This window comes from Heptranchias perlo, chromosome 26, assembly GCF_035084215.1.
Source record: "Heptranchias perlo isolate sHepPer1 chromosome 26, sHepPer1.hap1, whole genome shotgun sequence".
Classification (NCBI taxonomy): domain Eukaryota; kingdom Metazoa; phylum Chordata; class Chondrichthyes; order Hexanchiformes; family Hexanchidae; genus Heptranchias; species Heptranchias perlo.
Window position 1 is genome coordinate 28,925,746 of NC_090350.1, and position 66,306 is coordinate 28,992,051.

At 43.7% G+C, this 66,306-nt stretch overlaps 1 long non-coding RNA gene across 1 annotated transcript; it reads right to left on the bottom strand.

Moving 5' to 3' along the window:
- Positions 1-22,905: 22,905 nt before the first annotated feature.
- LOC137342844 (uncharacterized) lies at positions 22,906-31,829 on the bottom strand. The gene is made up of 2 exons (XR_010967365.1): positions 31,669-31,829; positions 22,906-25,425 (listed from the first exon to the last, which is right to left on the bottom strand). It is a non-coding gene; the product is annotated as an uncharacterized lncRNA (long non-coding RNA).
- Between the last annotated feature and the right edge of the window lie 34,477 nt (positions 31,830-66,306).

Sequence of the window (66,306 nt, forward strand, 5' to 3'; positions counted from 1 at the left end):
CTTTAAAGGAGAGAGTACAAACACAGAAAGACGGTAAAAAGATTCCACGTCATTTCAGACAGATACACCAATATTAATTTTACTGAGAAAATGTAGCAAAACTTTGAAAAAGCTGGAATAACTCTCCTGACGGCTCAATAAGTTTATTCAATGGTTAGTTAAACCATACAGACCAGTAAGGTCTTAGGTTCAATCCCCAGTTGGTGCTGATTCACGTAATCTCAGCTGGGGGGTTTAGGAAGGTTGCTTCTGCTGATCACTATGAAGTGACTCCTGCTTGAAGCGTGTATGTGGATGTTGGATGTTTGACTCGACTATTTCCGGTGCTCTCTTGGCCTACCTCTCATCTTCCACCCTCCATAAACTTGAGCTCATCCAAAACTCTGCTGCCCGTATCCTAACTCACACCAATCTGTTCACCCATCGCCCTTGTGCTGCTAACCTACATTGGCTCCTGGTCCACGCCTCAATTTTAAAATTCTCATCCTTGTGTTCAAATCCCTCTATGGCCTCGCCCCTCCCTATCTGTGTAACCACCTCCAACCCCACAACCCTCCAAGAACTCTGCTTCCTTCAACTCTGGACTCTTGTGCATCCCCCACTTCATTGGCCCCAACGTTGGCGGCCATGCCTTCAGCCCTCTAAGCTTTAAGCTCTGGAATCCTCTCTCCAGACCTTTTCACCTTTCTCCTCCTTTAAGATGCTTCATAAAACCTATCTCTTTGACCAAGCGTTTGGTCACTTATCCTAATGTCTCCTTCTTTGGCTTGGTGTCATTTTTAGTCTGATTATGCTCCTGTGAAGCACCTTGGGATGGTTTACTGCGTTAAAATCGCTATATAAGTACATTTTGTTGTGTTGTTGTTGGTGGATGAGGATAGGCTTGGTTTTGACCATGACACTGCCCACTTTAACTTGCTGCACTAAATATTACTGTAACAACCAATAAGTAGAGCTAGTGCTATAATCATGATGTTAGTGGCATAATTATGGTATTATTTCTACTTATCTGTTTTGTAAATTTGACTCTTACTTCACATTCCGCCCATTATCCACGGTACAGGATTTTTTTGCCACTGTGGAGAAATCAACGACCTGGAAATGTACATCAATATGTTGCTTCACAGACTGAAAACCGACTGTTAAAACTCTTCAGACAACAACAGCTTCTGACTTGAGCTGCTGGTGATTGCGACAAAATGCTACTCCACTTCAGGCAAAGCAAAATGAATGACTTTGATATAAATGAGATGGAAGTCCTAGACAGGCTAAAAGGGCATAGTAAAACAATAAATATCCCAGGGGGTCGATGATATTTACCCGAGAGTGATAAAGGAGACTTGGGAGAAGATTTGTGAGGCATTAATGATCATATGTGGGAGTGACTGGACTCTAGGGAGGTACCAGTAGATTAGAAGCAGGCTATCATGGTGCCCATATTCAAAAAGGGTGATTCAAAAATCAGAGATGGGCAACTAAAGACTCATCAGTCGTACTTCAATGCCATGTAAAATTATGGAATTGATCAGGTGTAAATTTGAAGATTATCTGTACAATAATAATTTAGTAAACAGCAGGCAATTGATTTAGAAAGAGATGATCCTGCCTGACCAACTTCCTTAAAATTGGTTGATGGGTGGAGTTGCAGGCTTGGAGTCAGAAACCCAATACAAACTAATCAAATTTGCAGATGATACTAAACTAGTTGAGGCAGTAGAATCATAGGAGGCAGCTCAAAAATTCCTGAATGAGATAGGCAAAATATGTATGTGGGCAAAACAACAGCAGATGAAATTTAATGCAAACAAGTATAAACTACTGCACATCAGAAGGAAAAATGGACAACAAATATAGTTCATGAATAGTGCAGAAATAGGTAAGAAAGAAGTTGAAAAAGATTTCGGAGTCTTAGTTGACTAAACGCTCAGCTTGCCCAACCATTGAAGAGCAACAATCAGCAAAGTCAATAGTTTGTTGAACTACAAAGTCAATACATTAGAGTGTAAGTCAGAGAAAGTCATGATCATCAAACTGTACAGTGCTCTGGTCAGACCACATGTTGGATATTGTGTCCAGTTCTGGTCAATGAGACACAGGGAAACATTGAAGCACTGGCAGCAGTGCAGGGAAGAGCCATGGATTTTAAGAGGTCTCACTTATGAGGAATGACTGGAGAAACTTTCAGTCTTGAAAGGAAAGGTTTAAGTGATCTTATAGAAGTGTACAAGATTGTAAATGATAGGGAAAAGGTAAAGCCAGAAAACTACTTCCAATTAAACAGAGAATAGAATCAGGGGTCACAAGCAAAAACCCTGGAATCATTTAAGAACCAATTGGATGCTGCAATGGAGGAGGGTTGGATTTAGGATCATTCTGGATAGATGAGCAGAGATGGACTGAATAGTCTTTCTCAACTGTAATTATCTTGTGACCACATTCCTTTTTCAGAAGTCTATGAAAGTCAGGAATTTAATTTTTTCCCTATAATAGCAATTGTGTTGCCAGTTTAGATTGATTCCCACAGGGTTGAATTAGAGGGAGTTTAATCGGAGGACTGAACTAACTCTTGTCATCACCCACATTGCATGTGAATATAGCACTGATTCAGTCTAGAATAGGTGAGCTGACAGATGAGATAAGGACAGCTGTTCTGAGAAGCTGTGTTCATTGCTGTGTTTACCAGCATCAGATTCTGAAGAAGCCACTGACAGAGGTACCATTGCAGATTTAAGGACCCTGTCAACACATTAATGAGGAAATGAGAGATTACTAATTCATGGGACTTTCGCATTTACAGGCAGTGTGAGTTTAAGAACACCAGCCTGAGATACTGTAGTAGGACTATTACTACTGCCAGGATGAGTGCGCTCAGGTAGTCCTAACCACTTCCCTGGCACATTGCTAGACAATCTTGTTAACAAGTGCTGGTTACTGTTGGCAGTGAAGTTGTTAACCTACCATGGAGGTCATCTTGCACCTCTCCCAGTAAGTGGCACATATTCAGACACTGAAGTGACTGCCTGGAATGGTAGACAACACAGTCCACCTCCCCCATAAGAAGAAGAAAGCAGAGAGGAATTAAGAGGTGTTGAAGATTTCAAAGTTTGAAAAAAACATACTTTGTACTGTTTTTCTTTTGTCCTGAATATTACTTAAACATTTGACTGTAGCCGTGCCCACTGAGAATGGTTGTGAGAGAAGGACCTTTAAAAAAGATCTGATCAGTAGAGTTTTGGATGAGCTGAAGTCTACAGAGTTGAAGGATGAGAGGCCAGCCAGCACTGGAGCAATTGAGTCTGGTGGTGATAAAGGAATGGGTGAGGGGTTTCAGCAGCAGATGGGCTGAGGTTGTCATTGTTACAGAGTTGTAAGTCTTTGTAGTGGAGAGATGTGGGGTTTAAGCTCAGTTTGGGGTCGAACACAATGCAGAGGTTGCCAACAGTCTGGTTCACCCAAAACAGTGGCCAGGGAGAGGGATGAAATCGATGACAAGGGTATGAAATTTGTGGCAGGGGCTGAAGATGGCTTTGGTCTTACCAATGTTTAGATAAAAGAATTTAAGGCTCATCCAAGATTGGATTTCAGACTAGCAGTCTGATAGCATGGAGGCCATTCCTTTAAGATAGGAAAGTTCTGTTTGCATTTGCTTTATTTATTATTCAGTTGCATTATCAATGGTACGATCAAATTACAGCAATCCTTTGTTCCATTACTTTCTGATTTTATAATCTGGAGTAAATTGCCATGCCAATGTCCCTACTGAGGCAACCATTAATTTGAATGCCTTGTTAATAAACATCTACCAGACTCGCAAACATAGGAGCAATAACCATTACGCGGCACACTCAGAAAATCTGCTCCTTTAGACTGGTACAATGGACCAACCATTATGAAAAGGAGACTTACAGATTCTGGTCCCATGATTAAGAAATGAAGCATATAGTCTCATCAGACTATGTCTACTCTGGATTTTAAATGACTCCCACAAGAAGAATTTGACAGAAGAGTTATTGTTATTTTGCTCAAGTCTACATTAATTTACATCTATCCCATGTGTTACTTATCCACTGATGCTGTATAAATGTTATTGATTGCATAAAGAGGGAAAAGAGTACAAATCTAATGTCACCCAGGAAGCACTTAGTTCTGACCTGAAGATGAGGCTGGTAAAGGAAAAAGCTCTAAAATAATTTTTTTAATTGCTCACCTCAGAAACATCAGGCCAGTTGTACTCAAATTTAATGGAAATCTAAAACATAAGGTATATGGTATCATACCCCATACCAGTACAGACCAAGCATTTGATCCTGGATGTCATGTTCTATCACATTGCAGTAGGTATAGATTCGTACCACACAGGTCATGGGTCAAACCAACAAATTATTTCCTGACATGCAGGAGCCAGTGTAAACGATTGGAGTGTTCAATATCTGTCCCATTAACTCCTAGGAAAGCCAGCAGGTTTGTGTCATGATGGAATGGGTGAGGGGGCAGCAGCAATGAATTCACTTGAGGATCATATCAATCTGACCCTTCGAGTACTGAAAGTCATTTTCAGCTTTCAGAATTCAAATGCATGCTTTCTTATTGATTTTTCCCCTCACCAATTTTCTCAGGCTTGTACGATGGCAGTGATGGTGGTCTGGTGGTTCAGATGAACTCCTAAATTATGCAGCATTTGTCTTTTGTCTAACCCAAGGAGCTGAGTCCAAGTGTATTCAGATAGAATACAAAGGTGAGTAGAGTTGAGGTAAGCCATCGACCAATCTAGCCAATCCTTCCATAGAGGTTTACAGTTCCCCCCAACAAAATCCAAATGACTTATGAATGATTTCAGAGATTTTGCCTCCACAACCCCATCCAAAAGACCGTTCCAAGTAATAATCATTCTTTGAGTAAAGTCAATCTTGAACTTGCCTTTTACCAGTTTATATCTATGCCTCCTTGTCTTGCAGTTTTTGCAGTTTTGGTTTGATGTAAAATAGTGTTCTGAATTAACCTTTTCTATCTGTTTTTTATTTCATTTGCCTCTATAAAGTCTCTTCTCATTTGTCCCCTCCCAAGGATAAGAAATCCAAGTTTTTCCAGTCTATTCCTGTAGCTCAGTCTTTTAATACTTCTGACTTTTCTCTGCAATGCCTCTCTACAGCTTGAATCTATCCTTTGTGCCTTGGTAACCAGAACTGTCTGCAAAATACTCGAAGTATGGCCTGACCAGAGCACTGTGCAGTTTTAGCACAATCGCCTCAGGGTTAAACTCTACTGATTTGCCAGTATAGCTGAACATTCTGTTTGCTCCCCTAACACTGTCCCAGCTGAGATCAGCTAGGTCAGCACAACCTGAGACCTCCCTGGTCTGTATGGCCCAGTGGCACACCAGATAAACTCACAGTCATCAGGGGATTTCCAGGCACATGCCTTAAATTAACTTGCAGCAAAACTTATTTTCTATTAATGTCCAATGCTAAGGCAAATATAAGGAAGCCCAGAAACTTTTCTTCTTTCAGATGAGATGTTAAGCCAAGGTTCCATCTGCTCTCTCAGGTGAACATAAAAGATCCCACAACACTACTTCAAAGAAGAGGGGGGAAGTTCTCCCTGGTGTCCTAGTCAATATTTATCCCTCAACCATCATTAAAAAAAAGATTATCTTGTCGTTATCACATTGCTATTTGTGGGTCCTTGCTGAGCGCAAATTGGCTGCTGCGTTTCCTACATTACAGCAGTGACCACACTTCAAAAAAAAAGTACTTAATTGGCTGTAAAGTGCTTTGGAATGTCCTGAGGATGTGAAAGGTGCTATATAGATGTAACTCTTTCTCTCTTTCTTTCCTTTCTTCACAATAGGGCTGATTCCTTGGTGGTGTGCTCAGAGACCATATACGTACATTCCCCACGCACACCACAGAAGCAGGCCTATAGGCCCGAGTGACGGAATCGATGTGTGCTGAATTGTACGATCAGAAAATTTGAGAGTTCTTGGAGGTTGTACTAAATGTTCTGGCCGCATTGTAGCGCCAAAATTTAGTCAATCTTATTTAACGAGGTCACTCATTGAGTTCTACAAACTTTCTGGCGCCGCTCACCCATATAAAATGTACGCTCAATACCCAATCTGTGCTGTTTCCTAATGTCAGGTGATAGGGACACTTTAATTGGCCTGGATCAGGGAGGGGAGAATTTACCAAGGTATTCACTCCTGATTAATTTCCAGTGATTTTGATGTACGAGGACAGATTGACTACCCTGGGTCTTTTCAATCTCAAAAAGAGAAGAAGGGATATGATAGAAATATTTACAACTGTGAAATATTTGGACAAATTGGATCCAGGTAAGCCTTTCTGCCTTGTGAGAATTTAAGCACAAGGGGTCATATTTACAAATTAAAGACAACAAAAGAAAATAGGAAATACAAGAGGAACTTTTTTACTAAAAGGGTAGTAAGTAAGTGGAATAGATTACCAGCACGGGCGGTGCAACAAGAAACCTTGATGGGTTTCAAAAAGGAACTCGATCAGTTCTCTGCAACAAATAGCATTCAAGGTTATTAGGAATGCACCGCGGGAATACTGTGGATAGATAGGTGGGCTAGATGGACTGACGGTCTTCTCCCGTCTGGAACTGTTACTATGTTAATATATCATTCTTGCTAGAAGTTTGTGTGCATGGACACTGGGAAATGGTAGGATCTGGCATTTCTATGAAGCCCCCCCCCCCATGCCTGAATAGCCTGTCAAAGCTTACAGAGGAATAATAATCACTAAGACTCCAGTGCCTATGGAATCAAACCCCATCCATGAGTTAACCCCTGCAGAGAAAATGGGAAGGAAGAATTTTGGTGAGAAAAAAGAAAATAAATTAACACAACTGGTACATAAATAGGCTTTAGCAAAGCTTTAATGAGGTGCAAACTATTCATTGAACACCTGTTTCTACCCAAAATACCCAGCGCGCTTAACGCACTAAGTGGCGACTTTGTAATCGACAATAATAGACATGGCAAATAGTTTGCGCTATTTATCCAATTTAAGCGATTGCCCAATGTTAGGTCCACCTTAGTTTAATGTCTCATCCGAAAGATGGTACTTCCGTATTGCACCCTCAGTGTAGCACAGAAGTGTCTGCCTAGATTTTGTGTTCAAGTCTCTGGAGTGGGACTTGAACCCGCGACCTTCTGACTCAGAGGGGAGAGTGCTACGACTCAGCTACTGTTGACAGTACTGACTGGAAAGGCCTGGGGTTCAGTCCCTGGTCTGTGTTCAGGTACCTGAACTCAGCTTGGTTCGCTGCAAATGGCCTCAATATCTGTAGGTTATGTCTAGGGAGAGGGATTAAAAAAAATCAGCTGGAGTCTGTGCTGCTGATCGTTATTCAGTGACCCTTGCTGTAAGCATGCCTGTGCGGATGGGATCTGGCCTAGCAGTGGTGGCTCCCATTAACCTGGTTACATAAATTTCTGACACGTGTGTCCAGATTCAGAGATGAAGAAAAGCCACTTGTATGATATACAAATCAGCCACTTCAACCCATGGGTCTGTACTCCGCTAATAGTCATCACTGTCAAGACAGGAGAAATAAGGAGAGGAAATCGGGGGAGTAAAAGTATTTAATCAATAACATGTTTGCCCTTGTCCTTCCATATGAACATATGAAAATGACAGGCAGGAAAAGAACAGCTGGTCCATCAACCCTGCTCCACGCCATCATGGTTGGAGCATCATGACTGGACACTTCTTAGATCACCGCCCCCCTCAACCCCCCCGTCCTCTGCCCCGCAGCCATGTAACCTTCTGGGAGAGTCAAAAAAATAGAAAAAAAACCCCTGGGCCAACAAAGGGAAAAAAACTCTGGGAAATTCCTCTCCGAACCCCTCAGGCGTTTGAAACCAGTCCAGGAGATCACATTGTCCTAAGAAGGAAATGCCTCCTGAATAGGTAACACGATGATACAAAATTCCAGCTGCCGATGTGAAAGTACGGTGGACATACACTGAAATGTCATAATTAATATTTAGTCAGCAGCAGTGAACAATGCTTCAGGGCACAGAACAAAGTGGGCAAAACAAAACCATACATCATTCACAGGCCTCTGCCAAGCTGCTCGAGGAAGGGCACAAGATTGTTGCCTCCTTTCCTACAGGGAAGCCTCTGTTTGGTGCCTTGACGTGAGGGCATAGTAAAGGTCAAGCTTTGTCTGGAGGGAAATTTTGGCCTGAACCTGCATCCTACTATTTCACAGCACAGCACAACAGAACAGCAACACGACCGTTTGCATACCCCCCTCCCCCACCCACCCCAGACCTTTGATCGAAAAATACAGAAAATAATTATAGGATCTTTAATACAGGCTGGTCTCTGAATGATGACTGTGCCTTGGTCGGCTGATCGAAATTAAATCCTGTTGTGTTAATTCAGAGAGATTCTAAAATGTCCCCCCCCCCACTCAAAAAGAAATCTTTCTGAGCCTGGAAGGCACCATCTAGATGTCCTGGATCAGCTGAGGTTGGGTTATGTGACTGGCATGTCTGATCTGCTGTTTGTGTGAGTACGTGCAGTGAAGGGGTTGTGATGCAGAAAGTGAGGAAATAAATAAAAAAAATAGGTCACCCGTTCCGTCAGCTTAAAAAGCTGCCACTTCCTACCATGGCAACACAGCTGCAACGGCAGATGGGAAGGAAAGAAGCGCCATGCCAATTCACAACAAATACTTAATATCGTCAGAAAAAAAAGGATAGGAGAACGTTATTTCTTGTATTGGATAAAGAATGTAATGTTTACAGCCTTTTACAGCTTTTGGCTGAGAAATTTGATGCTGAAACATAGGAATCCTTTAAAATGGGTGAGCACAGAGCAGGGAATTCATTTCATTCGAGCAGATAAGGCGGCTGAACTCGACTCTGGGGAGTGTTCTGTAATCCTTTCATTTTCCGAGGGGCTGATGATGCCTCTCCTTCTCCTTGCTTGCCGGCACTTTCTAAACAACATTAAGAAAACACCGCCAGCTGCTGCCTGAAACCAAATCCTCCGGCCTTCGCAGCATTGTTCTCGAATACAGAGGCCACATTTATTTAGTCCCCAGCACACGGCCCTGCTCATGCCTCATTGACACTTCAATAAAATATTGTCACGGTCCTGGTTTGAGGCAGTGACCACGGCTGTGCTGGGACCTTTTTTTCTGTCAAAGGAAACGCTGAACAGAATTGAATTGAGAAAAGGGCCGTCCCATTAAAGCTTGCTTTATTTGAAGAAAGGAGGGGAGGGGGGGGGAAGGGAGGGAATTGCAAGGAAGGCAGCAGAGAATGAAACAGGAGGGGGAGGGGAAGCCTGGTTTACAAAGGCTTTGTGTAAGTTATATGTGGAACCAACTTTAGTCAAAGCTTTTGAGACTGGATTCCATGCAAAGGTTGATTGTGAACTACCTGCAATATGAACACAGGGGCTGCCTAATATGGATTAAAACCAAACTACAAAGTCATTTCTCCCCCTCACTGTTTTATTTTGCATCCAGTGTCGAAGGTGTAGTCAGTGGGGGAGGAGACTGCACCCTTGGTAACCTGAGCCCACAGGAGATGGAGAATATTTATTCATGCTCAGCCTTATTAAGCAGCCAATCTGAAGTCAAGTTGCATTGACACAGAATCAAGGCAAATTCAGATGAGCAAATTCTGAATTAATTTTAAATCCATTTACATCCCAAAACCAGTTTCGAACCGACTGATTGAAGGGGGAGGGGAGGCACGTCAATGTCTTTCACCGGGTTTCTAGGTCTGTCTCACATGTCGCCAACCCAGGCAAAGTCCAACAGAAAGCAGCAATTAATTTCAGACAGTGGGGGCGACCAAAAGCAGCAAGCAACCAGGGGCAAGAACTGATACATTGAGGGAGCAAATCACAACTGAAAACTTAGCATTGACAGTTTAAGATTACAGAATACTTTAAATCTTATTTTACTGAGGGAGGGCCTTTGTGCTGTACAAATTTGCAAAAAATGAATTACTGTCGTGTTTTTGCAGGTTTTGACAGTTTTCTCACCCTCACAAAGAGATCCAGAACCTTTCATTATTTAAAAAAAGCTAGAAATGCAATTATATTTTTTAAGTGGCGATATATTAAAAAAAAGAACTGCAAAATCACCGTTAACCATTACAACCTTAAAATGTTATGGGCAGGGTGGGGGGGAGATCAGGCTAAGAGGGTTTGCTCCACCTTGGCTAGAATTTAGCATCTCTACTTTGAATACTATTAAAACAGTTGTTAAAATGGGTCTGAAAGTCGCATCCATTAACGTGCGTAGCGTTAAATGCACTACGCGATGTGTGTCGACCTTGGACTACCTGGCCAAGGTCAAGAGCGACCTGCTGTTCTTACAGGAGTGCGGCCTGCCGCATCTCAGCAATTACAGGCAATGGTCGCAGCGCTGGGCCCACGGGCCCTCTATCTGGTCGGGAGGCAACGATAACCGTGCCTCCGGCCTGGGGATTCTGCTGCGGGGGGGCAACTTCACCATCACCGAAGTAAAGGAGGTGGTGGGGGGCCGTCTCCTCGTAGCAGACGTATTGTACAAAAACGCTCCGCTCCGGCTGATCAACGTGTACGCCCCGGCTCTGAAGGACGAGCGGCTGGCCGTCTTCCAGCAGCTCCCACTGCTGCTGGCGACGTCCAAGCCGGTCATTCTCGGCGGTGACTTCAACTGCATCATCGATGCGGCTGGACGATCCGGCAGAGCCGACAGCAAACTGGACGCCACGTCCAAACTCCTGATGGAAGCGGTGAAAGACGCCAAGCTGTGCGACGTCTTCAGCAACCCTGCAGACGGAGCGGCGCGTCAATACACCTGGTCCAGACCAGACGGGTCCGTCCGTTCCAGGATAGACTTCCTGTTTGTATCCCCGAAGCTCAAGGTCAGATCCACCAAGGTCACACCGGTGTTCTTCTCTGACCACTGCCTCCTCCTGGCCGACTGTCACCTACAGGACGATCAGAGAGTGGGCAGGGGGACATGGAAGCTGAACGTGAAACTGCTGACCCCGGGAAACATTGAGGAACTGATGAGGGATTACAAAGGTTGGAGAACCGTAAAGCCCCTCTTTGATTCCCCAGTGCACTGGTGGGAAGCCATCAAGGCGAACATCAAGAGGTTCTTCATCCTCAAAGGTGTTCAGAAGGCGAGAGAGAGGCAGAGGGAAACGTCCCGACTCCAGAAAAGCATGCAGAATCTTCTCCTGCTGCAGTCGATGGGGATCGATGTCGGGGAGGAACTCAGAGAGGTGAAGGACCAGCAATCCTCGGTCTTTGCCTCCGAGGCCTCCAAGATCATCTTCCGGTCCAGAGTCCGCTCCGTGGAGCAGGACGAGACTTGCTCGCGCTTCTTCTTCCAAAAGGTGCACAGAGAGAGCTCTGTGATCAGCAGCCTGAAGGAAGAGAACGGCTCGGTCACGTCCTCGCAGCCCGACATACTGAGGATCTGCAAATCCTTTTATGCCGGACTGTACGACGCGAAGCCCACAGACAGCGCGGCCTCCCACTCCTTCTTGTCGTCTATCACGGAGGTTCTAGACGACAGCAAGCGGGAGAGTCTGGATCACCCGCTAACTCTGGACGAACTGACAAAGGCCGTCCGATCCTTCGAGAAGAGTAAGACTCCCGGAAGCGACGGCTTACCGATGGAGTTGTACTCGGCTCTGTGGGACTGGATAGGCCCAGACCTGCTGGAAGTGTACGGGGGTATGCTTCTGGCAGGCAGCATGTCAGACTCCATGAGGAAAGGCATCATCACCCTCATCTACAAACGGAAGGGGGAGAGGGAAGAAATCAAAAATTGGCGACCCATCTCACTACTTAACGTGGACTACAAAATTCTGTCCAAGGTCATTGCCAATCAGGTCAAGTCAGCCCTGGAGGTGGTGATCCACCCCGATCAGACCTGCACCGTACCCGGCAGGAAGATCTCTGATAGCCTGGCGCTACTCAGGGATACGATTGCCTACGTACAGGACAGGGGGGTGAACACCTGCCTGATCAGCCTGGACCAGGAGAAGGCCTTTGACAGAATATCCCACACGTACATGATGGACGTGCTCTCCAAAATGGGGTTTGGGGAGGGAATCCGCAATTGGATCCAACTGCTCTACACAAACATCAGTAGCGCAGTTTCAATCAACGGGTGGGAATCAGAAAGCTTTCCGATCAAATCTGGAGTCAGGCAGGGCTGTCCTCTCTCCTCCGTCTTGTTCGTGTGTTGCATCGAACCCTTTGCCGAGTCCATCAGGAGGGATGCGGGCATAAGAGGGGTGACGATCCCAGGCAGCGGAGGCACTCAGGTCAAGGCCTCCCTGTACATGGATGACGTCGCCGTCTTTTGCTCAGATCAGCTGTCGGTCCGCAGATTGATGAGCATCTGCGACCAGTTCGAACTGGCCTCGGGGGCCAGGGTAAATCGTAGCAAGAGCGAGGCCATGTTCTTTGGGAACTGGACCGACCGATCCTTTGTCCCCTTCACCGTCAGGTCGGATTACCTGAAGGTGCTAGGGATCTGGTTCGGGGGGGCCGGGGCGTGCACCAAAAACTGGGAGGAGCATATCTCCAAGGTTAAGCAGAAACTGGGACTGTGGCATCAACGATCCCTCTCGATCGTGGGCAAGAACCTGGTCATCAGGTGCGAGGTGCTCTCGGTGTTGCTGTACGTGGCGCAGGTCTGGCCCATACCTCGCTCCTGCGCCGCGACAGTCACCCAAGCCATCTTCCACTTTGTCTGGAGATCAAAAATGGACCGTGTCCGCAGGGTCACGATGTACAAATCTCCAGAGAAAGGGGGGAAAGGCGTGCCCAACGTGGCCCTCATCCTGATGGCCACCTTTGTGTGCGGCTGCATCAAGCTGTGCATAGACCCTCAGTACGCAAACACAAAGTGTCACTACGTGCTGAGGTTCTACCTGTCCCCGGTGTTGAGAAGGATGGGCCTGGCCACGCTGCCACGGAACGCTCCGTCCAGTTGGACCGTTCCGCCCCACCTGTCCTTCGTGAAAAGGTTTGTGCAGGAAAACACCTTTGACCACAAGGCGATCAGCAAGTGGTCCGCACGTAACGTCCTCGAGACCCTGCGGGAAAAGGAGATGGTGGACCCTGTCGGTTGGTTCCCCGAGCAGACTGTCAATGTCATTTGGCAGAACGCCTCATCGCCAGAGCTTTCAAACAAGCACCAAGACCTAGCTTGGCTGGTGGTGAGAAGGGCCCTTCCCGTCAGATCCTTCATGCACTCCCGGGCTCTCAGCGCCACCGCGCGCTGTCCCAGAGGAGGCTGTGGTGGAGACGAGACCGTCACCCATCTCCTTATGGAATGTGCCTTTGCAAAGAAGGTCTGGAGAGAGATGCAGTGGTATCTGTCCAGGTTCGTCCCGAGCAGTTCCGTAACACAGGACTCTGTGCTCTATGGGCTGTTCCCGGGGACGCACGCTGAGACGGACATCAGCTGCTGCTGGAAGACCATCAACTCGGTGAAAGACGCCCTTTGGTCTGCCCGAAACTTGCTGGTCTTCCAGCACAAGGAGCTGTCCTCGACCGAGTGTTGCAGACTGGCACATTCCAAGGTCCAGGACTACGTGCTGAGGGACGCACTGAGGATGGGTGCGGCCGCCGCAAAGGCCCTGTGGGGAAAGGCAACCGTTTAGAGCCTTCCCGCCATTGTAAACCGAGGGGCTGCAATCAGGGAAAAACCCCCTCGGGCAGAATGTAAAATTCAAATTGCTGTAATGTACCTGTAATGAATCTGAAATGGACCAGAAATGAATCTGTAAGCAATAATCCGTGTTTGAGTATGATGCAATGAGACACCCTAGAGTGTCATGAACTGTAATTATGTCCAATGTGTTCATTGTACTGCACTTGACGTAACCTGCAAATTGTATAATCTGTATTGTGTACGTTTGGAAAGTGATATGACAACTGTATTGTATGTACTGCCGCAAATTTTATGAATAAAGTATATTTTTTGAAAAAAAAAATTAAAAAAGGAAATAAATCCTAACTGACTAAGGTTCAGGACGAATATCAAATTTCTGCTCTCTAAATAGATTCAGTTTGAGCAAAATTTGGTTTTTAACAGCACATTTTTTTCCCCCATTTTATCCGCTCTGCAACTGCTGGGAATGGTTCCATGGGGGTTAACAGCCCTTTGTTACCTCATCCAAGTGACTATTCTTCATAACAGCCTAGACAATGAGGGGGTAGTTTTAACCTAACCCGCCAGGCGGGAAACCCACGGGATCGGGTGCATCGCCGCTTTTACGCCCCGCCCAATATTACTCTCCACTGATTTCAATAGAGAGTAAAATCGGACCGGGTGTAAAACCAGCGTTGCACCCGATCCCGTCAGTTTCCCAATGGGCGGGTTAGGTTAAAATTGTCCTGAGAGTTAACACGCTTTGGGGAGTATCAGAGCCGAGCCAAATTCTCCCGTCACCAAACAGCCAGATGCAGACAGTTTCCTGTATGGTTCACTGGGTAATGATTAGGTACCTGCTCCATAGCCCAGGATACTGTGGCTAATTATAGCAACACTACCATTGTCCTGTCTGAGGGTACATTTCTACCGTGCTAAGGTTTCAAGGAGATTGGCACTCACGTGGAGGCCCATGTCCTCTAAACAATGGTTTCCTCTTGTTGTAGTATCTGTGTGCTACTGGTTCCCCTTGGAGGGCCTAAAGAGAGAGTCCTGAATTTTCCACTCCTCCAACAGGTATAAGAACGTAAGAAATAGGAGCAGGAGTAGGCCATACAACCCCTCGAGCCTGCACCACCAGTCAATAAGATCATGGCTGATCTTCGACTTCAACTTCACTTTCCAGCCCGATCCCCATATCCCTCATTCCCCTAGAGTCCAAAAATCTATCCATCTCATCCTTGAATATACTTAATGACTCAGCATCCACAGCCCTCATGAGTAGATAATTCCAAAGATTCACAACCCTCTGAGTGAAGAAATTCTTCCTCATCTCAGTCTTAAATGGCCGACTCCTTATCCTGAGACTATGCCGCCTAGTTCTAGACTCTCCAGCCAGGGGAAACTGGGGACCCATGAATAGTCAGGTCCTGGCTGCTGTCAGAGGAGTTCACCTTTTCATATTATGGTGTGCTGTCAGCAGTGGGAATAAAAAAATTGCCTGGAGATCAGATGATTCATTGTAAACCTTCCTGTTCTGTACAGTTCAGTACTAGGAACTGGGTTGTGGCCAAGCGTGTTTGCCTGAGCAGTTCGCAGTCAGTAAAATGGGGAAACAGTCATCCAACCAGTCAGGGCTGGATTTAAATCCATGAGATAGAAATGAAAAAAAAAACACCTATTGCACCATCCAGTACTGTTTTACTATTCTTGCCAGGCATTGACTCATCACAGGGGTCCGATTCCATGGGTGTTAGTCATCTTCTGGCACCTCATCCAAGTGTATGTGTCAGCCTTGATGATGAGTGCTGATGGACTATTATTCAAATCATGGGGTGGACCACAGCAAACCCAATGTCTACTCATGTGCACTTCAAGTAGGAGTCACTATAAAGTGGGACTCTAAGGCAGTTTCCCCCCACCCCAACCCAAACACTGAGGCCAAATGTACTGCCCCTACTGTACTGCAGCTGAAATCAGCTAACACAGTAGTGTCAGGGGATTGAACTGGTCTGTACGGCTCTGTTTACTCAATCAGTAAGTCATCAGAAGAGCTCCCACTCCCCCATCCAAGTCCCTCCAAATTAGGTTCAGGTTCAACTTCCCATCTCTCTCTCAAAACTCCACCTCTAATGACAGAACCTATGACTCAATTGCTTTTACGTGGGCGCTCGATCAGTTTGGATTCCTGGAGACTGATGCTTGCGCCTTGTCTCCCTGTGTTCACACTGTTAAATCCGTCTCCCTTAACCCACATGCAGAATTAATGATCCACCAAGAACTAGGGCAACGATCCAACCGCAGGGTTACGGGAACAAAGGTTAGTGGTGTTAATGCAGAGGGCTGGTGCCCAAAATGCAAACTAAACAAGCACCAGTCTGAAAGAGGCTCATGATCCGCCAAAATGGCTAAAGGCAAATCTAAAAAATTCTACGCAGATTTTATTTTGTGGAGAAAACGAAAAACCACAAATTGTGGAAATCGGAAATCAGAAAAGAAAGACTTGCATTTTTCCAACCACAGGGTGTCCCAAAGCGCTTTACAACCAATGAAATACTTTAGAAGTATAGTCACTGTTGTAATATAGAAAACGCGGCAGCCAGTTTGTGCACAGCAAGGTCCCACAAACAGCAATGTGATATTGATGAGATAATGTTTTTTGTGGTGTTGGTTGAGAGATAAACATTGGCCAAGATGCCAGGGAGAACTCCCTCACTCTTCTTTGAAATAGTGCCATGGGATCGTTTGCGTCCACCTGAGAGGGCAGACGGGACCTCGGTTTAATGTCTCATCCAAAAGATGGCACCTCCAACAGTACTGAAAGTACTCCCACTGAGCCATGGCTGACACCTGACAAAATAGAGAATATTAGAAATACAATCTGGAAAAGTGGTGTACGATGTTGCCGGAGGGATCAGTGAAGAGCCAGTTTCAGCCAAGTAAACTAGGGGGGAGGGGTCGACAGACAATCAGTCTCCCGTCATCCATACTATAAATGTGCTAAATGTAAAAGAAGCCTTTCTCTTTCAGATGCAGTCCCGTCTTCCCAGCATTTTCTGTTTTTATTACAAGTTTAAATTTTGTAAGTTTATGACCATTTACATGGTCATTTCAGCTTCACATTACCATGCAGCACTATACTGCTATTTAGGTGTTCGGGGAATTCCTATTAATCTGACACGAGCAGCAATCCCGAAATTTCTGATATATGTATATCCTAGGCCAAAATTACCAGATATTCCTATAACGAGGAAAGTAAAACACAATAAAAAAGCATAAAAGCAGATATATGGGGTAGAAATTGGTATGCATTGGGCCCGTTTTCTGGGCATAAACCAAGAACAAAGCATACCAAATTAGCAGTGGGATGGCCTGAGCCCAATCTGCGCAGATGTTGGTCCCACTGTTAAATTCATGGGGCCCTTTCTCTTCAGTAGCCCCTGTGGCCGCCAACAAAAGGTAAGTGATTTTTTTTTTAAAAAACCCTTCCTGTGGAGCCAGGAGGAGCAGGGGTGCTCCTCCGACTTCACAAGTGTCACGATCGACCACCCCGTGGGCCCGCTCTAATCCCCCATCCCGTGACTTACCTGGGAGCTGCTGCTGGCAAGGCAGGCGGCCCGACATTGATCTCTTCACCCGGGCGAGCTGCCTGTGGAGGCTCAAGGACCAATTTCCATTGATCCTCAGGCCTCTTGGTTCAGGCTTGTCGTGAAAATAGGCCCAGACTCATTTCTAGGCCCTACGGTTTTGGGAAAAAGAAAGCAGACTAATGGAAGACAAGATTGAAGAGAAGATAGCAAAAATGTCTATATACATTCACCTACATGAATATATTTGTAAAATATAATGTAAAAGCTCAATAGTACACACCCACGCAGCTCACGAAGACAAAACCTTGGACGCCTCTGAACCACTACCAATTGGGATCAGTATGATAATAACTCTGGGAACAAACGGATCTAGAATGAAAGGGTAGAGAGATACAGATAGAAGATTAAATGGAAGAGATTTACAACAGAGAGAGCAGGAGAAACTTTTTTGTTTGCTACTAGAAAGGACCCAACAGGTTGCTTTTTCTATGGTCTGGAAACAGGGACTGCGTGTTATAGTGTATTTGTAAGATGTGAAGATGTACTGTTATTTATGGATGTGGCCAGTAATGTAGGGCCACCTTTAAAGAGTTTTAAAGGAGAGCAAGCCACATAAGGAGATATTAGGACAGTTAACCAAATGCTTGGTCAAAGAGATAGGTTTTAAGGAGCGTCTTAAAGGAAGAGAGAGGGGCGGAGACGTTTAGGGAGGTATTCCTGAGTTTAGGGCCTAGGCAGTTGAAGGCACGGCCGCCAATGGTGAAGCGATTAAAATCAGGGATGCACAAGAGAAAGACAGTGAAAAGATTCTGCCGTCATCTTAGACAGGTTCAGCAATATTCATTTTGAAAAGAAAATGTAGCAGGACTTTGAAAAAGCTGCAAGAACTCTCCTGATGGCTCAATTAAGTTTATTCAATGATTAGTTGAGCCATACAGACCTGTAAAGTCCTAGGTTCAGTCCCCAGTTGGTGCTGAGTTCGGTGCTCTCAGCTGGTGTGGTGGTAGGAGTATTACAATTGGCCTCAGTAAACTAAGTTAGTATGGGTTTAGGAGGGTTCCTGCTGCTGATCACCATCAAGTGACCCCTGCTTGAAGTGCGTATGTGGATGTTGGATGAAGATGCTGCCCATTTTAATTTGCTGCATTATGTATTACTCTAACAACCAATAAGTAGAGTTAGTGCCATAATCATGATGCTAGTGTCATAATTATGGTGTTAACTCTACTTATCTGTTTTGTAAATCCAAGTCTTACTTCACATTCCACCCATCAGCTGTGGTACAGGGCTTCTTAGCCACTGTGGAGGAATCAACGTCCTGGAAATGTACATTAATATGTTGCTTCATGGAATGAAAACTGACTGTTAAAAATCTTCAGACAACAACAGCTTCTGACTTGAGCTGCTGGTGATTGAGAAAAAATGCTATCCTATTTCAGGCAAAGCAAAATTAATGACTTTGATATAAATGAGATGAAAGTCCTAGACAGGCTAAAGGAGCTTAATAAAACAACAAATGTGATGGTTTACCCCAGAGTGATAAAGGAGATTTGGGAGGAGATTTGGGAGGGGCACTGACAATCATATGAGGGAGTGACTGGACTCTAGGGAGGTACCAGTAGATTAGAAACAGGCCAACGCTAACCCTAACCCATATTCAAAAAGCGTAACAAATCAGAGATGGGCACCTAAAGATCTATCAGTCGTACTTCAATGTCATGTAAAATAATGGAATTGACTATCAGGTGTAAATTTGAAGATTATCTGCACAATAATAACTTAGTAAACAGCAGGCAATTGATTCAGAAAGAGATGACCCTGCCTGACCAACTTCCTTGACTTATTTGAGGAATTGACATCCCACAGGTACCGTGGTAAATCTTATGATGTGTTGCACCTAGACTTATCAGAAGGTATTTGACAAAGCTCCACACAAAAGGCTATTAGTTAAGCGCAAAGCTTTGAGTATTCAGCGTAAATCTTGGGTACAGTTAAGAAGTTGATTGAAGGGTGGTAAATAATGGGTACGTAAAGGAAATACTTTGAGTTGTGGGGGAGGGGCGTACCGAGCGAAGTATCTCAGGGATTGATGTTGGGATCTCTACTATTTCTAATTGACGTACATTACTTGGAATCAGAAACCAATACAAATTGTCAAATTTGCAGATGATACTGAACTAGGAGGGGGAGGCAGCTCAGAAATTACAGAATGAGATAGACAAAGTGTGTAAGTGGATAAAACAATGGCAGATGAAATTTAATGCAAACAAGTTTAAAGTACTGCACATCAGAAGGAAAAATGGGCAACAATCCTACTCCATGAATGGTGCTAAAATAGTTAAGAATGAAGTTGAAAAAGACCTAGGAGTCTTAGACACGGCGCTCAACACGTCCAACCATTGAAGAGCAACAATCAACAAAGTCAATAGAACATTGAACCACAAAGTCAAAACAGTAGAGTGCAAGTCTGAGGAAATCATGATCATCAAACTGTACTGTGCTCCAGTCAGACCACATCTTGAGGTTTTTTATAAACCTTTTTTAAACTTTGATGTCTTATCAGTTATCACAATGAAAAATATTTCAGAATTTTCCATTCAGGGATGTGGGGAGGTTTTAATAGTTGCAACCTAAAACCAGGAAGCCTAAATAACATGTAATATTGATGACTGGTGGGCTATTTGTGGCATAATTGTAAGATTAGTGATTCTACTGCCTAGAATGTGAATTAAGGAATCCTAGTCCTTTAATAACTTATGCATGTGAACTTCAATTTGAGAGAATTCAACCCACTACCAGGTTCTACAAACCCGACATGACCAGCAATTACAACACACTCTCGTTTGAAGAAAAAGATGCTTTCACTGGGCCCCACCCTGTAAATGACATTAATCAGTACTTCACTCTGCTTCACAGATCAGTAATAATTACCAGGTCACGACCGGGACAGTCCAGGTCACACTCAAATCATCTCAATGTGGTTCCAATGTAATCACTGCAGACTCAGCCTGGGTCTCCAGACTGTGATAATTGTCACTCTGAAGCCTTTCAGTACGGTTAAGTACAGAGCTCAATAGATCTGCCCTGATTCAGTCAGTTAATCTGATTTTCACTTGGCCTTAGCACAGCCTACATGCTGCCCTAAATGTAGAGAAAAAATATTAGTTGACATTTTACATAACATGATCCAATGACTCACTGAACTTAAGACCTAAAAGTTATGTTCTCTTTTCAAAAATCTAAATGGCAGCTTAATTTATTTTTACGAAACATTAGCCTCGGGGTGTACTAAAAATACACAAAACATTTTTAAAAATGTCATTTATTCTCATTCACTATACCAGGTAAAGTCTCCGGAGTGAAGATCTTCAATTGAAAGCACATTAAATGTTCATTAAATCCTAATTCAGAAATAATTTCAGCATTCTTTATGATTTTTTAATGTGAATAATTGTACTCAACAAAGTGAGGGATGCTGGGGAATTAGGCACTTCCATTTTAAGCAGCCAATGTCAGAAACAAGCACTCCCAAGTCATGTTAGATGCAGAGCAAAGGCATTTTTACATTATTGTAGTGCCGTTAACTCCTTTCGTGTATATCTTACATACTCGATGGCACTGCTGAATATAAAACTGACCAGTTTGCTCACAGTGGAGACCTGTTTCTTCTTGGGCCTCTGGATCTGCTGTTATTACTTCCTCTCACTATGCCTAGTAGGCATAGCCGACCTAACACTCCGCAAGAGTTCTGCCAGTCTTCCGCCAAAGTTACAGCGGGAGACCGGCAGAGAACTCCCAGAGAAAAAGTATAAATGGCTAAAAATGGTTTATGCCAGTTTGCTGGGGGAGACTAGGAAATCACCTATGGAATTTCAGGACAGTGAGCTAATTCAGTATGCTTGTATTGCAATGTAAAATTGCAACGCGGTTCAAACGCACTTAATGTACCAGGCTGGCTCAGTGCCTGTTCACTGGCCTGTGGTGCAATTTTTTCTTTTAAATTAAAAATAATCTTCATTACTTTTCTGTGTCTCCTTCCTCCTACAGGACCATTGATGAAAGTAGATTCTGCACATACAGGAAACTGGGTCCCTGTTTTCCGAATATGCATCCAACAGGCATATCAAAGAGCACAGACACAGCACACTATATAAGCCCCAATTTTCCATTACTAGCTGAAAATGGGATTGAAGTTCATTCCCCTTGGGGCAGGTGCACCTCAGGAGGCAAGCTGCGATCAAAGTCCCTCCCCCTTATTTGAGCTACATAACAGGATAGGCTTGCTCAGCTATCTTGGCCTGTAATACATTTGGCTACAAAGTGCAAAATTCAGCAAGGCACCAGCCTTTAAAAGGTGTCAAGTCGCAGCTAAAGGGGAAGTTGTGGTGGACCTGAGAATTGGACTAAAGGTTCACATGTGGCCAACACTGCTCCCTTTGATACTGAAGATCCTGCAGGAGGTGGGCCTAATTTGGTGTGCAAGGCCCCCACCCTTCAATAAAAGCAACAGCGCCAACTGCAAGGAGGAAGGTCACTGCCCAAGTCCATGCAATCATATCCTGGCTGCAAATGAGGAAGAAACCTACTGATATCAGGAGCAAAGCAAAGGTAAGTGCGCTCCGCACTTTTGCACATATTTCTTGTGCGGTCCATCAGCCTTGGAACAAACCTAAGTTGGGAACTCCCCCAACTTCTGGGACGTACTATTTGAAACATTGAGTACAACCATTGTCCTTCTGCACACATTTTCATTGTGCCCAAGCATGTGACACACTTTTCTTGTAGATGGAAGTGGCAGCCATCCAGGTCAAAGTTCTCCTCTGCTGTTTGGGGGAGCGGCGGGCGTTCTAAGTTGGACCAGATGCCAAGGTGCAGAGGATAACACTGTTCCCGAAGAGCCAACCACCTAGTGTTTCTTCGTCTTCAAATGACACAGGCACTGTGAGCTTCTGAATAATGAAGGCGTCATGACTGCTTCCTGAATACAGGCCACTGACCTGCATAATGTGTTTTTCTTGCTCAGATACCACTTGAACAGTGATTAAATGAAAACCCTTGCAATTCATGAAGGCCATGGGATAGATACGAAGAACCTTGATGACCATATGGGTGCCATCTATGATGTCTTGCACCCAAGGGGCCCATCCACCCAGTTAAAGCTGTCCAACTGATGCCTCCTTTCCACAGGAAATGAGACAAAGATGTTGCCCCTTGCAAACATAGCATTCGCCACGTGATTCATATATGTGTACACTACAGACTACCTAATGTGGCAGAGGTCTCCTGGGGTGGCTTGGAAGGATCTAGTAGAATGTAAGTTTCATGCTGGTGTAACCTTAATTTCTACAGGAATAAAATTCCCTGGTCAAGGTCATTGTGCAGCAGATGGCACAGCTCTGTGGCAGCCTGTCTTGTGAAGCTGAGGAGATGAAGATTGATCTTGTCTGATATCCCTAGGTATATGCAGAGAGGTCTATTTACATTGGTCCTGGGGGTAGTGATAGGTGTGGCCAAAATACCTCAAGGGTTATTGCACCTGCATTTGTTGGCCCCGCACAAATTCCTCTCCTTCATCTCAATTGTGCAATGTTCAGAAACCCCAAAGGAACACCCATCCTCAACTCTTGTGTGGTGTATTTTCAATGTTAGACCAGCCAAGAATAATTAAATTATTTATTGGCAATGAAAAAAAACAAAAATGGAGGACAACCTGGCAAAACCAACTAATGCATCGAGCAAAATGCAGTAAGAGGTAATTTACAATGTTAATGTTAAAAAAAAATGAATTATCTTCAGCAGTAACACCCACCATTTTAAAAGTTCTGATGGAGGATTCTCACCTGAAACATTAACTTACATATGAATTAAGAGCAGGAGTAGGTCATTCGGCCCCTCGAGCCTGGCTGATCTGATTGTGACCTCAACCCTACTTTCCCGTCTACCTACAATAACCTTTGACTCCCTTGTTAATCAGGAATCTATCTAACTCAGCCTTAAAAATATTCAATGACCCTGCCTCCACCACTCTCTTGGGAAGGGAGTTCCACAGACTCACAACCCTCAGAGAAAAAAATTCTCCTCAACTCCGTCTTATATGGGAGACCCCTTATTTTTAAACTGTGTCCCCTAGTTCTAGTCTCTCCCAGAAGGGGAGACATCGTCTCAGCATCTACCCCTTCAAGTCCCCTCAGGATCTTATATGTTTCAATAAGATCACCTCTCATTCTTCTAAACTCCAATGAACTTGTCTGTTCTCTTCACGGATGCTGTCTGACCTGCTGAGTGTTTCCAGCATTTTCTGTTTATGTTTCAATATTTTAAGGAGTTCTACTTGAGTAGGCAGGGCCCGGGACTATTCCTATGCCCAATTTTTATGGACAAGCACAAGGCTATGGACAAACCCTGGACCACAATTGGGAAATTTGGTGTGGGGCCCTTTTTAAATTTACATATTAACATGAGGTCATGCATGTTGGTGGCATGGCCTCACTTTTTGTAGCAAATCATCCGTCAGAAAATAAGTGCCCTAAGAATCAATTGTGAGAGGTCAGGCTCCTGAATTTTCCGACCCAGCCTTGCTGCCTGAGACGTGTCGGACTGCTAGCAGGCCTTGTAAAATTGAGGCTATGAGCATGGGAGAGCGATACATGGGCTCCATCTCCTAAAACCTGGAACAAAAGTAAAAGTGCATTCACGGCTCCCCCTACTCTGCCCCAACAATGTATCCCATGCTCAATTCAGACTGTCCAAACTCATTTTACATTGGACCCTTACAGCCAGTAGCAGAGGATAATTTCATCTAATCAGCCTGGATTTGATCCTAAGTCCAAGAGGTGAAAGGCTAGCGTCTAACCTACTACACCACCTGATGCCCCCCTGTAATTTCACCCATCTACCATTTACAAAGACATTTTTTAATCATTGTCCGAAATCAATCCTTAGGGAGTTCAACATTAGCAGGATTGGGAGAGGGAAATTACAACTCCATTTTAACCGCCTCCTCTATGCTGCTGTATACAGAATGACATAGTTGCTATAGTAGGGGGAGTGGAGGAGCTCATTTTGTTATGAGCATCACAGTCATCACACATTAGAAATGATGCTGCTGAATCAAACTGGAGATTTGTTCACTCAGTTGCCATAAAAGGAATTGTTACAAATTTAGGGTCTTGCCTTAGATATTCTCTTGGGTGTAGCACTGCTCTTCACTCACATAAGAGGTGTAGCATCTAATGTTTAGGGGTGTGCCTGTGCTGTCCAATGTCTAATTATAAGATAGCATGACCCGGGAGTGTAACAATAGTATTCCTTGTGATCTGAACTGGATATTTGTATCTTTATTTAACAGTCAATGAATGTACAGAGCAACACTTAGGATGAGACTCATTTAGTTCTAACAGTAGAATTCATCTTTGCATACTGATAGAAAATCACAAACATGCCATGCTTTCCACATCAGTGGGTCGTCCTGCTTGATTTAAACAAAATAATTCCCAACTACTCTCTGACATTCTAGCCTTCTTGTAGCCTTTGCTGGGCCTGAGTGCCTCATATCTTTTTAATAAAAAACAGACTGACCTTCTGTGCCTGTCTCCATGTCTTATCTTCCTCTGTTCACAGTCAGAAAGGGATTAAAGACTTTTCAACACAATGGGTGTAAGGTGCTTTTGGATTGCCTAGACATGCTAATGAATCGATTGTAATTTACAGTCTTGGGAAAACAAGTCCCATTAGTATATTAACCATCTGTTAACTAGGAGCTTTCCCCCCCACTAAACTTGTGTGAATATACTTTGATTTAAAAACCCAACATTGAAGGGTAACTCTTTTTTCCAAATCCTTTCTGTGGAAAAATGGTCAAAAACGTGACAGTAGTGTTGGTATCTGCAGGCCCATTTAAGAAGGCATACACCTTTAAATTTCTCATTGTATAATCTCTGATATAAGTACATGCCACATTCGGATTTTTACCTCAACTTAGTAGAAGGGATGTGTCCAGTGTGTTAGAGGTAAGTTCACTGCTGAGTCTCCAACCTTCCTGCCTAACATAGCCAACACAATCAAACAATATAGAAAGGAGTTCGGGTTGGTAATGAGCCAAGTTCTTAGGTTTCCATTCAGCTGGAGGCAGAAATGTAACTTTTATCCCTTGAATCATCACATTCAGAATCGTTGGAATCTATTAAGAAGCAAAAAGACAAGTTTGTAATTGAGGAGGGAGCAAAAGGATAGAGACATCAGGCCTGTCAGTTCTCATTTATTTGGAGTTAGACTTGTTCATTTTGGTTTAAAAATGTGACCTACTTTGATGCATCTCACTTTTAATAATTAACACTTTACATGGGTTAGTCATCTGTCTCAAATAAAAACAGAGAATGCTGGAGAAGCTCAGCAAGTCAGGCAGCATCTGTGGAGAAAGAAACAGAGTTAACGTTTCAGGTCGAAGGCAAAGGTGAAACCTTAACTCTGTTTCATCCTCCACAGATGCTGCCTGACTTGCTGAGCTTCTCCAGCATTTTCTGTTTTTATTTCAGATTTCCAGCATCCGCAGTATTTTGCTTTTGATTTAGTCATCTGTCTCGTTCTTTTTGATCATAAAATCTCACTTCTAAAGTTTCCCCAGTGTTGGGCAGAATGAACACAGGACTTATTATATCTGGAAAACAGCTCCAGACCTCGTGCAGTTAGTGGAATAGGTCAAATGGGCTTTCTTCCATCTTTTCATAGTTTTATCCCCCTACCTATTTTGTTTAAAAATTTGCACGATTATTACATTGTAGTGAGTCGAATGTTGTTGGCCACTTGATACCATATTACTGGTTTCACCTCGATTAATCCTTCTCTTTGATCATTTTGCCCATTCTATCCCACCTCTGCTTCTCTGCCAGGCACATTCTTGATGTGGAGATGCCGGTGATGGACTGGGGTTGACAATTGTAAACAATTTTACAACACCAAGTTATAGTCCAACAAATTTATTTTAAATTCCACAAGCTATCGGAGGCTTCCTCCTTCCTCAGGTGATCCACACCGTTCACCTGAGGAAGGAGGAAGCCTCCGAAAGCTTGTGGAATTTGTTGGACTAGGCACATTCTTGGCCTCCACTCCATCCCTCATCGGCCCAATACAAGTGCTCCAGCTCCGGCTCTAATCACTCCCATCTAGAGGCTACTCCCTCTCTCACCGTAGTTTTAGAAGCATCCTGGTCCCGCTATTCTTCACGGCCCCTATACTTCGCTCTGTATCTCCACTCATAACTCTCTGTATGCCTTGGGCTTTATGAAAGATACAAATTGAGTAAATCAGTCAAGCAACATTAGTGAGAGGCATACAGAGAAAGTGAGTCATACAGAAGAGAAAATACAGAAAGAGAAAAGGAGACTCACATAAAGGAGGAGTCAGAAAGAGTCAGAAACAAACAGAGACACAGAGTCAGAAAGTACGAGAGCCATACAGAGAGCGTAGAGGACAATGCCCAAGCAAAGCAGAAAGAAAGACCTAAGCTGCTTTTATATTCATATTGTTTTAATTCGGATTCCGGGAATCAGCACCTGACAGCATTCACGTTATTAAATCTGGCTCACTTATCCTGGAGGCAGACTCATGGATCCAATTTTTTATGTATTTACAAGCCTGTCACTGGGATAAGGAAGACTAGATTTAGCAATGCAAATACCAGGAGCCAGCTCAAAAATGTTGGTCTCCAGAATCCAAATTAAAATAACCCCAGTATAAAAGTAGCTTTAGGGAATGGGACACGAGAAAAGAGACAATTACAGCAAGTTTTTTTTAAACAAAAGGTTTTATACTCAAGGTGGGGGATGTTAGTTTTGGGTAATGGAACTCTTCCCATTTCAGGCAGCCAGTGTCTGCATCACATACTCACAGGTCATGTATAGCACGACCAGATGCAGAGCAAAGCTTATTCTATTCTGCCCCAACAACGTGCCTCGGCCCCAACCTCAGAAGAGTACTCTCATTACACCAGAATAACATTTTTCCATTTTCCACCCCAGTCATTCTCTTTGAGTAAGGAGTCTGACTAGTGCCTAATTAAGTACAATTTAGTATTGTAGATCCTTGCCCACTAGGAACTGAATTTAAACTGCCCCAACTAATTTCACATAGGGCCCTTAAAACTAGCAGAGAAATTCATCTGACTGGCAGGACTCATAAGCAGCCAGCACATATCATATAATAATGGGCACACTGCCCACGATTTTCCATCCATTGGTTTCAAAAAATCATGGGCCGCATGCCTATGATTATTTGATATGCACTGGCTGCGTGCAAAAACCCTGCAAAATTTACCTTAGTATGTATTAAATGGAGCACCAACCTAGATTACATGCTCAAGTATCAGGAGTGGGACTTGAACCCACAACCTTCTGAGTCAGAGGCGAGCGTGCTACTGACTGAGCCACAGCTTTTTAAAATTATTCGTTCACAGGATGTGGGCATCGCTGGCGAGGCCGGCATTTATTACCCATCTCTAATTGCGCTTGCGAAGGTGGTGGTGAGCCGCTTTCTTGAAACGCTGCAGTCCATGTGGTGAAGGTTCTCCCACAGTGCTGTTAGGAAGGGAGTTCCAGGATTTTGACCCAGCGACGATGAAAGAACGCCGATATGTTTCCAAGTCGGGATGGTGTGTGACTTGGAGGGAAACGTGCAGGTGGTGTTGTTCCCATGTGCCTGCTGCCCTTGTCCTTCTAGGTGGCAGAGGTTGTGGGTTTGGGAGGTGCTGTCGAAGAAGCCTTGGCAAGTTGCTGCAGTGCATCCTGTGGATGGCGCACACTGCAGCCACAGTGCGCCGGTGGTGAAGGGAGTGAATGTTTAGGGTGGTGGATGGGGTGCCAATCAAGCGGGCTGCTTTGTCCTGGATGGTGTCGAGCTTCTTGAGTGTTGTTGAAGCTGCATTCATCCAGGCAAGTGGAGAGTATTCCATCACACTCCTGACTTGTGCCTTGTAGATGGTGGAAAGGCTTTGGAGAATCAGGAGGTGAGTCACTCGCCGCAGAATACCCAGCCTCTGACCTGCTCTTGTAGCCACAGTATTTATATGGCTGACACCATTCATTACCCTAAAAGGCAATAAAACTGTTGGAATAAGTTACTTGGGAAGGCCAACAATGCAGATTGTATAAATGGGCTCAAGAGATAATTGAATAAGTTTCTGAAGGGATTAGAAGGCGGGGATTTGAAGTTCATCAGGCAGGGGCATTCCAAGTGATCACGTAGGAGGGGCCCCAGGATGAGCAGGACAAGTAGAAACAGCTATAACCTGTTTGTAGCTTTGCTGACGGTGAGGTGGATCTCAATGCTGGCCGGGGACCGGATCTAATGCCTTTTTCCAGTAAGGTGAAAACGTTTTTTCTTTGCAGCGGACAGGGCGAACAGAGGTTCCAAAGCACCTGGGCACGGGGTGCGTAACACCATCAGGCTGACTGCAAGGACAGGTGAAGGACCCTCGCCGTGGCAGCAGGATGCCTTTGTGAGGAAGGTTCCGCTGGGAGCCTGTGATTTCGAGCCAGTGGACATCTTCTGCCTGCAGGACTTCCCGAGGAATGGTTATTTCAACATGATCTTCAAGAAATGCCATAGCATACAAGGCTACGGACCAAATGCTGGAATATGGGATTAGAGTAGACAGGGCTTGATGGCCGGCATGGACACGATGGGCCGAAGGGCCTCTATCCGTGCTGTATAACTCTATGACTCTATGAAGAACATCGAAGGATGCCTGAAGATGCTCTAGGCCTTCAAAGAGAAGGAGAAGGGAGCGATGCTCACTGTGGAGCCGCTTTTCGCGCTCCTGCAGGAGAAGGAACGGACGCTAAACGGTCCACATGTTCAACCCGCATGCGCCCATCGTGGATGCGCTGATGTCCCTCAAGCGATATGTGGACGGAGCGGATCGGAGCATCAACATCGAGGATGTGCACGGGAACTGGATCAGCAAGAGGAGCATCCAGGTGAACCTAAGGGCGGATGCCGATGGAAACATCATCCACCTCCCATCAAGTTTCGCGATTGGGACGAGTTGTCGGTATGTGATGTACAAGGGGCAGCCCGGAGTGTGCCGATCCTGCGGCAAACCTGGGCACAAGGTAGCCTCATGCAAGGCAGTAATCTGCAGAAAAAAGGGCCACCAGACACTGGACTGTCAGGAGGCCAAGTGCTGCAACCTGTGCGGAGAGGCTGGTCACCTACAAGATCTGTCCAAATCACAGACAAAGCTACACACAGGCAGCGAGAGGCGAGGTGATGCAGGGGAAGACAGCAGTCGTGGCTGCCCCAAAGGAGGCCAGACCCCTCCACCCCCCCCCCCGGGCTGTGGACCCTCGTGAAAGAGCCCACGACCAGGAGGAGGACAAAGAGCAGGAAGATGAGAGTCAAGGAAAGCAACCAAACCCCAACACCCAGCCCCGAGATCTCCTCAGAGCCGATGGAAAGCGACCCAGAGACAGAAGAAGGATGGATGACACAAGGAAAGAAAAATAAGGAAGTCCCGTAGGACCAGAGGTACAAACGCCAAAGGGGTGACCAACAGCAAGAGGAGCTTAGAATCCCCAACGGACAACAGCGACCACCCCTCGGCTAACGAACAAGGAAAAGGGGGGAAACCCCACCTTCATCAAAGGAAGAGGCAAAATGCGATGGTGACCAGCGACACCAACAACGCACTCCAGCTCCAGGAACCTGGGAGCAGCAACACTCAGCTCCGAGGCACCGGGAACAGCGACGCGTCCAGTGCACCCCAACTCCAGGACGCTGGGAATAGCAACGCGGAGAGAGAGGTCCCCCAACTCCAGGAAACCGGGAGCAGCACAACGGTCGCCTTGAGCGAACCACCAGCGACGGCCAAGGAGCCAGAGCTCGCGGTCGAGGGTCTCACAGACACACTACTCCACGAGACCCTGCCGTCAACCCCCAAGCGTGGACCCTCCCCCAACGGAGAACAGGCCTCCTTCCTCAGCCCAAGGACCATCCAGAATTTCCTGCACACCACACAAATGCAGTACCTGGACCAAGGGCCCCAAATGGACAGTAATAGGTAGAACCTGGACTGATGCAATTGTAAGATCTTAATGGTTTGTCCTTTTGTATTTTTAAAATAGATTAAAAAATTTGCATCCATAAACGTGCGTAGTATTAAGTCGATTATGCAATGTGCTGCGATCCTGAACTACCCATCCAGGGGGACCTGCTGTTCTTGCAGGAGTGCAGAATCCCACGCCTCAGCAACTACTGGCAGTGGTCATGCTTGTGGACCCAGGGGCGGTCGATCTGGTCGGGAGGCAACGATAGTCGTTCCTCAGGCCCGGGGATTCTGCTGCGAGGAGGCCAATTCGCCATCACCGAGGTTAAGGAGGTGGTGGGGGGCTGCCTGCTCATAGCAGATGATCTGTACAAGAATGGCCCGCTCCGACTGATCAATGTGTACGCCCCAATCCTCAGGAGCGAGCAGATGGAGGTCTTCAAGCATCTCCCGATGCTGCTGGCGATCTCCAGACTGATCGTCCTCGCCAGAGACTTCAGCTGCATCATCGATGTGGCTGGACGATCCAGCAGGGGTGACGGAATACTGGCCACCACGTCCAAACTCCTGATAGAAGCAGTGAAAGACGCAAAGCTTCGCGACATCTTCAGCAACCCTGCAGACGGAGCGCCGCAGAGATACACCTGGTCCAGGCCAGACGGGTCCGTCCGTTCCAGGATAGATTTCCTTTTTGTGACCCCAACGCTCAAGGTCAGATCCACTGACGTCCAGCCGGTGTTCTTCTCTGACCACTGCCTCCTACTGGCTGGCTGCCAATCGGAGGAGGACCAGAGGGCGGGCAGGGGGATATTGAAGCTGAACGTGAGCCTGTTGACCTCAGAGAACATCGAGGACCTAAAAAGGGATTACACAGGTTGGAGGACCGTGAAACCCCTCTTCAACTTCACGGTGCACTGGTGGGAAGCGATCAAGGCCTCCATCAAAAGGTTCTTCATCCTCAAAAGGTGTTCAGAAGGTGAGAGAGAGACAGAGGGAAATGTCACAGCTCCAGAAAAGCATGCAGGATCTGCTCTAGTTGCAATCGATGGGTGTCGATGTCGGGGATGAACTCAGAGAGGTGAAGGGCCAGCAAGCCTCCCTTTTCATTTCCGAGGCCTCAAAGATCATCTTCCGGTCCAGAGTCCGCTTGGTGGAGCAGGGTGAGAAGTGCTTCCAGAAGCTGCACGGGGAGATCTCTGTGATCAGCAGCCTGAAGGAGGTAGATGGTTCGGTGACGGCTTTGCAGGCTGACATACGGAGGATCAGCAAATCCTTTTATGCCGGGCTGTATGACGTGAAGCCCACAGACACCCTGTCCTTCCTGTCCTCTATCACGGAAGTCTTAGAAGACAGCGAGCGGGAGAGCATGGATCGGCCACTAACCTTGGATAAGCTGACAAAGGCCGTCCGGTCCTTCGGAAGTGATGGCTCATTGGTTGAGTTGTACTCGGCTCTGTGGGACTGGATAGGCCCAGTCCTACTGGAAGTGTACGTGGGTATGCTTCTGGCAGGCAGCATGTCAGAGTCCATGAGGAAAGGCATCCTCATCCTCATCTGCAAACGGAAGGTGGAAGAGGGAAGAGGGAAGAAATCAGAAATTAGCGACCCATTTCCATGCTAAATGTTGACAACAAGATTCTGTCTAAGGCCATCGCCGACATGCTCAAGTCTGCTCTGGAGCTGGTGATCCACCCGGATCAGACCTGAATGTACTGTTCCTGGCAGAAAGATCTCTGAAAGCCTTGCGCTGCTCAGGGATACGATCGCCTACGTGTAGGACAGGGGGGTGAACACCTGAGGGGGAAAAGCGTCCCCAATGCCGCTCTGATCCTGATGGCCACCATTGTGGGTGGCTGCCTCAGGATGTGTGTAGAGCCCCAGTATGCAAACACTAAATGTCATTACATGCTGAGTTTCTACCTGTCCAACACACCGAGAAGGCTGGGTCTGGCCACGCAGGCCGAGCAGTCACACGACGTCCCATCCAGCTGGACCGTCCCCCCACTACCTGTCCCAGGTGGAGAAGTTCCTGAGGTGGAACCCCTTCTCAGGACAGGTCAACAGACAGTGGTCGTCAGACAGTGGTCGACACAAAATGTTCCGAGAGCCCTGCAAGGAAAGGAGAGGGTGGACTTGATCGGGCAGTTCCCTGACCAGATGGTCGATACCATTTGGCAGAATGTCTCATCCCCAGAACTGACAAACAGGCACCAGGATGTAGCCTGGATGGTGGTGAGACGAGCCCTCCCAGTGCGGACCTTCCAACATGCACGGAATATCAGTGCCACCGCGAGCTGCCCTCGAGGCTGCGACGGGGGAGGGGGGGAACCATCATCCACCTCCTGATGGACTGCCCCTTCGCGCAGAGGGTGTGGAGAGAGATGCGTTGTTATCTGTCCCGGTTCATCCCAAAACAGTTCGGTAACACAGGACGCTGAGCTCTACGGCCTGTTCCGCGGGACGCACACTGAGACAGATATCACCTGTGGCTGGAAGACCATCAACTCGGTAAAGGAGGCCCTTTGATCCACCCGAAACCTGCTGGTCTTCCAGCTGAAGACGCAGTCCATGACCGAGCGTTGCCGACTGGCACACTCCAAGGTCCAGGAGCATGGTGCCTCAGGGCGCACTGAAGCGAGGTGCGGCCTACGCAAAAGCAATTTGGGGAAAGGCCACTGTATAATGCCACCCCTCCTTGTATTGTACAGAATATATTTGAAAATATGTACAGTGTTTTAAAAATTGTAATAATGAGATTAGAGTGTATATGATCTGCACTGTATTGCTTTGAACTGCGTTGCTGCATTTTGTGTCCTTTATTTGAACTGTATGTATCTTTCAATTTTATGGAATAAAGTATAGTTTGAAATATAAAAAAAAGTATTTGAAGTTCACCAAGAAGGGATGGACTTACAGGCCCAATATCTTTTCCCTATTCCTAAAAATATTTAATGTCCCATGGACAGTGTACCGATATCGTCAAGTGTGTGCTCTTTGTTCTTTCTTCTGGGTTTCTCTTTAATCTATTTCTATTCAGTTTCATGTTACTATATGAAATTTTAAAAATAAAATCACTAAAAGACAAGATAACCTATCATAAAATCCATTTCATTGAGATCGTCGCAGATTTTCTTCCAATTTTCTTCCCTTCTCCTCTGAAAGCAGTGACTCATTCTGGTATATGGTTCCATGAGGGAGGTTTACTTTGCATCTAACCCATGCTACACCTGACCTGGGAGTGCCCGTGGCAAAATGCAAAAACTAGAAAGGTGTCCTATTTCCCAGCCTACTCTCGAAAATTTCATTTCCACACCGTTCACCTGAGGAAGGAGGAAGCCTCCGAAAGCTTGTGGAATTTAAAATAAATTTGTTGGACTATAACTTGGTGTTGTAAAATTGTTTACAACCACTCTCAATAAGCACACAATGTTCCCATTCCCAAACAGTTTAGTGCATGGCAGGGTGCAGGAGATATCATTAGTATTCAAAGACATACCAGTTTGACTATCATTCTGGGAGAGTCTGGATAAGTAGCACCATATGTCCAGCATATTGTGCAACTCAATACCTCCAGCAGTTTATTTATTTGACCAAGTGATGTTTGTTTTCTTTGCTTTTATGCAGAGATATAAAAAAAGAGTGGCTTTAAAAATGTTTTTGACACATAAGGATGTCTATCGTCATTAGACCATTCAAATTAAAAACAGTGAGGTGTCAGTAAAACAGATTAAAAGCTCGTTAAAATGAACGGGGGCTGTATTTTATTCAACAGTGAGATGCACAGAAACCGGTAACAATGTTCTTAAAACACAGTAGGCCTTAAGCTGCATTTATGATAGAGCACTGCTGCTGGACTTCTCAACAACTACCCATGCGCGAGCTTGCTCCGCAATGTAAACAAGGCAAATTCAGGAGCACCAGCAGCTCAAATAGACGCCCCTGTGACATAATGAAGGTGGCATCACTGAATATAAGTGAGACTTGATGTTTGGAATTGTATTTCTCTCCCACTCCCCCTCTCTTGTTATTTGCAACTTTCACCTCAGGCATGCTGTATAGTAGAATCAGGTACTGAGTGCTCTGTCTAGCAGCCTTTGGTGTGGCAATCATTTTCCCTTTGAATATTGAATTTCCAGTATTGCTGACAGCAGCAGTTCATTAGTATCGGTCAGTTGTTTCATGAAAGCAAGTGGATTGTGGGGAGAAACTGCAGCAGGTTATTGATGGAGCCTGTCCCACCACAGGATTGATATTGTGAAATTCAGCAATTCCGTGCTATGCTGGTATCAATTGATTGCTCTCAGTCTCTCCTCATGCCTGAATAGATAGACGTTACTTGGTAACTTGATATTTACAATGATATCAGCCTGTTACATGTGCACATACCTGTTGTGGTTTGTGTGCAGCAAGAGTGCAATTTATCACCACCACTGGTAAGAAAAAGAACAATGGGTAAGGTCAATTTACTTTTATTGACACACCTTAACTAGAATTCTGAACTATCAAATGCAATTCAACGTAGAACTGTAAGCTCTCTGGGTGGCTCGGTAGATTAATGCACTACCCAGTGTGATACTCAGCTATACAGTAAGGAAGGTCCTAGCTTTGATGTCTGGTCTGTGCTCAGTCAACTGATCCCTGACTGCAGCTGGTTGATCACTTTCCAGTGGGCCCTGCTGGAAACTGAACTTGGGTGGACATTGGGCAAGGAGAAGATCGGGATCGACTGTGATGCCCTCCACAGTTAAATAGCCTGTTCAAGTTAATCCTCCAAGCTCACGTATGAAGAAGGCTACTAAGACGAGGAAATGCAGGGCTACTGGCACCTGTGGAAGCATACCTCAGCAGAGCTTAAGGAAAGAAAATACCATATGGAGAATTTATGGTGCGAAATGGAAGAAGATCTCATTTTTCTTGATAAAAGCAATTGCGATGCTTAGCCCATCGCATCTGTCTGGCAGATCTCTAAACTAAAAGTAATGATTTCCTCAGCAGGCTCCTGTCTCTCAGTTTGATATCTGCAATGTAGATCTGAAGCTACCACACACTCATTTACAATCTATTGCTCCATGGGTCAACTGTCAGAGTGTGTAACTGAAATAAGCAGCGGCACAGCTCGTCACCATGATGAACAACCTGGGTGTGTTATCCTGTTATGTTAACTATATCCTGTGCCGGGCACTTGAACACTCTGCTACTTGTCTAATACGCCCACTGTGAAACACATTACGTCACCTTAACCCACTGAAGGAATTTCCGTCTTCTGCGCTTTGTTAGATTTATCATTGTTTCTTCAGGTGGGAGGGCAGGATGGCTTTGACTCCCTCGTGGCCTCCACAAGGCTGTTTCAAGGTAGACCAACAAGAGATGCACTTTTTAACCACTGTATTCTTATCTCTGATCAATAGGAAATTAAGGTTCAAGTTCTTTTTAGCTAAAAAAAAATCAGCTTGGCGACACCTTGACTACCACAAAGAACCTGCACTGCTCCCCACCAACGAGGATAGTCACTGATCTGGCCCTGTCTACCCTCTCAGATGGATGTAAAAAATCCCATGGCACTATTTTGAAGAACAGCAGGGGAGTTCTCCCTGGTGTCCTGGTCGATATTTATCCCTCAACCAACATCACAAAAAACAGATCTGGTCAATATGGTCGTCATCACATTGCTGTTTGTGGGAACTTGCTGAGCGCAAATTGGCGATCACATTTCCTACATTACAACAGTGACTACACTTCAAAAGTACTTTATTGGCTATAAAGCGCTTTGGGACACCCTGTGATCATGAGAGGCTGAATATAAATGCAAGTCTTTTTTCTTCTTTCTGATAAGCGAGGGTTTAAGGCCTCGTTAAGTGGACATCAGGTATCAGGAGCTTCTCAAGAGCGGCATGGTGAGTGGCACAAATGCATCAGGGGTAACCTCCAGTCTTTTTACCTAAGGAGATTGCAGCTTATTGTTGATACAATCTTCCTACCTGCCATTAGATTAAGGCAATGACTAAAAAATAGCACCCACCACTCTCAGCTCACAAGATACGGCCTCACACCGACAGCAGAATTACTTTCACACTATGGTATTAACTATTACCTTTTTTGTGGCTGCTCATTGGCATCTGGCCACATGTCAGCGTGGCTCATTTGGCAGCACTCTAATCACAGAGTCAGAAGGTCGTGGGTTCAAGTCCCACTACAGATTTGAGCATATAATCTAGGCCATACAGAGGGAGTGCTGCTTTGTTGGAGGTATCGTCATTTAGATAACTGAGGGATATGAGTGACAGTATTTGAAGAAACTCAGGGAATTCTCCCAGTGTCCTGGCCAACACTTATCCCTCAGCCACCACCAAAAGCAGATTAATTGGACATTCAGCTCATTTGCGGTCTGTGGGGTCTTGCTGTCTGCCAAGTTTGTTTACAAAACCACAGTGTAAAGTGCTTTGGGACGTCCTGGGTACGTGATCTGATGCTATACAGGTGCAAGTTCTTTCCTTCTATATAATGCCATACAAACATTCTACTTACTATATATGGATGCAATGAAACAGCTCGATGTGAACTCAGGCCAGTACAGCAAGTGTGACAGGCACAATGTGTCGAGCAATAAAGTGCATACACAGAAGCTGCTTTTATACTGGCGCCATTCTAATTTGGATTCTGAGGAGAGTGAAGGGTGCAAGCTGACTCCCAGTGGGTCGACAGAATCAAAAAATCATAATAATAAGATATGCATTTATCAGGCTGCATTCAGGATAAGGGAGCCATATTTAACAGCGTAATTAATGGTGGGATCCAGTTCATAGGTGCAATCTTCCAGAATCCAAATTGAACCTGCGCCATATCAAAGTAGCTATAACAGCTCAGACTTTAGATACAAAGCTGGTCACGGGTCTGGGGCAGTGTTCATATATTCCGTGAACAGAAAGGAACAAGGCAGCATCAGGCAATACCTCAAGGATCAGCCAGCTGCTCCCTCCGGGGCAATAGGGCACAACTGTGCAATCCAGCTATACACTCTAAAATTACACGGGGCAGCAGCCTAGACAGGCACCTATTTTAGGAGCAAATGCTCAGTCTCTTTCTTATTTGCTCCTTTGTTTTATTTGCTGTTAGCTCTGTGTGAATACATTACTGCCACACAAACAGCCTTACAGGAGCATTTTTGCATTCAAAATTTTACTGTGGATCAGAGAAAGCTCAAAGATTTTTAACTGTAAGTTGTTATTTAAAGTGTAAATCCAGGAAAATAGGAACAGGAGTAGGCCATTCAGCCCCTCGTCCCTTTCTGCCATTCAATTAGATCATGGCTGATCTGTATCTTAACTCCATCTACCTGCCTTGGTTCTATAACCCTTAATACCCTTGCCTAATAAAAATCTATCAATCTCAACTTTGACATTTTCAATTGACCTAGCCTCAACAGCTTTTTGGGGGAGAGAGTTCCTGATTTCCACTATCCTTTGTGAACAAAGAAACAGACAGGAGGTTCCTTTCGAGGAACAGAAAATAGGGATTTTTTTGGATCTAAAATTGCCCAAGCTGGAACAAATTTTGTTCCTTTGTCAAAATTGTAGCTTTCGGTCTTGACGTAATACTGCACCCCTTCCATTTTTCAGTAGATGTGATGTCTTGAGCTGTACTTGGCTCTTTTGCTATTCTGTATGGATTCAGATATGTACTTTTATTAAAGGAAGTGCCCAATGCTGAGTCAATAATCAGTAACATCTGGAACATGTATCCTCAGCATAAAACATGATGAATTCAGTAAGGCCAGACACCAGGAAGACTCAGTAAAATACATGTCTTCCCAACAGAGAGCCTCAGCTAATCTGGAAAGTATCACTTGGGGTTCACTGGCTGCAGATCAGAGTGAACAGCATCCTACTAAACACAATGTAAAAGCAGCAACACACACAGACAGGCAACTTAACTGCTCCAGTCAGTAAAAGAGCTGTCCCTACTATATCTGGGTAATTCTGAGAATGTGAGGAATGGCAGAAATTCCGGAACTGGCAGGAATTCCAGGAATGACATGCACTTACAACATTTGTATCATTACTATCTCATTTTCGCGGACTATTACCATAGATATGTGAAATTCCAGGACTTCTGCAAGTATTCCTGGAAACAGCACTGTGGATTTCCACAACATACAAACTGTGTTTTTTCGCAATATTTTATGGTAACCACTTTATACAACAAACTCTCTCTGAAGACATCCTTGGAAACACAAATACCTCAAGCTTTTTTTAAAAACAAACCTCCATGATAAATCTCTCCTTGGCTCAAACTCTTCCTTAGGTCATTGGTTAAACTCTGTTCAAGTCTAAATAGGATACTCCAGATGGATCAGTAGGTAAATGTATGGCTAGATGTAGTCATGAGCCAGAGGTCACCAGTTGGATCCCTAGTCTGTACTGAGTCTGAGTTAGATGATCACAGTGAGAGAGCATTACAATTTGTCTCAGTGGTTCTGGCTGGAGGTGAGAAGTCAGACAACTGCTAATTGCTATCGTGACCTCGACTGGAAAATGCACACATGGATACCAGGTGACTACAGGATCAGCATCAGCTCCGACACCCAACATGGTCAAACAACCTGCCAACAGTTGTTACCCAAGTGCATGCGTGAGGAATAGTCACTCGCCATGGGTTGCTGGTACCCATGGAACTGTAGCTCAACAAGAATCAGCACCTTTGGTGGAAGAGAAAAATGGAGTTGGGGGGGGGGAGGAGATAAAGAAAAAGAAATTTGAGAAACACATGATTGGGGTACATTTTTACAACTTAGCACCTCCGGCGCTAAGCTCTGCACAACAGGAACGCACATCAGGAATTCAGCCATAGTTCAGCATAGCTTTTTGCTATTCAGTAAACTCAAATTGTGAGGCTGCAAATTGGTCACACTGACCTCCATCATACAAAACTCTGCGTTGAGAATGCTAAAATTTACCCCATTGATTGATACAATGTGAACTTAAAGGTTACATTAAATATTAGCTAGAAGAAACATCTGATCAGAGTAGAATTAGATTGCAGTACCTTACCGACATCCCTTCATAATAATAATAAAACGATTGTGTATTCATAATGTCAAATCTTGTCAGTTATAACAAGAATAGTTTATTAAAGAGGGATCATCGTTTTTTGTACAGGCTGTGAGCTTAATTGAGGCAGCAATGGGTGTTGTAATTTGCTTCAGTGCCTGGGATGGGGGTGGTGGCAGGGGGAATAGCCATGATTTCTGCTCCTGATCACTGTCGGCTCCTGTTGAATACTGCGAGTGTGGTTGTGGGTGTGTGGAGGGCAAGAGTGGGCTCAGCTATCATAACCCTTCACGGTGAATGGCTTTTTGGCACTAACCGTTCAACTTACACCATGTGGCATGACAAATGTCTACTTGGTCCAAAAACACAAAGAAATATATCTCAGCATGAGTCACTATCTTCAGGAGAGTAAAGGTTGAGTAGGATTTTAAATCTCCTTATTAAAAGGGAAGAATCCCAGTCAACGTACATTGGTAATAATAAGATTTAATTCTCATTCAGAGTTTTTTTTTAAATCGATAGAAATTGTGCAGAAACACCATGAGCGACAACTTTAAAGGGGTGACATCTTTATTAAAAACAAAGAGAGTTTGGAAAAACTTCTTTCATGGGTTTACTTACATGACACCGTGATGTAATCAATATCAAAATGCACCATAGTATCACCTGGGCATGACAAACACTCACCCCAAAACACTCACAAATAGTCACTCTGGAATAAAAGCCCACTAAACACTGTCCTGAACACTGAGCCCCTGAAAAGAGCAAGCACAATAAATATTTATATGTACACACTGATATAGTTTGCAGTCCCGAGTACCTCTGAAATTATACCAAATAAACTTTTTATACAACCTTTCTGTGTGTATTTAGACTCACAGACTCCGCAGGTCAACAAAAGTCAGAGGTAAATGTAAGATATGCAATACATTTGTTAACAAATTCGAAAGGAGAACAATGTCAGGGCTTTGGACAGTCTCCTGCATCCATCACGTGATTAATTGCCCATTTCCAAATGGGAGATGTGAAGGTTTGAGGTAATTACTCCCAGGAACACAATCAAAGACTGGCCACACGATCAACTCATTTGGCCGTTTCAGGATCTACAGGGCCTGTTTCTGGGATGGCAGTTTGATCAGCACTCACTTTCCAATTTTAGGTAAACCAAAAAGGGGCAGGACAAGGTGACAGTAATCAATCAATCACATTCCACAACTTAATTTTTATTTTTGTAAAACATTTTCCCAGGCCTGGTCTTCAGCAGCCTTGACCAGGAGTCACTTACTATTTTCATATAAAATGCTTCCACGAAGTGTGTGAATGCACTGCCTACTGTGTTACTGAGCCATATCACAAGATCACAAGATCATTGTGGATGAGGAAGGCCATTCGATCCATCTTGATTCATCCATTCCACACTTGATCACTCCTTGCGTGAACAATTTCCTGATGTCTGTCTTAAACGTATCCTTCTCTAGTTTGAGCCCATGTCCCTTAGTTCGACTCCTGCCATTTAGTTTAAAGTAATATCGCAAATTAACTTTTTCTATTCCCTTAACAGTCTTATATACCTCTGTGAGGTCACCTCTCAGGCATCTCCAATCCAGGCTGAAAAGCCCACATCTCTCCAGTCTTTTCTCATAACTCAGTTCCATGACACTGGGGATTAGCCTGTTGGCTCTTCTCTTTACTGACTCCAATGCTTGAATGCCTCCCTTGTTTCTTGGCAACCAGAACTGGATGCAATATTCAAAGTCTGATTCCTCTGACTTATATTCTGCAGTTGTGGCTATGTAGTTCAACATTCTCCTGGCTTTGTTGATTTCGCTTCTGCATTGGTTGGACATGTTTAGCATCAAGTTTATTAAGACTCTTAGGTCTCTTTTAGCTTCATCCTTAGCTATTTCAACACCATTCATGGAGCATGCATGTCATCTCTTTTTTCTTCCTATGTGCAGCACTTTACGGTTTACTACATTAAAATTCTGCCCACTTACATATGTTGTTCAATTCATTATATAATTTCTGGATTACCTTTTTCAATACCACTGCTCCTCCTAATCTGGTATCATTTTCTGAATTCAGGTAATTTGTGTAAATTAGGAACAGTAGCGGTCCCTGCACGAGCCCTGACGCACCTCATACAGTACTCCCCTCCCCCCCCCCCCACTCTGACATAACTCCTCTAACAAGTACTCATTGTTTTCTATCCTTCAGCCTGTTTTTTTTTAATCCATTCCCACAATTTACCCTGAATCCCCACAGCTCTGAGTTTAATTAACAAATCATTCATGTGGAACTTTTTCAAAGTACATCACATCATAGGGCTTACCACAGTCCACTTGGGTTATTACTTCCTGAAAGTGTCAAGGAGGTTGGTCAGTATCTTCCCCTCTTGAATCTAAGTTGACTGCTGTTGACTAGATGGTTATTGTACAGATGGTCCTCTAGCTTATTCCATATAATCGATTCCATCATTTTACATGGAACAGAAGTTAGACTAATGGGTCTGTAGTTGCCTATGTCTGGTTATGGACCAAGTTTGATCTGCGGTGGTAGTAAGAACACTGCAATTGGCCTCAGTGTTCCCATGCTTAGGAGGAGAAAACATTTTCATGGTTCCCACTCCTGATCACTCTTCAGTCTGCGCGTTCAGGTGAGGACAGGACAAGGCCCAACTTTGATCTAAGTTTGCTGTCCCCAAATAATTTGCTAACACTTGCTGTCTAAGCTCACACATTAAAAAATGGTCACTGGATGAGGTACTGGAGGGCCACAGGTACTTATGGAGGTGAACCTCAATAAGGGGAGAAAATTAGAAACAAAACAAAAAAAATGCTAAAATGCTGAAGAAGCTCTTCCACTTCTCACCTTCATGAGGGAGAAGAGGCAAACACCCATTTTATCATGCTTCGTAATGATGTCATAAACAAGTGACAATGGAATTAAGATCATTGATCGTGTGCTTGACAAACAGGTGTTTTAAAATTATGATAGCGTCCCTTTAAATGCTGATTCAAAAATGTGAAATTTATGCAAAGGTTATTTTATAAGGAACAGGTTTTGTTTGCTGGTTAATGAAAATCAATAGTATTGTCTCTTCAGAGAACAGACTTGTCAGAGCTGTATCTTTGTCCTTGTTTCCCCCGAATCCAGTTTAATTTGTTTTTTGCTTTTCCACACAATAAGCCCACAATGCTCTCTGACTGACTAGCCCTCAACGCCTTGTTATCATTCATCATAGATGTAAAACATGCTTCAGGGTATAACTACCATTGGCACAATAGAGGGAACTGCCTGTCAAATTTGCCAGCAGCTTAGATAACTTTTTTGTCTCCTATTCTACAGAGGGAAAAAATAACTGAACACTGCTGTGTAACACATATTGCGTCAGTCAAATTTGAGTGCAGTTACTCGCCAAGTATTTGTATGTTGCTTTTGGTATGGTTCAAGATATTTCCTATTGTTTATCCTTTGAAGTGCATTTGTCAGCTCCCCACTGCTTCAATGAGTAAATGCATCTAGTAGTAAAGTACTGGAGATTTACAGACCAGGAAGGTTCCTGGGTCAATCCCTGCCCTGAGCTTAATTATCTAATCTCAGTCAAGGGGGTGTTAGAATTGGCTTCGGCATCCACAGCTTTGGAGGAGAAAAAAATAAAATCAGACAGCACGCGCGCAGAGGAGCTGGGTTGTGTCATATCAGGCTTGGCTGTGATGCACCCTTCCCTTCACAGTTGAACAGCCTACTGACATTTACTATGTAGGCTCGGACATGAAGAAAAGCAATTTGGGTGAGGTGCCAGAGTGAAGCTCCTAACTATGGAACCACAAGTCAGTGCCTTCAGACACCACATTCAGAAAAAAAGACTTGCCTTTATATAGCACCTTTCACGACCTCAGGATATCCCAAAGCGCTTTACAGGCAATGAAGTACTTTTGAAGTGTAGTCACTGTTCTAATGTAGGAAACGAGCAGCCAATTTGCAAACCGCAATGTGAGAACGACCAGGTAGAAGATGGGTAAAGGAAGAAAATACGACGAGTACGAGGAGGGTAAAAAAAGAGGCTTTGTTGTCAAGAACATAAAGCAGAAATTCTAATTCGTAAACAAAGATCAACACTCGGTGAATCCAAAATTCAGCCAAATCAGTCTTCTGCGATCCTTTGTAGAGTTTGATTTTGTTCAGATGTAAAAATGGCATAAAAATGATTTGCAAGGTGTGTAACATGCTTACCTGCTCAATACAAAAAGAATGACATAAAAAGGCCTCACCTGCCATTAATATCTTCATTCAGAATTCTTGGTGGAATTGCGGAGGGTATGGAGGTGGAGTAGATATTGAAATAGATCTACGAGAGCTTCAAGAAAAAAAAGTCATAAAAAAAAGCTGGTCCTCAACTCTTGGTAGCACATGTTCTAGTGACCAACCTACATTAATATTGATGTAAAACCAGGCAAACTCTGATCCTGACAATTTACTAAAGAATGAAGACTCATCCCAGCTGCAGAAAGTTTCCAATTGGCACAAATCCAGAGTAAATTAACAAAAGCACACAGTTATCCAAGGAATTAACAGTGATGGAGGCCACATGTATCATAGGGTATCACCTTTTCTCACTCCCAAAACTAATCAGGTGGCACTGGCAACCCTACATGTATCCAGAAAATGCAGAGTGAGCAAACTCAAAGTGAAGTGAGGCAAGGTAAACTTTATGGAAGTGATTTGGAGTCCAGTAGATTTATATTAAGTGACTTAACAGTGCACTGAAGGAGTTGAGTAGGTGGTTACATTATCGACACCATTCAGTTGGCTGTTCAAATGAAGTATGAGGCTCGATGAACATCTTGCAGTAAAAAGCAACAGCTGCAAAATTGATCTGCGTCTTTAATACAGAAAGTTGCTGGGCAACACAGAGACTTAATTATTCACTCTGTGGTGCTGTGTCTGTAAGGTAAATTCGTGATGCAACCGTTCATTTCAACAACGTTTGTAATAACAGATGGAAATTATTTTTTTTACAAAAACACAGTTTTTATTCAATACCCACCCCATTCTTAGAATCTCAGCTCTGAGGGAGGCTTTTGACAGTGCAGACTGATGAGTTTGATTCCTGTGAATTAAATTACAACACTTTGTTTGCCACAAATTTTGACTCCTTTATCACTTAGCAAGAACCATTGGGCAACTCAATAAGGGCCTTCAAATAGTGATCTTATCTATCCATAAATGAAGCTCTACCCCAACTGCCTCTATCCACCTTGGAAAGCTGTGGGTGCTGCTGAACAATAAATATTTCTATTCTCGCATCTACTTGATTTAGCAATCCTTCATGTGAAGGAGGGATTGCTGGAATTTTAGTTGGACACATGCCGCAATATGAACTCTTATTAAGAATTAAGCTTCAGGTGATCGCACAGTAAATATAATGCAATGCCCCCATTCCCGTATACCGGCGGTCTGGATGCAACCTCACCTTGATACGATCACATTTTTGTTGAGATTAACTCATTTTTCCTTTAGTTCTATGGAGTTATTTGGTTGAAGTTTACCCACAGAGTTACTCAATCATCACTAACTGGTACAGAATTAACTTTCCCCTAATAAAGGCTGCTGAATAAATCAAGTAGCAGTCACATCTCTCATATAGCATCCCAGCCTGCAAATGCATGGAGAGAGATGATCAGATAATTCTTTAAAATATTACCGCATCCAGTCTTCGGGTCCACACCTACGTATACTCAGGTACACAGTTATCATGAAGAATTTCTTACTGAAGCTGGCCTTAAAGGGTGCTCTCAATCTTTGGTTCCTGACATGTCGGTTTCATGCCCCTGGCAGTAACCCCAATGTAAACATGCCAGATTCACCAAGATCAGCCACCAGGAAGAACTTGTTTTTAAAAAAAAAACTGGATCTTCCTGGGACAGCCGGTTTTAGCGATTCCAACACGTTTCCATTGGGGTTGCCACCCAAGTGTGAAAGACCCACCAATGGGAACCAGCAGCACAAGCACCCATCTGATGTCAATGTAAGTGCAGTTTAAAAGTACTTTCCAAAATCTGAGGTGGAACTTTCCGAAGCCTTCTGCCAAGCCAGGGGGTGGCCAGCTTATTAGAAAATGGCGGGCGTGTTGCCCACGATTTTCCAGTCATTGACTTATTCAGCTGCGATAAACAAGTGGCTGTGATTATAGCAGCCACTTTGTGTGTTAAATGAGGAAGATTTTCTTTTTCCAACTGTCTCCTCTCCTCTTGTCACTGACTCTTGCTGGGCTATAGTTCATGCTGGATACAGTTCATCCTTTTTTCTTTCACCTCTCTAACCTGATAGCATTCGTCCCGCCACCCTGCCTAAGGTCATCTGACTCACGATATTCTAGAATTCAATACTGGAACCTTGTGGAGGAGGGGGTGTTTCACTCCTGATCACTATATTGACACTTGGGTCTCAACAACACCAAAATAAACTTCAGCTCTGAGCACAGATATGTTTGAGGTGGTGTACTGTAATGGCAAATGAGCACTCAAATGATCAAATGCAAATATGGTATTTAAAAGACTGAAGGAACTTGCTTAAACACACTGGATTGAGAGAGATCTCCAGGTGTAGCCATTTTGTACAGAAGATGGTCACCTACATGTGGGTGATTTTTAAAAAATTGTACAGTGCTGATATTATCCAAGAGGAGAAAGCTACAGGAATACTATCTTACAGGATATCCAGCAAAAAATCTCTCAACAGCATTTCAATGGTTAGAAGTTACTTTTATTTTCACTTTCAACGGAAAAACAAACAAACGATTTCACAAAGCCTTCAACTGATTCACTTATTTATGGACACGTGGATGGTAAATTGAGGCTGAGCCCATTGATTGATTTACAAGGGGTTTATGCAAAGTTTAAAGCTATTTAAATGAAGAATGTTCTAAAAATGGAAAGCTCTCTCACCCCAACAAGCACATTGCCTATTTCATTAAAAATAACTTATTTCTTCAAATCAATTTGCTCTATTTCTCTCCTCTCCTACAGAAGCAGACTCCATGCTGGGTATGATACCACAGGTGCCGCTGGGTACCTCGCCCAAATATCCATTATTAAGTGACAGCAGGTTATTCAACCTGTGAGAGGTATCACATGTGAGCAACAACCATGTTCACACCTGATTGACTCTCTCTCACACCCACCCACATAGATACACAGACATTCAGCAGGGCTCACTGGATAGAATTCGGAAGCAGGAACCAGGAAAGTCCCAGGCTCAATCCCCGGTCTGTTAACTTAGCTGATCTCAGGCGGTGTGGTGGTGGGTACGCTGCAATTAGCCTTAGCATGTGTAGGTTTCTGCTTCTGATAGCTGTCCAGTGTTCACCCCCATCAGAAATACTTGCGTACAAGGTGAGGATCGGGAAAGGCTTTGATGGTAGCCGTGGCCAAATAGCTGCTGACACTTAGAAAACTAAAAACCAGTGGCCTATATGGATTTTTATTTCTTATATACATTATGAACAAGACAAGCAGAAAATTCTGGTCAGCACTGCAAATCAAATTCAGTGCCCAAAGGGTTAAGCCTGCACAGCTTGCTGCTGTGATTCGGTTGAAGGCCAGCACTGCTCCATTCCAGCAGGAAGCAGGTTACTAGGTCACAGTGAGCCTGTGGGCGGCATGCCTGCAATAGTAGGTCAGTGTGCTTGCCAGGTTTTCCATGATTTTGTATGTGATTTCTGCAAAAAGCAATCGAGGCCCACCCCACAGATGATGCAAAAGAAACAATTCTTTTAAATGCAACATAATTCAGTCTTTCCCATCTACATCTTTACTGGATAAGCCTGGAACCAATATTTGTATTGTTAATTTTCTCACTGCAAGCCCTCAGTATCACTCTTCAACTGGTCATTTGTCAAGCACGAGCTGAGGCGGTGAGTGTTATCAGGCTATTCAACCACATAGGGCATCAGCACTGCCTTGATCCTGCCCTCATTTGACATCCAGTCCAAATAGCAAACAGGAGCAAATATACCTCTTCAAGAATAATAAACAACTTCAGTTGTATTATGCGCACAGTGACAGATAACTGAAGAAAACTGGGGAAAAATGCCTCACACACAAAGAAACAAATATCGGTCGGATTATTTTAAGTGACAGTTGCATTTTATTGCAATGCAGACATGGCAATGTACTAAGTCAGTAGTTTACTGAAATAGTAAAAAAAATAGCAGACTTGGATACCTTGGAACCTTAGTAGGACTTAGTAAGAGCTTTTATAAGTTGTCTGTCAAGCATCTGAAGTATACTGCACCCTAATCAAACAGGTTAACTGCAAAAGCTTCTATGTTGCAACCAAAATCCATCAGGCCCTGAACTGGCAGATGACCACAGAAAGATAGAAAGATTTGCATTATTATAGCACCTTTCACAACCTCGGGATGTCCCAAAGCACTTCACAGCCAATTAAGTTCTTTTTTTTGAAGTGTAGTCACTGTTGTAATGTAGGTAGGGCGGCAGACAATTTGCACACAACAAGATCCCACAAACAGCAATATGATAATCACCAGATAATCTGTTTTTTTTTAAAAAAGTGATGTTGGTTGAGGAATAAATATTGGCCAGGATACTGGGAAAACTCCCGTTCTCCTTCGAATTAGTGCAATGGGGTTTTTACGCACACCTCGGTTTACTGTTTCATCCAAAAGACAGCACCTCCAACTGCCTCAGTCCTGCACTGGAATACAAGGATAGATTTTTTTTGTGCTCAAATCCCTGGAGTGGGACTTGAATCCACAAGCTTCTGATTCAGAGGCAATATTGCTACCAACTGAGCCACAACTGACAATTGGTAAACACAGCAGCCGCTGCCATTACCTGGAATCGATGCCCACAACCCCAGCCGTTCAGTCAAGCACACTCACTACTATAATCTACCATGTATACCATAGATTATGAATGTAACATATGTCAACATGTTGTCACCAAAGTACAATAGCAATAAAATTGAAGAAAATTGAAAGCACACTTCAATACCACACAATTTAATTTTCCCAAGTAACAGGGTAGAAAGTAATGACAAATCTTGCAAGGCTCCATTCCCAATGCAAAGCTTCAATTGATGGGAGCGCAGGTCAGAGAATTGGATGTGGAGGTAAGCATGCTCAAATCACAGTGCTCCCAACTTTCCAGTGACTCTCCAATCCATGCTCCTGTTAAAAGGGGCTGCAGTACAGAAGCCTTGCCTTACAAAATTCACCCTATGTAAAGGTCCAGTGGATATATCAGACTTTTGAATTCATCCAGAGGATTCAGATTTCAGCACAGATGTCACTGAAATTATGTTGATGGGACCACTGGACTTTCGTCCCTAAATGCCAGAAGCTGGAGGGTAGCAGAGTTCAGCACTGGCTCATTGTTGGATACTAATTATGTGTTAATAACATGTCTGGGCAGAGCCAAACAATTGGTGAGAGTCCAGTTCAGGCATGCCCCCGTTTAGCTGCAGATGGCTTCTTGGTAAACAAAGCTCACACATTGCTGGTACAACTGCTTACTTCTGTCATCATATGTCAGCACTTGTTGAATAAATGTACATCAGGATGGTTAGGTAACTTCAATCCCCACAGTAAAGTGTGACTTTCAATCCCATCAGTTCCAAGCTACCCCTCAGAGCACCCCCACCCCTCCCCAGTTGTCAGTCCGATCTAAGATAGGCTTTTTTCCAGTTCTGATGAAAGGTCATCGATCTGAAATGTTAACTCTGTTTCTCACTCCAAAGATGCTGCCTGACCTGATGATGTTTCCAGCATTTCCTGTTTTTATTTTAAGGTCTCTTTCAGTAGCTGTAGTAAGGAATGTTGGCATCAGGCTGAGACTAGCTTTGCCATACGAGTATAAGAACATAAGAACATAAGAAATAGGAGCAGGAGTAGGCCAATCGGCCCCTCGAGCCTGCTCCGCCATTCAATAAGATCATGGCTGATCTGATCCTAACCTCAAATTTAAATTCATGTCCAACTTCCTGCCCGCTCCCCGTAACCCCTAATTCCCTTTACTTCTAGGAAACTGTCTATTTCTGTTTTAAATTTATTTAATGATGTAGCTTCCACAGCTTCATGGGGCAGCAAATTCCACAGACCTACTACCCTCTGAGTGAAGAAGTTTCTCCTCATCTCAGTTTTGAAAGAGCAGCCCCTCATTCTAAGATTATGCCCCCTAGTTCTAGCTTCACCCATCCTTGGGAACATCCTTACCGCATCCACCCGATCAAGCCCCTTCACAATCTTATATGTTTCAATAAGATCGCCTCTCATTCTTCTGAACTCCAATGAGTAGAGTCCCAATCTACTCAACCTACATCACCCAGCAGCAAAGGGAAGTTTGCGATATACATCATTCTTCTCACCAGCACTGAGCGATGAGAGAGAAAGAAAGAACTTCCATAAAACACCTTCCATGTCATCAGGATGTCACAAGATTCTTCACAGCCAATATATTTGTTTTGAAATGGAGTCACTGTTAAGTAGGATGCAAGAGAGATACGTACAAACAATTATAAATCATGAAACAAAAGCAAAATACTGCGGAGGCTGGAAATCTGAAATAAAAACAGAAAATGCTGGAAACACTCAGCGGGTCAGGCAGCATCTGTGGAGAGAGAAACAGAGTTAATGCTTCAGGTTGATGACCCTTCATCAGAACTCATACATTCATCCCACCCCCTGCCAATTTTCTCTCCTCATCATCCTCTCCTGAAAGGAGTGGCTCCTGCAATGAAAAGGTTGCATGGGCTGCAGCATAGGATAAACTCAGTCCTGCCTGCTTGGAAAAGTCAGCTACAGAAGATGTTGTATCAGATATTGCATAACCACCTTCTTAGTTTTTATTACCACCGAAGAAAAAAAACTGGTTACAGCAGACACAATCCGTGCTCAATCATGCTGCTGGTCATGTCGACATCATGCAGTGACCCACCCCTTTAACTTGCTGCTACTTCCAGTCTAATGATGCTCCAGTCTGATTGACTTGTAGGTGCAACATGATTTATCAAAGAAGTTATTTCTGTGTCCCTGTAGTGATCTTCCTCCTATCAATCCTGCTCCTAAATCAGTCCAAGTATGCAAGGATCTCTGACTGGTGATTTCTGGGGTCATGAGTTTGACCTGAAATTGACAAGGAGATCACTAGAATAGAGATACTGCAACTTAAAACTGTCTCTCTTTTGGTAAAAGGCAGTAAAATAGCTTTCAGCTTTTGCCTGTGATCAAGGCATGATGCTAGGGTCATGTAGTAGCAGATCTGTATTGCGTCTGATCCATGCCATACCTGACCTGGGAGTTCATTAGGTGCAAAGTTAAAAAATGTCCATTCCCAACCATGTTCTCCTTTGCTAACAGAGGACGAAGCCCAAGTAAACACCATTGTGGGTTAACTTCTTTTTCCATTTATGGCACAAATTCATGAGTTAGGTTTTGTTGAAACATAAAGGTACTTTGTTCTGCTCCTCTTCCCCTCTGCTCACATCTCTTTTGTGGTTTATCATGAAAGAAGCTCAGTTTCATTGATCTTTGGATGTAACGATTGAAGAATTACTGGCGCAATGGGCCCTGTGTAAAAGAGTCCTCTTTTAAGTCCCCCTGAATAGTCCCAGTGTTCCACAATAAAAGTTGGAAGCATTTTCTTACCAATGTCCAGTTGGCTGAAGATTTCCTTAACCAAGCACATGACTATTCATTTGGCAGCACAAAGAACAAAATAACCAACAAAACATTGTGACAGTGACTACCTCACCACCTCAAAAATAGAATTATGTCCTGTGGTCTCAGAATGCTATAAGAAACTTTTACATTTACTGCTTGAGAAGTTTGAGTCATAAGAGGCTGATGTCTATGCACCAGCATTTACATAGACGAAAAATGTGCATCTCCTATTCTGTCACTGGGGTAAGGCAGACGTCAAAGAACAAGTCTCTGTTGAGAATACTTTGTCAAAATTAGGACAGAATCATCCTCCTTCATGTTACATTACCATGGATTTACCACACAGTGATATGGTTCCACCAGCGTTTGTGTTATTTTTTAGCAGAATTACCCACAGTCCACATCTTCCACATTGAATTAAACCCACCCAGCATCTATGTGTAAAAAGGAAAAAAGTTAATGTTTCAGGTCTTCCGACCCTTTGTCAGAGCTGGAAGATATTGCAGACGAACAGCTTATAAGGAGCAAGGAGAAAAGATCTCGAGGAACAGCACCTCATCATTCTACTTGGCACTTTGCAGCTCTCTGGACTTAGCATTGACTTTATCAACTTCAGACCTTAACCACAGTTCCTATTTTCTCTATGACAGCAGGTGTTGATAATGTAGGATGACTGTATCAGCACTTCCGTGGATGGGGTGGTTGTGGGTTGGTGGTTGAAATGAGGATCCCCTATTGGTTAATGGCCATCAGGGTGGTCGGCACCTGTGGTGTCTACCTGCCATTTTGTCTCACCACACTTCCGGACCAGTTGTTCCATGATTCGTCCCCTTCTGCTAGTCTGCTTTTACCATTTATATATTCTCTGGGTCTCACATTTTTTTATTTCTCAAATGTTTCTCATCATACTTCCTTTTGTCTTATGCTATTATCACTTCTGTCATTTAATCATCTCCTGTTCTCCACCAAATCACTCTTACAGATCATTGTTCTTCTTTTCTTGCATCCGTGGTCATTTTTATTCCCCCGACCACTTTTCTCTTGCTGTCTTCCTCCTTAGAAGCTGTAACATCTTACAGTTCTGACAAAGGGTCACAAGGCCTGAAACGTTAACTTTTTTCCTTTCAGCACAGATACTGCCTGGCCTGCTGAGTGCTTCCAGCTACATAAATGGAAGTTCTTTCTTTCTGAATATTATAGTGAATCATTTAAGTTAAGTACATGGAATGTATGAAGAATATTAGGAATTAAAACCATACAGAATTTTTCAAAAATGAACTATGATATAATATATTTTACTTCTAAAGAAGTGAAAAAATGACTGGTTTTACTATACTCTGCCTAACTACTTTATGAATTGCCTAGCACAAAAATATACACGCATTATTCATTCACATGTTAAGTAAATATGGATCAAAGGGATAAAATGTATAATCTGTGCTGGAACGCAAAACAACTGAAAGTGCACAACACAGGTTTACCTCACACTATCAACTTAAATATTATGTCTTTTTTTGAAATAACTAGTTTTGCTGTATTTAGGACAGAGAGACTGAGCACAGAAGTAATGAAAACAATGTTTTATTGAACCAGCTATTAAAAAGGCAAGCATGCTTAAAATAAAAAGAACTTAGCTTCACAATTGATTTTCATTACTTTAAAACCCTAACAACAACAACTTGACTTTATATAGCGCCTTTAATGTAGTAAATCGTCCCAAGGTGCTTCACAGGAGTGATTATCACATAAGGAAATATTAGGATAGGTGACCAAAAGCTTGGTCAGAGGTAGGTTTTAAGGAGCGCCTTAAAAGGAGAGAGAGGTAGAGAGGCAGAGAGGTTTAGTGAGGGAATTCCAGAGCTTAGGGCCTAGGCAGCTGAAGGCACGGCCACCAATGGTGGAGCAATTAAATTCGGGGATGTGCAAGAGGCATGAATTGGAGGAGTGCAGAGATCTCGGAGGGTTGGAGGGCTAGAGGAGGTTAAAGAAATAGTAAGGGGCGAGGCCATAGAGGAATTTGAAAACAAGGATAAGAATTTTGAAATCGAGGTGTTCCCGGACCGCGAGCCAATATAGGTCAGCTGTGATGTGTGTTTTGAGACCAGAATTCACCAGATAAGGAGGATCCTCCACAGGGTCGACTTGTAAAGGAAGTAGCACGTCACCCACAGAGGCACTTAAAGTTGTCTGCTCAGCTCACCAGGCTAGCTGTGAGATGTCTCCAGAGACCAACATTCCTGACCAGGTCAGAGAAAGCCAACTGGCTATGGAGCACTAGTCAGCACAAGTACTATACAGCCAAGCTGCTAACATGCATGGTCTGGGGCAAGGATGTATGTAGCTGCTTTAACCACTCTGCATACATCCTTGCGAAATGTTTTTCTGCTTCTCAAGTCTTTGAGCTCTCTGTGTCCTGCTGTCTCAAGGTCTTGGATGATAAGAGGTTGAGGCCAACATATCATTTTATATGCTTTTTAATTGCTCCAATAGATATCCTCAATTACTTGAGAGCTGGGTAAATGGAGGACTCTGTGATTAAGGTGACATACTCCCTATTTTTTCATGCTGGAGAAGTCCATTCCTATCCCCCTCTCACCTATCATATCTTCACCTAAAGATTGGGCATAAATCAAGACATATATATATATATAAATATGGACATATTTAGGAACATAGGACTTTGAACTGCATCATTTAAAGCTGCTCCAGTTGAAGAGTGAAGACACTGAACTATACTTGTGTGTTCCAAAATTTCTCAAATGCAGATAAAATGGACAATGAACTTTGTGTACCTCTTATATTTTATGGTTACTAATATACATCCATATCATCTCTTGTGGTATTTTTATACACTGACATAGTATAATATGACCATGTTTCCTGCAACTCCATGCTTGAATCTCTCCAATCAGGTTTCCATCCTGCCACAGCACTGAAACGGCCATAATCAAAGTCATAAAGGACATCCTCTGTGACTGTGACTGTGACTATGGTGCATTTTACTTACTCAACCTCTCTGTAGGCTTTGACATGGTTGACCACACCATTCTCCTCCAACGCCTCTCTTCCAATGTCCAGCTCAATGGGATTGCCCTTGCTTAGTTCCTCTCTAACATAGAAATACACAGCAGTTACAACATGGAAACAGGCCATTCCACCAAACCAGTCCACGTCGGCGTTTATCCTCCATGGGAGCAAACAGTCCTAATCACAGTCACATGCCCTGATCCTATGTCTCTTTGTCCCCTTTACCTTCATTCACCTATGCAATCTGATCTTGAATGTTGACATAGTTACTGCTTCATCCACAAAAATTTCTCCTCACCTCTGTTCTAAATCTCTTATATTTAATCTTGTATCTATGGCCCCTCGTTCTTGACCTCTCAACTACGGGAAACAGTCTGATTCTGTCTGCCATGTCCCACCTTTTCATAATTTTAAACATTTCTATTATATCACTTTGTAATCTGTGCTGTTCAAATGAAAAGAGAATAAATTTTTTAAGTCTTTCTTGTATTTCCTCATACCGGGCAGCATCCTAACGAATCTATGTCGTACCCTCTCTAAAGCCTCAATATCCTTTCAGTGTGGAGCCCAATATTGCACACAGTACTCTAACTGAAGTCTGATTGAGGTTTTATATAGGCTCATCATTATCTCTTGGCTTTTGAATTCTATACATCGTGAAAAAACCTAGAATTCCATTAGTTTTTATATGCCCTTATCAACCTGAGATGCTGCCTTGAATGTTCTGTGAATGGGTACCCCCCCCCAAGTCCCTCTGCTCTTCCACAGCACCAAGCTTACATCCAGAGTATAATTACTGCTGTTATTTTGTTTACCAAAATGTATCACCTCACACTTACATTGAATTCCATCTGCCACTTTTTAGCCCATTCCCCCATCTTTTCAATATCTGATTAATATCCCTTTGCAACTTCCTTTGGTCTTCTAAGAATTAACTATACATCCTATTTTGGGATCATCTGAAAATGTTGCCAACACTGTTGACAAAAGAGATAGAGAGTAAGATGATGCAGAAAGAAGGGGTGTATGACAGATGTCAGGTTGATAATACAAGTGAGAGCCAGGCTGAATATAGGAAGTTCAGAGAGGAAGCGAGAAAGGAAATAAGAGGGGCAAAGGGAGAGTATGAGAATAGGCAGGCGGCTAACATAAAAGGGAATCCAAAAGTTTTCTATAGGCATGTAAGCAGTAAACCGGTAGTAAGAGGAGGGGTAGGACCGATTAGGGACCAAAAAGGACATCTACGCTTGGAGGCAGAGTGCATGGCCTGAGGTACTAAATGAGTACTTTGCAGTAAAAGAGGAGGCAGTTGAGATACAGGATGGGCTAAAAATTGATAAAGAGGAGGTACTAGAAAAGCTAGCTGTACCTAAAGTAGATAAGTCACCCGGTCCAGATAGGATGCATCCTAGGTTGCTGAGGTAAGTATGGGAGGAAATTGCGGAGGTACTGGCCAAAATCTTCCAATCATCCTTAGATACAGGGGTGGTGCCAGAGGACCGGAGAATTGCAAATGTTACACCCTTGTTCTGTAAAGGGTGTAAGGATAAACCCAGCAATTACAGGCCAGTCAGTTTAACCTCGGTAATGGGGTAGCTTTGAGAAACGATAATCCAGGACAAAATTAGCAGTCACTTGGACAAGTGTGGATTAATTAAGGAAAGCCAGCATAGATTTGTTAAAGGCAAATCGTGTTTAACTAAATTGATTGAGTTTTTTGATGAGGTAACAGAGAGGGTCGATGAGGGCAATGAGGTTGATGTGTGTATGGACTTCCAAAAGGCGTTTGATAAAGTGCCACATAATAGGTTTGTCATCAAACTTGAAGCCCATGGAATAAAAGTGGCAGTGGCAGCATGGATACGAAATTGGCTAAGTGACAGGAAACAGAGAGTAGTGGTGAATGGTTGTTTTTTTAGACTGGAGGGAAGTATGCAGTGGTGTTCCCTAGGGGTCGGTACTAGGACCATTGTTTTTCTTGATATGTATTAATGATTTGGACTTGGGTGTACAGGGAATAATTTCAAAATTTACAGATGACACAAAACTTGGACGGGTAGTGAACAGTGAGGAGATGGTGAAAGACTTCAAGAGGACATAGGTGGAATGGGCGGACACGTGGCAGATGAAATTTAACGCAAAAAGTGTGAAGTGATACATTTTAGTAGGAAGAATGAGGCGAGACAATATAATCTAAAGGGTACAATTCTAAATGGAGTGCAGGAACAGAGAGATCTGGGGTATATGTGCACAAATTGTTGAAGGTGGCAGGGCAGGTTGAGAAAGCGGTTAAGAAAGCATACGGGATCCTGGGCTTCATAATTAGAGGCATAGAGTTCAAAAGCAAGGAGGTTATGATGAACCTTTATAAACACTGGTTCGGCCACAATTGGAGTATTGTGTCCCGTTCTGGGTACCGCACTTTAGGAAGGATGTGAATGCCTTAGAGAGGGTGCAGAAGAGATTTACTGGAATGATTCCAGGGATGAGGGACATCATCTGAAGACACAGCTTCTACATGTACGCTGACGACACTCAGCTCTACTTCTCCCAATCCCTCCACTGCCTCTGTGTTGTCCAGATTATTTGTCTGATATCCAGTCTTAAACGAGCCTCTATTTCCTCTGCTTAAACATTGGGAAGACCAAAGCCATCGTCTCCAGCCCCCGCCACAACTCCATACCCTTGCCACCGATTCCATCCCCCCTCTCAGGCTGAACCAGATTGTTCGCAACCTTGCCATCCTATGCAATCCCAAGCTGAGCTTCTGAATCCATATCCTTCCCATCGCAAAAAACACCTACTCACATCTCTGTAACATTACTGGCTTCTGCCTTTGCCTCAACCCATTTGCTGCTGAAACCCACATCAATGCCTTTGTCATCTCCAAATTCCAGTGCTCTCCTAGCTAGCCTCCCATCTCCATGGCCTATAAACTTCAGCTCATCCAAACTCTTCATCCTGTATCCGATCCCACACCAAGTCTTGCTCACCCATCACTCTTGTCCTTGCCGGCCTACATTGGCTCCCGGTATCCCAATGTCTCCAATTTAAAATTCTCATCCTCGTGTTAAAAATTCCTTCATGGTTCCCCTTTCCTATATCTGTAACCTCCTCCAAACCTTCAACACCCCGCACCCGTATTTTCTGTTCCTCTGACTCTGGTCTCTTGTGCATCCCCCCACTCCCTTTGCCCCACCATTGGTGGCCACGCCTTAATTTGTCTAGTTCCCACTCTCTGGAATTCTGTCCCTAAATCCCTCTGCCACGTCACCTCCCACTCGTCCTTTAAGACCCTCCTTAAAAGCTTCCTCTGTGACGAATCTTATGGTCACCCCCTCCTAATATCCCCTTTTTTGGCTCGGCATCCATATTTTGTCTGATTACGCCTCTGCGGAGCTCCTTGGGATGTTTTTATACGTTAAAAGTGCTATATAAATGCAAGTTATTGTTTAAAAATAACATACCAGAATCCAAGGTTTCAGTAGCTCTGGTCTCCACCTCTAACACAGTTATCAGCTTTTGCTTTTGGTGACACATTTCTATTGCTGATTATTCTTAAAGCCACTATTGAGGCCAATCTCTAAATGTGCCACGCTGAGCTGTTTCCTGCATCCTTGAAATCTGGAAAATGTATTTCTGGGGCTACCTGAGCCAAGTTGTTCAATGGACAATAATTGTTAACATATTATTTGGAGTTTTTAGCTGTTTTTATGTTAATCTTCATCCGCTGGCTCCGATAGCCTGGATCTCCCACAGCCGGCATCCAGATGAATGTATAATGCTGGGTTTTATTTAGACTGGTTGGTGAAGATGACCCATTTTTGTTTTTCTAGGTCTGAATATGGCCAGTTAAAGCACTTCACTGGTTGTGCCATGATCTTCATTCAATTTAAGCACAGCCCCACCTGACAGCGAGACTTCATATCACGAATGCCTACTTTGTGATGCAATTAAATAGTAAGATTACACTGAAAATTCTTGCACTGACAGTAGCAAAAAAAAACCAAGCACCAGCAACAATTTCCACAAGCAGTCAGGCAGACCGCAGGCCGATCAAAATGGCTGTAGAAGAAAGTCTTGGTGGTTTTGCACCTCATGGCATTGCTGGTTAATGAAGCCACGACATGATTACATTGCACTTGTGCAGAAGAAAACCTGTCACAGCTATTCTGCACATGCATTTTGCTGCCAGTTCAGTGAGAGACCAGTGCGCGACTTACAAGATAAATTCGAGAAAGCTCCAGCATTTTCTGTTTTTATTTCAGATTTCCAGCATCCGCAGTATTTTGCTTTTGAAGATAAATTTGGGTGGGTGGTGCTCTTAGGGTGCTTCCGTAACCCAGGCAGAGATACAAAAAGGCCATATAACAGACCTATAACCAACCTATAAAGTTCCCCCCTCTCTTAAATGTCGCTGTATAGTAGTTAGTCTGCCATTTTCCTATATTAACTATAGACTCACTTATCATTCACATTCACATCTAGTGGCGCATTTCCACTTGTTAAACTCTTAAATGTTTATCATTACACATTACATTCTGCTGGACACCTTAATCACTGGTAAATTATCATGTGAGAATGTGAAAAATAGCATTCTATGCTTTCACAGTAACTATGCACGGATGGTACATAACAAGAGCCTTTACGCCCACTCGCAGGTCAATTGGATTCTTAATTTGTGAAAGCACAATTTAACATTCCTTTTGATTTTTAACCCTGTCTACTTTTGTATAGATACAGTCCAAGCACTTCTGTGCTTATACTGTATCCAGTTGTCAGGTGAGTGATGTCTGCGTGCCAATCTCTTGCTTTTACATTCATACTGCAGATTCAGTCTCCAGGGACACACTGGGCTCCTCTATTATAAGGAGAAGCATGGAGAACAAACCAATGGGGCCAACATTATTGAAATTGGGTCCCTTAGCCCAAATCACAGGCCTACATTTTAGAGGATTTTCCTGGAACCTGGGCTTGTTTATCTCCTCCAGCCCTACAGGAACTCTGTGCTCCTCCAACTCTGGCCTCTTGTGCATCCCCCACTCCCATTACCTCACCATTGATGACTGTGCCTTCAGCCGTATAGGCCCTAAGCTCTGGAATTTCCTCCCTGCCTCTCTACCCTTCTCTTCTCCTTTAAGACTCTCCTTAAAATCTACCTCTTCAATCAAGCTGTTAGTCAACTTTCCTAATATCTCCTTCTTTGGCTCGGTGTCAATATTTGCCTGATTATGCTCCCGTGAAGCACATTTTCCTACATTAAAGGTGCAAGTTGCTGTTGTAAATTCAACCATATTTTCTTTCCCTCCTCTTAAAGAGACAGGGGCCAAGTTTGCTCGCCTTTTTCAGTGTAAAAGCTCCATATTCAGGACAGGCAAAGACTGGCGGATCGGATACTGGGGCAGAGCCTGATTACGCCAACTTCCCCCCTTTTCCAGCCATTGAACTTGCCTGAATATTTGGTATTCCCAACCACTTTATGTAAATGCCCTGACCCCTTGCATTCTGATGATGTCAGGGGAACCTGAGGTCAGTGAGCAGAAGTCCTGCTCCAACATGACTATGACAGCTGTGCAGGCCCCAAGGAAATTCCAGGCCATTGACTCATGCTGGGGCATGGTTCACTGGGCAGCAGCTGTCCTCTAATATCTCACATCGACATTAACCCTCGCACATGCACATAAAGATATACCCATCATCCACTTGACGAAACCCAGCACTGGACCCAATCGAAGATGGATATTACCAGCTAGCAGACAGCTTGGCTATGTCTGCAATTAAATCAGCAAAATTACATTTCCAGCACTCTAGAAGCTCCATCAGTCATAGTTTAATTTTTAAAACAGGATCATGGCTCTCAAACTCGCTCTTTAACGTTTAAACATATCCTTTTATCATGTTAAATTATGTTTCACAGACATTTTGCATTCTATAAACAAACAAAACAAGCTCCTCCTTGCTGCTCCACTAAATGTTTAAAATTGTCCCAATAGCTCAATGGGTTTATCCAGTCAGTAACTGAGCCAGTAAGGTCCCAAATTCAATCCCCAGTGTGTGCTGAGTTAGCTGATCTCAGCCAGGTCAATGGTGAGGCCTCAGTAACCCTGGATTGAAGAAGGGGTTAAAAAAAAAGTCAGAGAGTGTTCCTGCTCTTGATTGCTATCCAGTGATTCCTGCTGGAATTGCCTGTGCATGGATAGGGTTAGGCTTGGTTGTGATACCCTGCTGTCTGTGGTCGAATAGCTTGCTGACACTCAATGTCAAGGTTCATACCTGGACAATGGTGAATACTGAAGAACAAGTGATGTCTGCGCAACCATAGTCCAGTCGTGAGTCAATGCTTTGAGGAAAGAAGTGGGGGGGAAGAAATTGGTAGAGAAAATTGGCAAGAGAAGAATGACTGAAATTTAGCTGACACATTCAGAGTGATGAGCATTCAGATTCCAAAATCCCTCAGAGAGAGGCGAGACTCTATTAGGTTGAGTTTGGCCAGCAAAATGAAAAATGGGTAATGACTTTCTGCTGTGAGAATTACACATTTGGTTAACTTTAGAACAGGTATGGGCTTGGGGCAGTACAGCTAATTCCACTTACATGGCTAACTAATTAACAGGCCTAGCACTTGTGTTAAAGTTACTTGTTAAATACACCTACTGTACTCAATTATAGTTGTGGATTCCTTAATATTCTCCTCCCCAGCTAAATTTTTGCTCCTACAGTGGTGCCACTAAACTGTGATAATGCCATAATTATGGTGTTAATACTGTTTAATGACATGGCAGCTCACTGATTTATGGTTTTCATGAAAAAATGGATGAATCGTGGAAGTCAATCCCCAAAACACAGATAAAAATGGAATTTGAATTATTCAATCGCTGTAAATCAATGGCCCTGGGCATTGTGAAATGAAGCTGAATTATTTCCCCTTTCATTTGCTTCCCTTACCTCTCATTTCCTAAAGGGCTCTGGCAGCCCACCACTGTCTCAATCAAGTTGGCATTTTTCACATGAGACCCTGGGCAGTCAGCAGGCTATTCAACTGGGCAAGTGAAGGGTCAGGGTCGACACTGCCAGACTCAATTCTGTCCTGACTTGGCATCCACACATATGCATTTGCAGTAGGGGTCACTGGATATCAATCTGGAGCAGGACAACCGGCTGAATTTTCCCCTCCATTGCCCAATCACACTGAATGAAAGAAAAGAAAGACTTGCATTTATATTACGCCTTTCACGGCCTCAGGATGTCCCAAAGCACTTTACAGCCAATGCAGTACTTTTGAAGTGTAGCCACTGTTGTAATGTATGAAACATGACAGCCAATTTGTGCACTGCAAGCTCCCACAAACAGCAATGTGATAATAACCAGATAATCTGTTTTCTTTAGTGATGTTGGTTGAGGGATAAATATTGGCCAGGAACTCCCCTGATCTTCTTCAAAATAGTGCCATGGGACCTTTTCTGTCCATCAGAGAGGGCAGACGAGGTTTATCGTCTCATCTGAAAGATGGCACCTCAGACAGTGTAGCACTCCTTCAGTACTAGATACTAGCCTAGATTTTGTACTCAAGTGTCTGGAGTGGGACTTAAACCCACAACCTTCAGAATCAGAGGCGAGAGTGCTACCACTGAGCCACGGCAACTGAGATCCGATTTTAGGCACCCCATCTCCACCTATTGTCACCTGGCTGATTGACTAGGTCACATGGACTTTCCCAGTTGAGATTTCTCAGTGACATAGCACAGGCTTAAAATACAATCGCAAATTTCTTTAGTGGCTCGATGAATTTACTTTGGCCTAGAACCTTTGGGATCAAGGGCAACACCAATCTTGCAGCCATCCTATGAATCAGCAGAAGAAAACAAAATGGCATCACCAGCATGAAACAAGCAATGTTTCAAATCCCTTTGATTTTCTCCACCACCACTAAGAAAATGCCGAGATAAATTTGTACGCAATTGTGTACATCATGTGCACTTTCCTTATGGTCTAAGCACTGACAACTACAGCAAAAATAAATAAAATTTAGCCTCATGCTTTCAATTCCCCATTGGGTAAGGTTTTAAACTGCTCGTGTAGGAGGTATTTTTGGACAATCCACAGAGAACAGCATAAAATAGTTTGAATTTTACACATACTTTGCTTCTGTTAGAGTTAAAAGTATCCCAGAAATTTGGCAACAGAATATCTACACCAAATGGTTCACGTGAATTCCTGCTGTGTGAATATTTCTGATAAAGGGAATTTGTAGTAAACAGAGAGGTCACTTAACCCTTTCTAGCCAGTATTCCAAAGCAATAAAGATACAGATAGAGAGCATAAAGAGAGGGAAGACAGCAGAGTAATATAGGAACAGGAGTAGGCCATTTTGATCATGAAACCTGCACCGCCTATTGTTTGCCATGACAGTCCTTACCATTTCAATTTCAATCCCAATTTCCTACTATTTCTCCGTTCCCCTTCATACCCTTAGGAACATAGGAACAGGAGTGGGCCATTCCGCCCCTCCAGCCTGTTCCACCATTCATTGAGATTATGGCTGATCTGTATCCTAACTCCATTTACCCACCTTGGCTCCATATTCCTTAATACCCTTGGCTAGCAAAAATCTAGCGATATCAGTTTTAAAATTATTAATCAAGCTAGCACCTACTGCTTTTTGTAGGAGAGAGTTCCACACTTCTACTATCCTTTGCGTGAAGAAACATTTCCTAACTTCTCTCCTGAATGGCCTAGCTCTGATTTTAAGGTTATTTTCCTGTCCTAGACTCCCCCACCAGCAGAAAAAGTTTCCCTCTATCTTCTCTACCAATTCCTTCCAAAATGCTTAAAACCTCAATCAAATCACCCCTTAACCTTTTATTATTCCAGGGAATATAAGCCTAGTTTATGTAATCGCTCCTCATAATGTAATCCTTGGAGCCCTGGTAACATTCTGGTGAATCTACGCTGCACTCCTTCCAAAGCCAATATATCCTTACTAAGGTGCGATGCACAGTATTCCAGATGTGGTCTATCCAGGGCTTTGTATAGCTGTAGCAAAACTTCCCTTTGTATTCTAGCCCTCTAGTTATAAAGGCTAACATTCCATTAACCTTTTTGATTATATTTTGTACCTGATCAAAACATTTTAGTGATCTGTGCACATGGACCCCTAAATCTCTTTGGACCTCCACTGTTCCTAGCTTTACGCCATTTAAAAAATACTCAGATCTATCCTTTTTTGATCCAAAATGTACACTTGAAATCCATCTGCCACAGTTTTGTCCACCATAACTTTTGATTCAAGGAAAATTAATCCATGTGCCATCCTAGCATTTGAACTGCCTCCCACAGGTTGCTTATAGAGTAGAGGGCATGGTTTTTGGTGCTGCAGCAGTCACTGAAAAGGGAAATGTACTGGTAGGAAAAAAATTGTATTCAACCAAAAATTATTTTCTAAACCTGTGGCATTTCATTAACAAAGACCATCCCCCAGTTCATGGATTGCAGCTGTGGAGCTGCTAGGAACATAGGAACAGGAGTAGGCCATTCAGCCCCTCGTACCTGCTCCGCCATTTGATAAGATCATGGCTGATCTGTGATCTAACTCCATATACCTGCCTTTGGCCCATATCCTTCAGGAAGTGGGCAAAAGGAGGATTGGAATGTTTGGCGCTCAAGGCCACTCTCTCCAAAGGAAAGTGGTGTAGAATGCCTGGGTGGAGACGGCACAAAGGATGAATCTGACATAGGAGCAGCTGTGGAAAATCTGCCAAGGTAAGGCTGCTCACCAGTGCCGTATGCCAGATAGATGGGTAAAGTATGCATAGAAACAACCTGGCACAAATTGACTGCTGCCCCATGCAAAGTGTTCAACCTTCAGATCTCTGCTTGCTTAATATGCGTGATCTATATCAGGCCACACTTTCCGGCTGCAACTTTCAACTGGAATTCTTGTGACACATCTTTAAAGGTGTGTGAGCAACCAATTCTTCCAACCAAACCTTGCTGCCTGTTGCACACAAATCCCAAGATTCAATTTTCCTTTGGTGCCAGATGACCTCCCTGGCGTACCATTTTTTTCATTTTGTACCACATCAGTTATTAAATATTGCAATTTGTGCATGTTAAAATCTCCATCATTAATTGTAAATTAACTTGCCTCTGTTCCTTGACAAGCTCCTTTCTGTATACAACATAACTTTAAGGCCTATGGTGAATCAGAAGAGTCTGCTGCCCAATGTTTGGGAAATCCTCAGTTTTATGAAAAGTCCCTTATATGCATGCAGGACACAAGCTATTCTGCATGTCAACACTACACTGTCGTGCATAATCTGGCCAGAAATTTACACACAGGTTTGGGGGTGGGGGTGGTGGAGGGACATATCCTTGCTTGTCAGCAATTTTAGCCCCAGATGGCTAAGGGGGTTGTGTTTTTTTAGGTACACATGAGATGAAAAGGGATATAATGTACAAGGAATGCTATTATTTTTTCCAGTGTAGTTTTGCAGAGGTCCAGCAATATTATTGTAAAATTTATAGATGCTCCTTAACGCTATACGGCTCTTGAATTTTTGAAATTAATTTCAAAGTATCCAGCATTGAAAACATACAGAAAGTTATTGTTGCAGAAGATTAATACAATTTGAAAGCTGCAAGGGACATTCAGTCCTTAAAAGAATTACAGGGTACCTCCACTTATCGTATCGTGATTTAGTTGAACAGTCACTCACCATAACTTTACTCTTAGTATTGAGGCAAGCAATTCAATTATCTCAATTTGAATAAATCAAATAAATGGCTGATCTGTTTTGTATTTCTTTCCAGCAGATGTTACCAGGAAGTTCCTATACATCACGTCCTGTGATGGACAGGAAATGCAGTAGCAGCTGTTCTGGGGAGGAGGGGCAATAAAAATATACCATTTTATCACAAGTATGGTTTTCACGGCAAGGGTTCATTGCCAGAAAGTAATACTGATGATGCATATAACTTAGGGTCATAAATTTTTCTAGATTTTAAGTTAACTTAACATTTATTACTGTAACACGTTAATATATGGTCTAATTAAATAATTTATTGGGGTGCAGGATGGAGCTAGGTAAAACCAATTCCACTTGTGACTTAGGAGTACATCAGTGTCATGGGTTACATTTTCCTGATTTCATTTATCGAGAGAAGATTTACTCATTGATAAAAATGATTTTCAGGAGCAAATCCTTGCCCATAGTGCATTTTAACCTGTGAGGCAGTGCACACCAAACAGGTAATTTTGGCTTGCAACTACACTAGTAGCACCATCTTCAACAATGGCATAATCGTGAAGCAATTTGCCATCAGAGGCAGTTATGGTTTTAGCTGCTGGAAACATGCATACCTGTGCCAATTAATCCAGAAAAGTGGTAATACTATTGCTAACCTGTACTAGCCATAGTTACCGACTCTGAAGTAGTTTCTGTCAGTAGATTTAAAACGATTATGCACTCACCTGATGACCTAGTGGGTAAAGACACCACCTGATAGAATACTAAGCCATACACTCTATGCGGTACCAGGTTTGATCCCCAGTCTGGACTGTCACCTGATCACAGGCAGGGTAGAAATTCAGGAGCTGAAACTGGCCTCAAGGCTCCTGGAGTGATAAATCTGTCTGGGTTCCCATTTGTGATCGATATCTAGTACTGAGATTGCACTCGTGAAAACAGGATTGGCATTGGCTGTGATGCCCTCGCTCCAAGAGTGAACAGCCTCACACGTGAAGCAGGGCCTTTAATGTAAGCTGCAGGATGGCAGCCATACCAGTGGAAACATCCCCCAACAATAATGCTTTCTGGAAGGGTAAATACCAAACAGCAACTTACATTTATATATGATGTGGAGATGCCGGTGATGGACTGGGGTTGACAATTGTAAACAATTTTACAACACCAAGTTATAGTCCAGCAATTTTATTTTAAATTCACAAGCTTTCGGAGGCTTCCTCCTTCCTCAGGTAAATGTTCAGGACATTTACCTGAGGAAGGAGGAAGCCTCCGAAAGCTTGTGAATTTAAAATAAAATTGCTGGACTATAACTTGGTGTTGTAAAATTGTTTACATTTATATAGCAATTTTAACATAGAAAAACCTACCAAGGTATTTCTCAGAGGCGTAATCTGATAAAACTGGATGGCAAGACAAAAAAGGAGATATTAGGAGGGATGTCCAAAAATTTGGTCAAAAAGGTAGGTTTTAAGGAGGGTCTTAAGGAAGAGAGGAAGGTGGAGAGGCAGAGGGGTTT